At 38.7% G+C, this 72,089-nt stretch overlaps 1 long non-coding RNA gene across 1 annotated transcript; it reads right to left on the bottom strand.

Moving 5' to 3' along the window:
• Positions 1–33,419: 33,419 nt before the first annotated feature.
• On the bottom strand, positions 33,420–35,858 carry LOC140013056 (uncharacterized). The gene is made up of 2 exons (XR_011820129.1): positions 35,589–35,858; positions 33,420–33,798 (listed from the first exon to the last, which is right to left on the bottom strand). It is a non-coding gene; the product is annotated as an uncharacterized lncRNA (long non-coding RNA).
• Between the last annotated feature and the right edge of the window lie 36,231 nt (positions 35,859–72,089).

Genomic DNA, 72,089 nt, shown 5'->3' with positions numbered 1-72,089 from the left:
TTTCTCGATAATTTTTATGAGTAAATATAGTTTTTAGATGATTTTTCTAATATCGAATAGATTTTGAGAAATTAAGAGCGTATACCGGACGTGGGACCCACTAGTGCAAAAAGTTCGGAAAAATTCGGCCAACTAGATTAAGTTTTGAATACTGGAATTAATTTACCGGGTGTTAAGAGATAAGTAGAGGGTGTTAAGTGGATTGATATAAGAGAGACAAGGTTGGTGAGTATTTATTAAAAGGTGACAAGTGTCACCCTCCCATTTATTCTTGGATTTTGACTAACTTTCCTACTTTACCATTTAATCAAAATTTGACCAAAAATTCATCACATTTAGCTCCCCTTTGGCCGAACCTCTTGCTCAAGAGAAGAACAAAATCCTCCAACTTCCTCCCTCATAATCTTGCTCCAATCTTCAAATTAAACCGATAAAACTTCAAATCACTCCATAAAAACTCTTCTCTTGGTAGGATTAAGGTTCTTGGTGAAGTGATTTGGAAGATTTAAGTGCAAGGTTGCTCCATCTCTTTGGTTACTAAGGTGAGTTGTGAAGAACCACCCTCCTCCCTTAATTGATGCTTAAATCATGCTTAGTGGTTGTATGAGATGCAATTTTATGGATTAAATCTTGAGTTTTGGTTGAATGATGAAGTTTTATTATTTTTGGGGATTTTTCTGTTTTAATATAAGCATGATTGTGTGGCTATCTATGATGATTAGAAATGGTATATAAGGCATCTAGAAGGTGGAAAAAGTGGAAGATTGCAAGTAATTTCTGTTTTGGAAGAAAATTGAAAAACCTAGGGTTCATGAAGCTACATTCTGTCCGAATTTTTAGGTCCTATATAGAGGCCTAATTGGCCTTGTCTTAAAACATGAAAGTTGTAGGGAATGACATTTTAGAGGTGCCTACAAAATTTCAGGTCAATCGGAGTAGTGTAGAATGAGATAAGTCGAAATTACTATTGCTGTTCTGGTTTTACCCGAAAGTGAGAAGTGCGTCTGTAATGGGTTATTTTGGCTGGAATTTCTTCCGAATTGGTTGTTGAGGCCTTCTAATTAAATTTAACCCTGTTTCTTAGCTTTCATCTGGTTTTTGAATTTCTGGATTTGGACTTGGAGAGCCTGAGTTATGATGTTTCCGCTAGAATGCGTTTTGGTGAATCTGTTTTACGTTTTTGATGTAGTATCTTGCATTTTTGACCTGTTTGTACTCAAAACTGGGTTGAGTTACCTTCTTCAATATTGTAGCCCTATCTCTTAGCTTCGAAACGGTGGGTCTTACACCTTCATCCGATAATCGTAGTGCCTTTGGCACCATTACCGCAAAATGAGGACAAAAACTGTTTTTTTTCAGGGCTAAAGCTAATTGCATTTCCGAATTTTCTGGTTTCCTCTATTGTTTGTGTATGCTTAGGGAACCCTGTTTTGGTAGTATGTAGAATTGGTTTATGACTTGTAATCGAGTCTTATTGTGTTTATTTGAATAGTTTAGGGCTTGACTTTCATATCCGGTTATTTCCTAGCTAAATTTTGTACTTGAATGCCATTAAACCTAGTGAACGGCTTTTGGGAATGAGATTATTTTTGGACGAGATGTTGGGACTGATTTGAGGAAATAATGAAGCCATGATGGCTGGAAAATAGGTAAACACAAGGGATATGCTGCCGGAATTTTTCTTGAAGGCTAGTTGGTTTTACTTGTTATTCGAACGAAGGGCTTTTGGGTTGTTTGAGCCTAGGTCTTCATGTTACCTTTTTGTTACCAAAAATCATGTTTTACACCCTTGCTTTAGTAATTATTTGGCGAGGCATACGACTGGTATTCGAGCCTCACATGTGCATTCTGTATACTCGATTTTGAAAGTGGAATCTTCAATTGTTTCCTTGGATTATTTTAGGGTTTCTTGGTGATTAAAGCTCTCTTTTGGGAGGTATCTGCACTGACCCTGGTGAGTGTACTACTCACTTGTGTGTTACTATATGGCTTTGAATGTAAATTGCTTGAAGTGAATCGAATGTGACTTGATTGAAGTGAAAGTGTACTTTATCGCTCTCACTTATATGCCTTATATCATTGTTGTCATGTTATTGGAATGTTACATGAAATGTTACATGAAATGAAAGTTGAAATGAAAGTACTTGTCGATTGGACGAGTATCCAACGACTACAAATGTTATCAATGAGCTCAACCCCATTGGTAGTTGATTGAATCGAGCCGGCGAGGGTTTGGTCGTGACAATTAATGAGCCTTGGGTAAAGTTATAAGGAATCTTGTAGTATGAGAGACTCTCGATTCCGGTATACTCGAGTAATACCACAATGCAAGTGTTAGGAGTGCGGGCCCGGTAGGGGGATGTTAGGTGGAAGGAGTGGGAGTAAAGTGGAGTCTACGGTTGGTTACCTTTGAACATTGACGGAGGGTCAATGACGTCCGATCAAGAAATGCAAACGAGGAAAGGGCTCTTGAGAGCCATCTGTATCCTTTTATCACCATATTTGAAGTGTGCATTTGCTTATTTTTACTAAATTGAATGAAAGCTTGATGCTTATATACACTTGGGTGCGTAAGTGATAGTATCTCACTGGGCAATTAGCTCACACCGTTCTTTTTGTTTTCCTTACAGGAATATGACTCTTTTTGGAATGAATCTTGATAGATGGTTGCCGAATGAACTAGATGTATATTTCTTTTGTATTGTATATGAAGTGAAACCCTAAATGTATCTTTAGGGCCGTTTTCACTTTCAATTTGGCAAACCGTGTATATATTAACTTTTGAAAACTTTTGTATGTCACTTTGGATTGTATTTGCTAAAGTTCAAGATGTGAATGTTTGTTCGATATTTGGTTGCGTTCTGACGGGTCGGTTACTATTCATGGCCGACTCCGAATTTCATTTTTTTTTATTTTGGGTTATTTTGCCCTTTTGCCTTGTTTACGCGCGTTATAAGTTCCGGAACGCAATAGATCGCTCTTAACTGCACCGTTAGTCCTGGCGAGAGCTGGACAGGCAGTCCGCTAACCCCTTTGGTTCGCCTTAGGGGAAGGTGGGGCTGTCACAGTTGGTATCAGAGCCTGCTTCGCGTGGTCTCTGCGCGGAGTGAGCCTGGACTAAGTGGTGAATGAGTATAAAGTACTAAGTGCTCATTTGAGCATAAGCTATGAATTGTGAATGTCATAGGCCTTAAATCTTTTTCATGGTATCTGAGGACCATAGATAGGTATGTCGGGTAGGAATTTCGATTGTAGATGGTTTACTCTTGGGACTGGCCAGCTCGAGATGTGAACTATCTTATTTCGGATTCTCGTGCCCGAGTACTCCAGAATGGAGGCGATGCAAGCTACTAGGTATTTTGGAAACGAGCCTTGTATTTTGGAAACTTGAACAGGCTTTGTCTGACTAGAATGAGCACAAGAGATCAATGGACATCTAGTTTGGATAGTAAGTGACGTGAGAGACCAGACGGGCTGATACTGGGACGACTTTACCTTTTCCTTTTGGTTCGTCTGTATATTACTACCACCTGACGTTAGTATATGTGCTTGTATATGTGTTTGAATACATGGTTATCTGCCCAACTTGATATGTATTTGTGTACATGCTTATCCGTCTTTTAATATGGCGTGTTATGTGCGATATGTTATTTGATCAATGGGTATGATAGATTTTGTTATTTTAGTCAATTTATTGCATTCATGCATTAAAGTACCCTTTTTGGAAAGAAAAGAGAGAGGGGGAAAAAAAAAAGACGTAGTCGCGGACATGGTCATAGCAGTGAAACAAAACGAGACCAAGGGTCAAGAGAAGAAAGGGAGGAAACAACAGCTGAACCAAACATGGACCAAGAGTGCCACTGGTATTCAAGACTTTATTATGACCCATTGTTTTGCCGACAGGCTACCATCTGAGGTCCAGCAATTCTGTGAAATGGCACGTTGGGTTGTGATGTATAAGGAAATCGCGGTTCTTCGAGACGAAATAGAAGTCCAAAAGAAACTAGTCGCATACTGGGAAGGGCGATGGAAGCACGAGTATTCAGAGAAAATTGAGCTTTTGCACAAGAACCTAGAGCTAAAAAGGAAATATGAAGGGATTTCCGAGGAGGCCCTTGAAAAGGCTCAACGAATCGAGAATGCAAAGGCGCAGGTGAAAGCTTCCCAAAGACGGAAAAGGGGTGCAGTGGGTAGCGTGAGTGAGGAACCTAGCGAAGCAATGGCACCTTCTAAAGTACGGAAAGTGAACCAGTTCTTCCGGCCGCCATGGATATTGGGGGCGTTAGATGAAAGATTTATCAAAGGAAGCCAAACCGGATAGGGGGAGACTTCTCCGGAAAGCAAAAAGATGGCCTCCCACTTGATTTGTGACTATTGCGGAAAGGCCAATCACACTGAGAACGATTGTTGGAGAAAGGGGAGAAGATGTCTGTACTGTGGGAGCGCCGAGCATCGAATTGCTCATTGCCCGATTAAAGCGCGTAAAAAGAAAAGAACCCAACAACCAACCAAGACCGACCCTGGACCGTCAAGTGGAGAAGGGACTGGAATGAAGAACCTCGTTTCTTCTGACTCTGAAGACGGAGAAGGTACAGGCCATTGGTTACTTTAAATTTTGAAGGAAAAATTTCGAGGGCAAAATTTCTTTAAGGGGGAGAGAGTGTGAGAACCCGTAATTTTTCCATTTTCTAGGTTTTATTATATTTCTAGGTTTTCTTATCTTCAATGGTTTGTTTTCCGCACTTTCTGTATCCGAAAAATTTTCTCGATAATTTTTATGAGTAAATATAGTTTTTAGATGATTTTTCTAATATCGAATAGATTTTGAGAAATTAAGAGCGTATACCGGACGTGGGACCCACTAGTGCAAAAAGTTCGGAAAAATTCGGCCAACTAGATTAAGTTTTGAATACTGGAATTAATTTACCGGGTGTTAAGAGATAAGTAGAGGGTGTTAAGTGGATTGATATAAGAGAGACAAGGTTGGTGAGTATTTATTAAAAGGTGACAAGTGTCACCCTCCCATTTATTCTTGGATTTTGACTAACTTTCCTACTTTACCATTTAATCAAAATTTGACCAAAAATTCATCACATTTAGCTCCCCTTTGGCCGAACCTCTTGCTCAAGAGAAGAACAAAATCCTCCAACTTCCTCCCTCATAATCTTGCTCCAATCTTCAAATTAAACCGATAAAACTTCAAATCACTCCATAAAAACTCTTCTCTTGGTAGGATTAAGGTTCTTGGTGAAGTGATTTGGAAGATTTAAGTGCAAGGTTGCTCCATCTCTTTGGTTACTAAGGTGAGTTGTGAAGAACCACCCTCCTCCCTTAATTGATGCTTAAATCATGCTTAGTGGTTGTATGAGATGCAATTTTATGGATTAAATCTTGAGTTTTGGTTGAATGATGAAGTTTTATTATTTTTGGGGATTTTTCTGTTTTAATATAAGCATGATTGTGTGGCTATCTATGATGATTAGAAATGGTATATAAGGCATCTAGAAGGTGGAAAAAGTGGAAGATTGCAAGTAATTTCTGTTTTGGAAGAAAATTGAAAAACCTAGGGTTCATGAAGCTACATTCTGTCCGAATTTTTAGGTCCTATATAGAGGCCTAATTGGCCTTGTCTTAAAACATGAAAGTTGTAGGGAATGACATTTTAGAGGTGCCTACAAAATTTCAGGTCAATCGGAGTAGTGTAGAATGAGATAAGTCGAAATTACTATTGCTGTTCTGGTTTTACCCGAAAGTGAGAAGTGCGTCTGTAATGGGTTATTTTGGCTGGAATTTCTTCCGAATTGGTTGTTGAGGCCTTCTAATTAAATTTAACCCTGTTTCTTAGCTTTCATCTGGTTTTTGAATTTCTGGATTTGGACTTGGAGAGCCTGAGTTATGATGTTTCCGCTAGAATGCGTTTTGGTGAATCTGTTTTACGTTTTTGATGTAGTATCTTGCATTTTTGACCTATTTGTACTCAAAACTGGGTTGAGTTACCTTCTTCAATATTGTAGCCCTATCTCTTAGCTTCGAAACGGTGGGTCTTACACCTTCATCCGATAATCGTAGTGCCTTTGGCACCATTACCGCAAAATGAGGACAAAAACTGTTTTTTTTCAGGGCTAAAGCTAATTGCATTTCCGAATTTTCTGGTTTCCTCTATTGTTTGTGTATGCTTAGGGAACCCTGTTTTGGTAGTATGTAGAATTGGTTTATGACTTGTAATCGAGTCTTATTGTGTTTATTTGAATAGTTTAGGGCTTGACTTTCATATCCGGTTATTTCCTAGCTAAATTTTGTACTTGAATGCCATTAAACCTAGTGAACGGCTTTTGGGAATGAGATTATTTTTGGACGAGATGTTGGGACTGATTTGAGGAAATAATGAAGCCATGATGGCTGGAAAATAGGTAAACACAAGGGATATGCTGCCGGAATTTTTCTTGAAGGCTAGTTGGTTTTACTTGTTATTCGAACGAAGGGCTTTTGGGTTGTTTGAGCCTAGGTCTTCATGTTACCTTTTTGTTACCAAAAATCATGTTTTGCACCCTTGCTTTAGTAATTATTTGGCGAGGCATACGACTGGTATTCGAGCCTCACATGTGCATTCTGTATACTCGATTTTGAAAGTGGAATCTTCAATTGTTTCCTTGGATTATTTTAGGGTTTCTTGGTGATTAAAGCTCTCTTTTGGGAGGTATCTGCACTGACCCTGGTGAGTGTACTACTCACTTGTGTGTTACTATATGGCTTTGAATGTAAATTGCTTGAAGTGAATCGAATGTGACTTGATTGAAGTGAAAGTGTACTTTATCGCTCTCACTTATATGCCTTATATCATTGTTGTCATGTTATTGGAATGTTACATGAAATGTTACATGAAATGAAAGTTGAAATGAAAGTACTTGTCGATTGGACGAGTATCCAACGACTACAAATGTTATCAATGAGCTCAACCCCATTGGTAGTTGATTGAATCGAGCCGGCGAGGGTTTGGTCGTGACAATTAATGAGCCTTGGGTAAAGTTATAAGGAATCTTGTAGTATGAGAGACTCTCGATTCCGGTATACTCGAGTAATACCACAATGCAAGTGTTAGGAGTGCGGGCCCGGTAGGGGGATGTTAGGTGGAAGGAGTGGGAGTAAAGTGGAGTCTACGGTTGGTTACCTTTGAACATTGACGGAGGGTCAATGACGTCCGATCAAGAAATGCAAACGAGGAAAGGGCTCTTGAGAGCCATCTGTATCCTTTTATCACCATATTTGAAGTGTGCATTTGCTTATTTTTACTAAATTGAATGAAAGCTTGATGCTTATATACACTTGGGTGCGTAAGTGATAGTATCTCACTGGGCAATTAGCTCACACCGTTCTTTTTGTTTTCCTTACAGGAATATGACTCTTTTTGGAATGAATCTTGATAGATGGTTGCCGAATGAACTAGATGTATATTTCTTTTGTATTGTATATGAAGTGAAACCCTAAATGTATCTTTAGGGCCGTTTTCACTTTCAATTTGGCAAACCGTGTATATATTAACTTTTGAAAACTTTTGTATGTCACTTTGGATTGTATTTGCTAAAGTTCAAGATGTGAATGTTTGTTCGATATTTGGTTGCGTTCTAACGGGTCGGTTACTATTCATGGCCGACTCCGAATTTCATTTTTTTTTATTTTGGGTTATTTTGCCCTTTTGCCTTGTTTACGCGCGTTATAAGTTCCGGAACGCAATAGATCGCTCTTAACTGCACCGTTAGTCCTGGCGAGAGCTGGACAGGCAGTCCGCTAACCCCTTTGGTTCGCCTTAGGGGAAGGTGGGGCTGTCACAGTTGGTATCAGAGCCTGCTTCGCGTGGTCTCTGCGCGGAGTGAGCCTGGACTAAGTGGTGAATGAGTATAAAGGACTAAGTGCTCATTTGAGCATAAGCTATGAATTGTGAATGTTATAGGCCTTAAATCTTTTTCATGGTATCTGAGGACCATAGATAGGTATGTCGGGTAGGAATTTCGATTGTAGATGGTTTACTCTTGGGACTGGCCAGCTCGAGATGTGAACTATCTTATTTCGGATTCTCGTGCCCGAGTACTCCAGAATGGAGGCGATGCAAGCTACTAGGTATTTTGGAAACGAGCCTTGTATTTTGGAAACTTGAACAGGCTTTGTCTGACTAGAATGAGCACAAGAGATCAATGGACATCTAGTTTGGATAGTAAGTGACGTGAGAGACCAGACGGGCTGATACTGGGACGACTTTACCTTTTCCTTTTGGTTCGTCTGTATATTACTACCACCTGACGTTAGTATATGTGCTTGTATATGTGTTTGAATACATGGTTATCTGCCCAACTTGATATGTATTTGTGTACATGCTTATCCGTCTTTTAATATGGCGTGTTATGTGCGATATGTTATTTGATCAATGGGTATGATAGATTTTGTTATTTTAGTCAATTTATTGCATTCATGCATTAAAGTACCCTTTTTGGAAAGAAAAGAGAGAGGGGGAAAAAAAAAAAGACGTAGTCGCGGACATGGTCATAGCAGTGAAACAAAACGAGACCAAGGGTCAAGAGAAGAAAGGGAGGAAACAACAGCTGAACCAAACATGGACCAAGAGTGCCACTGGTATTCAAGACTTTATTATGACCCATTGTTTTGCCGACAGGCTACCATCTGAGGTCCAGCAATTCTGTGAAATGGCACGTTGGGTTGTGATGTATAAGGAAATCGCGGTTCTTCGAGACGAAATAGAAGTCCAAAAGAAACTAGTCGCATACTGGGAAGGGCGATGGAAGCACGAGTATTCAGAGAAAATTGAGCTTTTGCACAAGAACCTAGAGCTAAAAAGGAAATATGAAGGGATTTCCGAGGAGGCCCTTGAAAAGGCTCAACGAATCGAGAATGCAAAGGCGCAGGTGAAAGCTTCCCAAAGACGGAAAAGGGGTGCAGTGGGTAGCGTGAGTGAGGAACCTAGCGAAGCAATGGCACCTTCTAAAGTACGGAAAGTGAACCAGTTCTTCCGGCCGCCATGGATATTGGGGGCGTTAGATGAAAGATTTATCAAAGGAAGCCAAACCGGATAGGGGGAGACTTCTCCGGAAAGCAAAAAGATGGCCTCCCACTTGATTTGTGACTATTGCGGAAAGGCCAATCACACTGAGAACGATTGTTGGAGAAAGGGGAGAAGATGTCTGTACTGTGGGAGCGCCGAGCATCGAATTGCTCATTGCCCGATTAAAGCGCGTAAAAAGAAAAGAACCCAACAACCAACCAAGACCGACCCTGGACCGTCAAGTGGAGAAGGGACTGGAATGAAGAACCTCGTTTCTTCTGACTCTGAAGACGGAGAAGGTACAGGCCATTGGTTACTTTAAATTTTGAAGGAAAAATTTCGAGGGCAAAATTTCTTTAAGGGGGAGAGAGTGTGAGAACCCGTAATTTTTCCATTTTCTAGGTTTTATTATATTTCTAGGTTTTCTTATCTTCAATGGTTTGTTTTCCGCACTTTCTGTATCCGAAAAATTTTCTCGATAATTTTTATGAGTAAATATAGTTTTTAGATGATTTTTCTAATATCGAATAGATTTTGAGAAATTAAGAGCGTATACCGGACGTGGGACCCACTAGTGCAAAAAGTTCGGAAAAATTCGGCCAACTAGATTAAGTTTTGAATACTGGAATTAATTTACCGGGTGTTAAGAGATAAGTAGAGGGTGTTAAGTGGATTGATATAAGAGAGACAAGGTTGGTGAGTATTTATTAAAAGGTGACAAGTGTCACCCTCCCATTTATTCTTGGATTTTGACTAACTTTCCTACTTTACCATTTAATCAAAATTTGACCAAAAATTCATCACATTTAGCTCCCCTTTGGCCGAACCTCTTGCTCAAGAGAAGAACAAAATCCTCCAACTTCCTCCCTCATAATCTTGCTCCAATCTTCAAATTAAACCGATAAAACTTCAAATCACTCCATAAAAACTCTTCTCTTGGTAGGATTAAGGTTCTTGGTGAAGTGATTTGGAAGATTTAAGTGCAAGGTTGCTCCATCTCTTTGGTTACTAAGGTGAGTTGTGAAGAACCACCCTCCTCCCTTAATTGATGCTTAAATCATGCTTAGTGGTTGTATGAGATGCAATTTTATGGATTAAATCTTGAGTTTTGGTTGAATGATGAAGTTTTATTATTTTTGGGGATTTTTCTGTTTTAATATAAGCATGATTGTGTGGCTATCTATGATGATTAGAAATGGTATATAAGGCATCTAGAAGGTGGAAAAAGTGGAAGATTGCAAGTAATTTCTGTTTTGGAAGAAAATTGAAAAACCTAGGGTTCATGAAGCTACATTCTGTCCGAATTTTTAGGTCCTATATAGAGGCCTAATTGGCCTTGTCTTAAAACATGAAAGTTGTAGGGAATGACATTTTAGAGGTGCCTACAAAATTTCAGGTCAATCGGAGTAGTGTAGAATGAGATAAGTCGAAATTACTATTGCTGTTCTGGTTTTACCCGAAAGTGAGAAGTGCGTCTGTAATGGGTTATTTTGGCTGGAATTTCTTCCGAATTGGTTGTTGAGGCCTTCTAATTAAATTTAACCCTGTTTCTTAGCTTTCATCTGGTTTTTGAATTTCTGGATTTGGACTTGGAGAGCCTGAGTTATGATGTTTCCGCTAGAATGCGTTTTGGTGAATCTGTTTTACGTTTTTGATGTAGTATCTTGCATTTTTGACCTGTTTGTACTCAAAACTGGGTTGAGTTACCTACTTCAATATTGTAGCCCTATCTCTTAGCTTCGAAACGGTGGGTCTTACACCTTCATCCGATAATCGTAGTGCCTTTGGCACCATTACCGCAAAATGAGGACAAAAACTGTTTTTTTTCAGGGCTAAAGCTAATTGCATTTCCGAATTTTCTGGTTTCCTCTATTGTTTGTGTATGCTTAGGGAACCCTGTTTTGGTAGTATGTAGAATTGGTTTATGACTTGTAATCGAGTCTTATTGTGTTTTATTTGAATAGTTTAGGGCTTGACTTTCATATCCGGTTATTTCCTAGCTAAATTTTGTACTTGAATGCCATTAAGTCTAGTGAACGGCTTTTGGGAATGAGATTATTTTTGGACGAGATGTTGGGACTGATTTGAGGAAATAATGAAGCCATGATGGCTGGAAAATAGGTAAACACAAGGGATATGCTGGCGGAATTTTTCTTGAAGGCTAGTTGGTTTTACTTGTTATTCGAACGAAGGGCTTTTGGGTTGTTTGAGCCTAGGTCTTCATGTTACCTTTTTGTTACCAAAAATCATGTTTTGCACCCTTGCTTTAGTAATTATTTGGCGAGGCATACGACTGGTATTCGAGCCTCACATGTGCATTCTGTATACTCGATTTTGAAAGTGGAATCTTCAATTGTTTCCTTGGATTATTTTAGGGTTTCTTGGTGATTAAAGCTCTCTTTTGGGAGGTATCTGCACTGACCCTGGTGAGTGTACTACTCACTTGTGTGTTACTATATGGCTTTGAATGTAAATTGCTTGAAGTGAATTGAATGTGACTTGATTGAAGTGAAAGTGTACTTTATCGCTCTCACTTATATGCCTTATATCATTGTTGTCATGTTATTGGAATGTTACATGAAAAAAAAGTTGAAATGAAAGTACTTGTCGATTGGACGAGTATCCAACGACTACAAATGTTATCAATGAGCTCAACCCCATTGGTAGTTGATTGAATCGAGCCGGCGAGGGCTTGGTCGTGACAATTAATGAGCCTTGGGTAAAGTTATAAGGAATCTTGTAGTATGAGAGACTCTCGATTCCGGTATACTCGAGTAATACCACAATGCAAGTATTTGGAGTACGGGCCCGGTAGGGGGATGTTAGGTGGAAGGAGTGGGAGTAAAGTGGAGTCTACGGTTGGTTACCTTTGAACATTGACGGAGGGTCAATGACGTCCGATCAAGAAATGCAAACGAGGAAAGGGCTCTTGAGAGCCATCTGTATCCTTTTATCACCATATTTGAAGTGTGCCTTTGCTTATTTTTACTAAATTGAATGAAAGCTTGATGCTTATATACACTTGGGTGCGTAAGTGATAGTATCTCACTGGGCAATTAGCTCACACCGTTTGTCGCGCCCCACTTTTTGATGAGTGTAGTGTGAAAGTGTGTGGAATATGTATGTGAACGTGTGTAAAATGAAAATAGAAGGCCATGGGACTTGAAGATGCGACGATTTGGCCAAACGAAGCCTAAGACAAAAGCAAAAGCAAAGCAAAAGCAAAGCAAAGGGAGAAGGCAAAAGCAAAGCCTAAGGCACTCCCTTACCCTAGCAAGAGCTAGTTGCGTGATTTAGCCCCACTTTTCCTAATTCTTCTACCCAAAGTATGTTTCGCATGTTGGATATGACTAATGGGTATGAAAAAGAAATGCAATCCTAAATCTAAAATGTTTCTCATGAGGCTTTTAGGTCCCAACCACATTTATTGTGGTGGCCAATAAGGAAAGCTCTCAAGGAAGTCGTGATTAGTGCAAGTGAGGACTTAAGTGCAAGTGTGCAAGTGTGAGAAAATAAAGGTGTTTTTGTGTGCAAATGAATGAAAATAGGATAGTAGATACATTTAAGTGCAATTGGGTGCCACTTGTGAGATAGAAAAATAAATAAGTGATAGGAGGAAAGTGGTGAGAAAGTGTAGATTGAGAAAAACTCTAAATAGTGAGAAAATGTGGCTAAAAGAGTGTGGATGTGGTATAAAAAGAATGCAAGTGTATGACCTTAAGGGAATGCATCAGGTCGGGCACGGGAAGGACTCCTAACTTTACGACTTTGATTTTCCCTTGGATTGGAAGGAAAAACTAGCGTGCTAAGGCTATTGGGTAGCCACACTCGCTCGTTTCCCTTATCGAAAGGGAACTCTCAAGCAAATGGACCCTATAACTAGCATGAGAATGCAAAAGCCTAAAATGAGGGGAAAAAGGTTGGAGGGGCATGCCAAATGCTAAAAACTAAGAAAAATGCATGAAATGTAGTGAAACATGCAAATATGAACTAGCGAGGGGAATTCCTAAGGGTCTAGCGTTGGACTAGCCCATCTATGAATTCCTACTAGTGTTGGACTAGTGAAAATCGGAACAATGAGCCACAACTAGCGTTGGGCTAGTGTGGATTCGGGAAAGGGGGCCACAACTAGCATTGGACTAGTGTGGTGACGTCCATTCATCCATTACATTCATCCACGACTATAGAAAGCAAGTAGACATGCAAATCATCTATAAACATGTAGCACATAACACTTAGCATGCTCGACTAGATGCAAGAACCTAATAAAGCAAATTAACACGTAGCAACAAAAGCAAGCAATCAATCTAATGAACCTATTACATTTGCTAACTAAAACAAAAGGGGAAGGGGAAAAATGGACAAAATGCTTGCCAAGCCCTATCTATTACAAGCCAAGAGGTGTACACATACCCCATAAATAAATAAAAGAGAGACTTAATAAAAAAGCAAAAGTAAATGAAACAAATGAAAGGTATTAAGGAAAAGCAAGGAAAGCAAAGTAGACATGCAATTCTCACTTAGCACGTTGGAGCACATAGGAGAGACAAAAAAGATAAAAGAAGTTATACCTCCCTCGCGATGCTAATCAAATGAAGTAAAAATGGCTTCAAAACAATAAAAAGGTCAAGGTACCACTTTATTTAAGAAAAATTAAAAGAAATGTGCAAAACAAAGCTCACTTGATCATAAAGTCCCTAAAGTCATGTCTTAAGCGCAATTGAAGCAAAGCATGGTAGTTAATTGAAGCAAACAAGCAATGAAGTTGCACAAATTAAAATTACCAAGGACCAAATTGATGAAATTATTTAATTGATTGAGTCTTAGTGGAACAAGGAGAGACTTGGGGGACCAAAGTGCAATTTTCAGAGAATTATTTCATGCAAATTCATGCAACCCACGTAGCTTATGCTTCTGCAAAGTTTCAGCTAACATCTATGCTGCAACCTATTGTGTTTCAACGCCAACCTTAACATTACCAATGAACATCAATCACAAGACACAAACTCTCCAATTATCAATCAACCCAACCATTCCACCTCTCTTGCAAAAATCAAAACAGAAAGTCTGGAATGATAGCTGCCAGAGGTAAAAAAAAAAAGAATGTAGCAACGGAATGCAGCCGAAACAGAATGCAGCAAGAATTCTTAGTGTTCGAACATGATCCAAACATTTCAACATGCAAACTCAACACCCAACCTTCCCTTGCTTCCCTCAACACAAGATCAAACATGAAACTGAAGTGCAAAACCCAACTAGTGACTAAGGGAAAGGAAACGTGGCAGAGAAAAGAAAGAAAAAATGCAGCAGCTTTCCCTTGCTGCGTTTTTTCTTTGAAGTACACGACTCCTAGATATTTGGCAATTTCAGCAATATCATACCATGAGTTTTCGGACTCAAAAGTACATCAAAAATGATCTGCATTCATGCTAATTTCTGACCCAAACAAACCAGAAACAAGTTGCCAATATCGAAAACATTTCTGCATCTTCTAATTGCAACATTGCCGCGACTTCAAGAAACTTTCGGCCAACCAGATTCATGCATTTTTTAGCAAAGTGTTTGATCAATAGTTCAAGTATTGTGAACCCCAAACGTGCAAATTAGCATGCCACTCGAGTGTAAGGATCGATAAACAGCCACGGCAAAGGGAAGAAAACAGCACAGAAAACACGACAGCTCTTTGTCTTGCTGCTAATTTTGCAGATTCCAGCTTGTGCAGATTAAATGCCGAAACATTGTATTAATCATTTACCCATCCCATTAAACTTCAAAACACTCGATTAATACAACACCAAAGGTAGGAAATAGAATCATTGCATATCAAACGGACAACAGAGAGATGAAAACAATTTTTCGAATGAGTTCTGGGTTGTGAATGCAACCATTTCCATCTAGGTGTAACTAGTGGCTTCAAACAACCCAACCGTGGATCAAAGTGGCAATGTGACCACTCATCCTCTCCAGCTCTTAGCTACCCAACCCTTGTGTTTCAATGTGACAATAGAGGTACAGGACATGCAAAAATCTGGAAAAATGTTCCGCAGCCTTCATGCTTTGGACTTCGGCAATAATGCAAGGCAGTATAACATCATCTAACCCCTACTCTGAACATTCTAAGGCTCCAACAAAACAATGGACAAGGTACAAAAATAGCAGGGAAAGATAAACAGCAAGAAACATTCCCACGCATAAACGACCAAAAATCGAACGAAGCTGTCCAAAAAGCTGTCGTTTTTCAGGATTGGTTCATTCAAACTCAACAGAATCGGCCATGGACATTAAACAAAAGCTTCATGGCTTCATCACACATCCCCACAGCTAAACACAAATCCTATCCCAATCAGATTCACAAACGGGACTCACATGGGGACGAAAGCAAGTGTAAAAACCGAGACTTTCTGCATTCTAGTATAGTTCAACAACTCATAAACACACTCCAAAGTGGAAAGCTGTTACCTTTGGGTTTCTTTTTGTCGGCTGAGGCTTGATGCGATCAAAAGAGGAGGTCTTGGTTCTCCTCCTTTCCCGGCAACCAGCTTTTCTGGCTTTCCTCCGCCGTCGCCTCCTGGTTCTCTGCTTTTCCTTAGCCGAAGTCCTCCTCTCAGTCGTCCTTTTCCTTTTCCCTCTGCTCTGTTATTTCTTACTCTCTGCCGTTATCCCCATTAGCTCTCCTTCAAACTCTCCGTAGCTTTTTCTGGTTTTCTACTGCCGCCCCCTCAAAACCTCCGTAACCTTTTTCTTTCTACAGGCGTCCAACTCCCTCCCTTAGCTCTCTCTCTGTTTCGTTTTTCCCTAAAACCCCCTTCCAAAAACTCCTCCCTGCCGCCGTGGTTTTTTCTTTTTATATGGAGCCCAAAGGTTCCTAAACCCTCACCCCAATGGTGAGGATGAAAAGCCTGCCCTTCCTTCACATCCAGCCCTCCAATGGGCATCTGTGATCGTCCTTTGCAAGCTGCAAAAATATGCAGCTTGCATGGCGCGGCGATCTTTTTTTTTTTTTTTTTTTTTAACTTAACAAAAATGTAGATAACTAATTAATAAAAAAAACTAATGAAAAAATGCTAATTAAGATAAAAATGAAATGCTAATTTTCTTTTATTTTTCTTTTCTCTTTTTTTCTTTCTCTTTTTCCTCTTTTTTTTTTTTAAAAAAGGTAATTTAGCAAAATGATAATAAAATTAAGTAAAAACCAACAATTTAATTAACATCAGGTAACAATAAATAAACTAGAAATAATAAACAGTAAAATTGCAATTTTTCTTTTTTCTTTTCATTTTTTCATCATTTTTCACTTTTTTTTTCCTTTTTTTTTTTTAATGCCAAAATGTCTAAAAATGAGATTAGTAAAACCAAACTAAAATAAATATCAATAAAACTAATAATGAAAAATAAAGTCAACAATTTGGTATCTACAGTTTGCCCCTCTTTGTCTGAGTTTTGGAGAAACTTGAGACAAAGAATTAGACACCAAATACTTACCTGCATTATTCGGCTGCGAATGATTCCAACGATTGCCGCCCTTGAAACGAGGACTGATTTCTTTATCAAAATGTTGAAATGAGATTGACCCAAACAGGAATTTAAAACGGGACTGACCCGAACAAGAAATTTAAACGGGACTGACCCGAACAGGAATTTAAACGGGACTGACCCGAACAAGAAATTTAAACGGGACTGACCCGAACAGGAATTTAAACGGGACTGACCCGAACAGAAATTTAAACGGGACTGACCCGAACAGGGATTTAAAACGGGACTGACCCGAACAGAAATTTAAACGGGACTGACCCGAACAAGAAATTTAAAATCATGATGCACACTAGTGGGACTGACCCACGGCTAGTGGCGATGAAAAGTGAAACGCTCACTAGTGGGACTGACCCACGGCTAGTGGCGATGAAAAGTGAAACGCTCACTAGTGGGACTGACCTACGGCTAGTGGCAATGAAAAGTGAAACGCTCACTAGTGGGACTAACCCACGGCTAGTGGCAATGAAAAGTGAAACGCTCACTAGTGGGACTAACCCACGGCTAGTGGCGGTGTAAAATAAAGTGCTCACTAGTGCGACTGATCCACGGCTAGTGGCGGTGTAAAATAAAGTGCTCACTGGCGGGACTGACCCACGTTCCAGTAGCGATGTAAATGAAATGCTCACTGGCGGGACTAACCTCACGCTCCAGTGGCGATGTAAATGAAAATGCTTACTGGCGGGACTGACCCACGTTCCAGTAGTGATGTAAATGAAATGCTCACTGGCGGGACTAACCTCACGCTCCAGTGGCTGTGAAAATGAAATGCTCACTGGCGGGACTAACCTCACGCTCCAGTGGCTGTGAAAATGAAATGCACACTGGCGGGACTAACCTCACGCTCCAGTGGCGATGTAAATGAAAATGCTTACTGGCGGGACTGATCCACGTTCCAGTAGCGATGTAAATGAAATGCTCACTGGCGGGACTAACCTCACGCTCCAGTGGCTATGAAAATGAAATGCTGGTATGTATGAAGAAACTGTATAAGACTTGCCTGAAAAATTATCCAAAGATTTGCCCCAGTGTAATGAATTGGTCAGTGGGATTAGACCCGAACCTGCCGGGGTGTGCACGGCCAGCGGGATAAAACCCGGTCCTACCGAGGTTGGCGGGATGAAATCCGGTCCCAATGAAGTATGAACGGTCAGCGGGATAAAACCCGGTCCTGCCGAGATTGGCGGGATGAAACCCGGTCCCAATGAAGTATGAACGGTCAGCGGGATAAAACCCGGTCCTGCCAAGGTATGAACGGTCAGCGGGATGACACCCGGTCCTGCCGAGGTTGGCGGGATGAAACCCGGTCCCAACGAAGTAAGCGGTCAGCGGGATAAAACCCTGTCCTGCCGAGGTTGGCGGGATGAAACCCGATCCCAATGAAGTATGAACGGTCAGCGGGATAAAACCCGGTCAACCCGATCCCAATGAAGCATGAACGGTCAGCGGGATAAAACCCGGTCCTGCCGAGGTTGGCGGGATGAAACCCGGTCCCAACGAAGTAAGCGGTCAGCGGGATAAAACCCGGTCCTACCGAGGTTGGCGGGATGAAACCCGATCCCAATGAAGTATGAACGATCAGTGGGATAAAATCCTATCCTGACGTGGTTGGTGGGATGAAACCCGATCCCAACGTGGTTTTGAACGAGAAATTGAATTTGATTTGCCAAGAAACTAGAAATTAAACTTTGATTTTTTGATTTTTGACCTTTCTGATGATTTTTTTCTTTTTTTTTTCTTTGAGAGAATCTTTTCACAATAATTTGCCCCAGTGTCGGGCCCTTTTCCCTCTTTCTTCTTGCTTCTCTTTTCGGCATCGACCTTCCATATCACCAAAATGCTTTTTGTCGATTTCGGCCATAAATACCTGCACAGAGGGCTTTACCAAAGTATGACATGCACTTGAATTTCATATTTGAAAAGAGCATCGTGATTGGTTTGACATCATCAAATGTATTACAAAAAATTTTGCTCCAGTGTGGGCTATTTTGCAAAATCTCTCAAATGAAAATTTGCCCCAATGTGGGCCTATTTAATTGCAAAAAATTTGTTTTGAATGACTCTCCATTTATTTGAACAAAGTAAGCAATTGCTTTTCCTAACATAGCATGTGAAGAAAATTGAAATGTTTTGCTTAAACTCATATAGCAAATTTCATGATGAATTTCTCAAAATAATGCCAAATTACGAAAGATTTCTTCCCCACTTTAGCATCACTGCTTTAGGTAATGGGTCACCATTTCTTGTTGGCTCATCTGTCAGGACCAATCAAGTGACTTTATTTTTTATTTGGAAATGGCTAAAGGAAAATGGGAGGTCAAGATTTGTCTCATTTTGTGCTCATTCGATATCACGTCTTCATGAAAGAAAAATAGTTTGTCACCCTTATTTTTCAAGAAAACTTAGTCAACATACAAGCTTTCGTGGGGAGGGATTTAGTGGTCAGAGGATAGTATTCTTGGTTCAGGAGTTGGTGGGCCAGCTCGGGGCGGCACGGGCACTTAAGCAGTCTCACTTCACGGGGGATCGGGACTGCACATAGGCGAGCTTGGCGATCCCTCGACCGTCCGGTAGGGGATGGAGGTTGGTAGCATGGAAGAGGTCTCGCTCGCCGCAACTCAAGCTCAACACGGACGCGAGCGTGCGCAATGGGCAAGCGTTTGGGGGTGGAATCCTGCGGGATCATGAAGGCAAAATGGTGTTCGCATTCCACAAGGTATTGGGGGAGGCGGAGGTGCTTACGGCGGAGTGCCTATCCCTCGTCCACGGCCTCCAGCTCTGTCGTGAAAGGAACTTGGAGGCATTTCAAGTAGAGGTGGACTCCCAGGCGTTGGTGCAGCTGATTCAGTCTAACGCAGTGGCCATATGGCCGTTGTGTAATATTCTGCGTCGGGCACGGCATCTGATGACATTGGCCGAAGTTCACGTGGAGCACATTTGTCGGGAGGCGAACGCCGTTGCGGACAGGCTCGCGGCCCTGGACCTTTCATCGGACACGATTTTTCTCTCGGACGGGGAGCTCCCTCCAACGGTTCGGGCCCCCATGCAGTTGGACAGTAGGCAGGTGCCTTCCTTTACATCGTTTTCTGTAAGGGAGTAGTACTCCTCGTCTATTTCATAGCGCATGCTTTCGTTGTATTTGCACTGGATTTGGAATAAAACTTGGGCGGGCCCAACCCCGATGATGGGGTTTTAAAAAAAAAAGAAAAAAAACATACATGCTTTATAGGCTTGCAACAAAATGGGTAGAAGCGATAGCTAAACCTGTGAAAACTGGTTATACTCCCATGATCACAAATGATTGATGGATTTCTTACGAGCATAATCGTCACTTTGGATTGTCATGAAAGAATAAGTCAACGATGGACTTTATTAGCTTGTAATGTGGCTTGAAGACGATAGTTAAAGAAATAATTTTCAAGGACATTGCACCGAAGATCGTATTTTTCTCAAAATTGCCCCTATTTTGAACTAAAAAATCTCAGAATTTGTTTGCATTTTTTCTCATCATTCACCAGGGACTTCAGCGTCGAATTTTCTGCATTTTCTTGCATTTACTTTTCTTGCTTTGCTTTTGCTTCTTTTCTTCCTTCAACTTGGTGGATTTTCACATGGTGAGTAGCGCCAACCCCATGCCCAAGCAATTCAGAAATACAGCTAAAATTTTTCGGCATCAGAAATTTTTTTGACAGGGCCATTGCAAAGAACAGAAGTCAGGGCTTTTGGCTTTTGTAATGGGGTTTGGTGGGGTGCTTAGAAAAGTTAAGGCCTGAAAGCGGATTTCAAAAACGGCTTGAAAAATCTGAGATCGCATTGTTGCGTCAACCCTATTTTAGGGTTAAATCAGAATTTGCCCCAGTTTATGCTCAATTGAGGCTTTTTCTCTTTCATTTTCTTTCTTCTTTTGATTCTTCGGCCTTCTGCCATTCTTTTGAAATTTGACAAAATTTGCCCCAGTTTATTTTTTTGAACTGAGGTTCTCTTTTCTCCTTTTGTTTTTGATTTTGTTGCCTTTCATTTTTTCACTTCTTGAAATTTTCCTTTTCAACTCAAACTTACCCCAGTATGGGGTTTGCGATTCTCAGGGGTTGCCAAACGAAATATTTTATTCTGAAGGCTCAAAAAGGGATAACTAGGGATAGAATGCTTGATCGGAAAAGAAGAGGGCCTGACTTTTATTCCGTTCCTTACAATAACTCTGAAAGGAAACTTTCATTAATGGGAAATTTCTGGCATGTATCTGAATTAACTGACTGAGGTAGCCCCTTGTTCATCCATATTTTGTGAAACATAGGCGGTCCGTGCGGACAAATCTCTTCCTTTTCTTTTCTTCTTCTTTTTTTTTTTCAAAATTGGAACCCAAGTGGAATCAAATTTCCCCAATTTACGGTTCCCTCCTTATTCTAGCATTTTTGCTTTTCCCCTTTTTGGAAAATTCTCCAATCTCCCTCCCCAATGTGGGGTACGATCGTAAGTGCTTTGAAAAGAACCACCAATTTTAGCTCAAATGAGGATGCAAGGGATGGTCAGTGTTTAGGTTGTAGAAATGACGGCCAAAGTATCATTCTTACACCTCATGACAACCAAAGTAGCGAAATGGTCATTGAAAATCCATTCCTCTTTTGATATTTGAAAATTTTCCAATGAAGGGTAGTGATCATTAGGGCTCTTATTTGAAACGAAATTATTCTTTCAAAGGCTCAAATGGGAGAGCAAATGATAAAATGTGTATAGGTAGAGAAAAGAATGCTCAAAGTATCATTCCAAATTTTCAAAACAAACAAGAATAATGCACATTTTTGCTTTCACTTAGATGTGAATTGAATATAATTAAACACAGTGGACATTTCTCAAGCAAAGATTGCCCCAACTTGCAATTCATCAATCAATGTGACTGATTTTATTTTGGGGTTAAGTGAAGGAGAAAGGCACCTCATGGGCCTTCTGAGTGATCTCTTTTAATTTTGAGCACTCTTATTGTGTAGCTCGGATCACCAATCTAGTGTACACAAGAATTTTAGAAAGCATACACTTGCGAATTTTCAGGCTGGAGGTTTTGCAAACTCTCAATTCGGTCTTATTTCTTAAAATTCATCATGAAATCTCTTAATGAGCTCAATAAAGGATGAAATGTACACGAGTATTATACAAAACAAGTAATTGTCTGAACAAAAGCTTCATTATTGCCAATGTTTGAAAAACTTAAAGAGCAATACATATGAAAAACATTCTAAGGAACTCCTTTACACATGTATACACACTTTCCCTCTTAATAGCCCCCTTCTCCCTTTGAGCAAAGAAATCTCTTAAATGTTTTACACAAGCGTTTTCAGATGAATTTTCAAATTCACATTGCAGGGCCTGCCCAAGAATCATGTAATTTTCAAACTTTATCAGATCAGAATTGTTTTCACACTTTATGTCACGTTTTCACGTTTTATGAAATTTTTATGAATGCAGGGGAGGGGGAAAACAAAAGAAAAATACCCAGAGTTAGTAATCAAGACTATAAAATCGGTATGCATGCCCTATGGGGGAACCCTTTTTATGCCAAGGGTAGGCCTAGCATGAAAATGCAATCCTCTAGGGTAGGCACTATACCATACCTGATGGATCTGATCAAATCGTTGAGTGAAAAATAATTTTGAAAAATTTGGTCAATTGGAGTGACGAGAGATACTTGTCAAAATGAGGTCAACGTCCGAATGGATTGATCACTTTTGATCGATACAAGAATTTGCAAAAACGCACGGGTTTGACCTTGACGAACTTCCTATCGAAGAGATTGGAATTCGTTGACCAAATTTTTTCAGTGAAGCACGGGTCAAAACCCCAACTGATCAAATGGCTGGATGCAATGGATGGTTTTCTCAAAAATCGACTAAGTTTCCCAATTTGAAATTCGGCATTGAAACCCTAATTGGTCGAATGGGTTGAATGAAATTGACAATTTATTTAAAATCGACCGGATTACCCTAAAAAGGGAAACGGGTCAAATGAACTGAGTGAAATTTAAAAGCTTACTCAAAATTGACCGAATCATCCTAAAAAAAGGAACTTAATCGAATGAAATTGAAAATTTTATTCAAAATGGATCGGATCATCCTAAAAAAGGAACTTGATCAAATGAATTGAATGAGATTGAGAATTTTATTCAAAATCGACCGGATCACCCTAAAAAAGGGTAACTGATCAAACGCATTGAATGGGAATTTGATAATTTATTCGAAATTGACTAGATCACCCTAAAAAGGGTAAGCTGGCCAAATGATTTGAATGAAATCGATGATTTATTAAAAGAATGACTTGATTGCCCTAAAAAAGGCAAATTAGTCAAAAGAATTGAATGAAATTGATGATTTATTCAAAATTGCTCGAATTGCCTTAAAGTGAATGAATTGGCAAAATGGATCGATTGAATTGTCCAACCATTGGTGAATTCAAAATTATTGAGATGCATTAGTCTATGAGCCTTCTAAAAATCAAATTTTGGCCTCAATTCACTTATTGTCTCAATAGTGAGGAATTATTTGTGAATTTTTTCAAATTAATGTCCTTTACGCAAGGGATTTTTACCAATTTTTGATAAAATGGCCAAAAAAATGATTATTAGATGCTCAAATTCCAAAAATCGCTCTATGAAAATGATCAGATCCTACCTTACCTTGTGCACTACCCCTTTGGATGGTACAAAATGTAAACGTGCAAGTCTCCTTGGATTAAGTATCCGAGACACAAGGTGGTTTATTCCTAACACGGGATCCCCTAAATGGCATTCCCTTTCTAGGGTTTATGCATGATGCCAGTTTATTAAAGCAGTAAATATGTGACAAATATGGCCTAAAGGACATAAATAATGCATCGAGGGGAAAAGGTCTAAAAATGAAATGTACTTATTGAAAATTAAGTGTAATGACTGAAATTTAAACATGTGAGTTATCTAGTGGGTAGGTCACTAAAAGAGGATCGTGCCAGACCTCTTATTTCCTAACGTTTGTGAATGCAAAAAACAAGAGACAAGGAAAGTTAGTTCAACACATAACCACATAACACGTTGGACAATTTAGATAATATAAAAAGCAACAAAGATATACAAGGAAGGGGGCTGGGATCCCTCCCCTCGTGAATAGTGTTTCCTAATTTAGTGTAAGGTCGACTCTACCCTAGGCAATTCTAATATGGAAGCATGAGGTTGGGGTTCGCTAGTGCATCTAGACTCGATAAGCTCAGGTCCCCGAGCCTTCAGACTTAGAAACCAAGGGTCATCAATTCCAAGGTTCTTTGTCGGTGGCTCGAGCGATTTCCCAGACATTGCTACGCACACGTCGTGTCACGGCTACATGTCCAGGTGAATCTAAAGAAATCCTCAACCTTCGACTAAAAACTAAAGGCTATTAACCCAAAGTTTAAAGCGGAAGATTGAGTGACTCCTCGGATCATGCTACGCACACGTCGTGTCACGATCACATGTCCAAGTGGGTCACCTAATCCCAATAGGGTGGAGTGGCGTGACAAGCCACTAAAAGAAAAATAAATGAGGGATAAAAATAAAGCATATGCACGTATGCTAGTGCTCGTTTGGAGGGGAGGGATCGAGAACCAACGTGAGGCTCTAAGGTGATCTCCCCCACCCAAATGCAATGCAAAGCGCGAGATAAAACAAGTACAACATACATCCAATCAAACCAATCATACATACGTGAGTGAGGGAATAGCTTGATACGCGCGCGCGTGGCAAAAAGTCCTAAAATGGAAAATGCAACCCTAATATCCAAATGCCATACATAAAAAGGGTAGAAAAAGGAAAAGAATAGCTAAATCGAATGCTTGGACCCACTTAGGAAGTCCCCAGTGGAGTCGCCAACTGTCGCGCCCCACTTTTTGATGAGTGTAGTGTGAAAGTGTGTGGAATATGTATGTGAACGTGTGTAAAATGAAAATAGAAGGCCATGGGACTTGAAGATGCGACGATTTGGCCAAACGAAGTTCAAAAAGGGTTTTGAATGAAAAATGGAGTCGCCACTTGGTATAGAGTTAGGGTGTACCAAGTCACCCAAAAAAGTGATTTTTTGGAAGCAAAGTAAACAAAGCCCTTTTCAAGAACTTTTAGGTCTACGTAACCAAAGAAAGGGATCGGGGGTTACATTTGGTAAGGGAGAAGGCAAAGGCAAAGCCTAAGGCACTCCCTTACCCTAGCAAGAGCTAGTTGCGTGATTTAGCCCCACTTTTCCTAATTCTTCTACCCAAAGTATGTTTCGCATGTTGGATATGACTAATGGGTATGAAAAAAAAATGCAATCCTAAATCTAAAATGTTTCTCATGAGGCTTTTAGGTCCCAACCACATGAATTGTGGTGGCCAATAAGGAAAGCTCTCAAGGAAGTCGTGATTAGTGCAAGTGAGGACTTAAGTGCAAGTGTGCAAGTGTGAGAAAATAAAGGTGTTTTTGTGTGCAAATGAATGAAAATAGGATAGTAGATACATATAAGTGCAATTGGGTGCCACTTGTGAGATAGAAAAATAAATAAGTGATAGGAGGAAAGTGGTGAGAAAGTGTAGATTGAGAAAAACTCTAAATAGTGAGAAAATGTGGCTAAAAGAGTGTGGATGTGGTATAAAAAGAATGCAAGTGTATGACCTTAAGGGAATGCATCAGGTCGGGCACGGGAAGGACTCCTAACTTTACGACTTTGATTTTCCCATGGATTGGAAGGAAAAACTAGCGTGCTAAGGCTATTGGGTAGCCACACTCGCTCGTTTCCCTTATCGAAAGGGAACTCTCAAGCAAATGGACCCTATAACTAGCATGAGAATGCAAAAGCCTAAAATGAGGGGGAAAAGGTTGGAGGGGCATGCCAAATGCTAAAAACTAAGAAAAATGCATGAAATGTAGTGAAACATGCAAATATGAACTAGCGAGGGGAATCCCTAAGGGTCTAGCGTTGGACTAGCCCATCTATGAATTCCTACTAGCGTTGGACTAGTGGAAATCGGAACAATGAGCTACAACTAGCATTGGGCTAGTGTGCATTCGGGAAAGGGGGCCACAACTAGCATTGGACTAGTGTGGTGACGTCCATTCATCCATTACATTCATCCACGACTATAGAAAGCAAGTAGACATGCAAATCATCTATAAACATGTAGCACATAACACTTAGCATGCTCGACTAGATGCAAGAACCTAATAAAGCAAATTAACACGTAGCAACAAAAGCAAGCAATCAATCTAATGAACCTATTACATTTGCTAACTAAAACAAAAGGGGAAGGGGAAAAATGGACAAAATGCTTGCCAAGCCCTATCTATTACAAGCCAAGAGGTGTACACATACCCCATAAATAAATAAAAGGGAGACTTAATAAAAAAGCAAAAGTAAATGAAACAAATGAAAGGTATTAAGGAAAAGCAAGGAAAGCAAAGTAGACATGCAATTCTCACTTAGCACGTTGGAGCACATAGGAGAGACAAAAAAGATAAAAGAAGTTATACCTCCCTCGCGATGCTAATCAAATGAAGTAAAAATGGCTTCAAAACTGGTATCAGAGCTTGGTCTCTTTTGATCTAGCTTAACCGCTTAGAGTAAAGATTATGGCAACCATAAAAGTTTCCTTTTTAGAAGGGCAATCTATTGATAGACCACCTATGTTTAATGGTTCTCATTTTAGCATGTGGAAACAAAGAATGATGATTTTCTTACAATCCGTTTATATTGAATTATGGTATGTGGTAGAAGATGGTCCTTATGAAGCTAGAATAGTTGACTCTACCACCAATTTGAGTAGATTAAAGACTAGACAAGAATTGAATGAAAAAGACAAGAGATACCTTTCTTTGAATGCCAAGGCCATGTGTATATTGTACAATGCATTAGATGTAAATGAATCTAGTAGGATTAAAGGTTGTAAATCAGCTACAGATATTTGGGATAAATTGTGTGTATTTCATGAAGGTAACCAAGATATTAAAGAACAAAAGAAATCTTTGCTTGTTTCTCAATATGAATTTTTCAAAATGCATCCTCTTGAAAATGTTGATAAGATGTGTAGTAGATTTTGTGACATTATTGAAGATCTTAAATTGCTTGGAAAAGAATATTCTTTGGGTGAGAAAAATAGAAAGATTTTGAATGCCTTGCCAAAAGAATGGGAAAACAAAATAAATGCTATAGAAGAGGCAAAGGATTTAAATTCTATGTCCATTGAATCTCTTGTGGATACCCTAACCTCTTATGAATTAAAGCTGAAATTCAAAGTGCAAGAGGAAGAAAATGCAAGAATGTATAAGAGAGGCATAGCTTTTAAAGCATCTCAAGTGGGGGATAACCCATCCTTCATGGGTAATGAAATCATGGAAGTGGACAATGATATAACTCCTCACATCAAAAGTTTCAAGAAGATCTTCAACAAGAGATGTTCAAGAGGAGATTGCAAAATTACATGGTGTCGCGCCCCATTTTTTTGATAAATAAAATAAATGGTTTTAAAAAAATGTATTTTTGATTCAATTTGTGATTGGAAAATGAATTGTGAGAAAAAATGGGTCTAAATGGGGGTTTGAGAATGCGACGATTTGACCCAAAATTATAGTTTAAAAAGGGTTTTTTGAAACAAAATACGGAGTCGCCACTTGGTAATGAGTTAAGGTGTACCAAGTCACCTAAAAATGGATTTTGAAGAAAAATAGGAAAAAGTAGTAAGAAACCCCTTTTAAACGACTCCTAATCCACGTAAACCAAAGAAAAAGGTTCGGGAGTCACATTTGACAAAGGGGAAGGCAAGGATAAAATCCAAGGCACCCCTTTGACCTAGCCAAGGCTAGTTGCATGATTTAATCAAAGATTTTCTTGTTTTAATCAAAGAATTTATTACATTTGGATGCACTACATGAATGCAAACCCTAGACCTAGGGGTACTAGGGGAAATTTCCCTTCAAAGGTTGAGTGGTGCCAATCACATTAATTGTGAAGCCCAATAACGATCCTTTGAAGAAGTCACGAATAATGCGAGTGGGATGCAAATGAATGGAATGCATGTATGCAATGTGAGGACATGAGTTTGAAAAAATAATAAAAGACAATAAATATGTGAATGAAAATGTGCACGTGAGTGGGCAAGGTACGGTATGTGAAATGATAATATAAAGTGCATGTGTGCAAGTGATGATAAAAATGTTCGTGTGCAAGTGAAAATATAAAAGGTGCACGTGTGCGAAATGGGAGGAAAAAATGAAAGTGTGATGAAGGTAGAAAATGGTAGAGTGGATGCATGAACCTAGGGAATTCATGTATATTGGGTACGGGGAGACCTAAATCGTGACTCAATTTGCCCTTTTATAGAGGGAATACAAGCGTGCTAAGGCTTAGAAAAAGCCACACTCGTCTATATCCCATATTTAAGGGGACTCTCAAGCAAATGAACCCTATAGCTAGCATGAAATGCAAAAATCCTAAAATGGAGGGAAAAGGGGTTCGAGGGGCATGCAAAATGATAAAACTAAAAAGAATGCATGACATGTAATGAACATGCAAACATGTACTAACGAGGGGAAATCCCTAAGGGTCTAGCATTGGACTAGCCCATTCTATGAATTCCGACTAGCGTTGGACTAGCGGAAACGTACATTCATCCATCACATTCATTCAAGGATATGGAAAGCGAGTAGACATGTCAATCACATAGCACATAACACTTAGCATGCATATCTAAATGCCAAAACCTAAGAAAACGATTAAACATATAGCACATAGACATGCAAGACACATAAGGTGATTAAGGCCCTAACTATTACATTTGCTAGCTAGGCACAAGTGTGACGCCCCCACTTCTCCCAAAGGCGAACCAAAGGGTATCCGCGGGACGCCTGCCCAGCTCTCGCCAGGACTCACTACAATCCATCATTCAAGAGCTCGAAATACTTTAATTAACTTCAATACACAATTAAGGTACTTCAAATATCTCACACTTACAACTAAGTAGCTTTCAAGCTTAAATACAACCCAACGGAAAATGGTACAATAGCCATCCGTTATAATATAACTTAAAGTCTTCAAAAGAAAACATTCTAGTACTACTCACAAGTACCCTTGGTCTCGAACCCTGTAAAAGAAAACCACAACGTGGAATGAGCTACACAGCCCAGTGAGGTTCCAAGACACTCTAACGGTTCAAATAAATCAAGTAAGTTGGGCATATCATATGCATGGTTCAAGGTTACACAATGGCATGTTATCATGAGGTGATAATCTTTGTACGGTAATTTGAGACATTTATCATGGTATGAGACATTGGCATGTATAGTTCACGAGTGATTGGAGCTTATTACAGGCATAGCTCAGGATTTCATGTTGGCATTTTAGCACGAAACAATTATTATGATACAAGGTAAACATATACTGTAGGATACGGTGTTCCAGTGGAACTCTGTCGGTCATCTGCACCTTATGACTTCCGGATCCCCTCGGTTTGACTGGCCATCACCTTATCCCTCCAGTGGTAATACTCGAGTATACCGAAACGGTTGTCCAGGGTTCCAACCTACCCGACCGAGCCCAGTCCTGGCTCGAGTAGGTCAGTAACCGAGGCAGGGCCCAAGTTCAGCTTAGAGCTTACAACATGCACAAGTAATCAAGTAATTCGACAAAAGGTAAAATTCATCATTTGAGTAGGTCGAGTGAGATAAAGTACACACTCGCCTAACAATGATGGACAACTTCATTGTAAGTGCCCGGTGCAACCCAATGAGTACAAACAAATTCACAATGATGCACAAAGATATATCAAATTTAAGCACAATAAAGAAAACTTAATTAAAGAGAAAGGATAAGAAATGCAAACCAAATATCAAACCAATAGCCTCTTCAATTGATGGCGATGCTAACCAAGATGTACAGGTGAAGGCTCACTCCTTCCTCACCCCAAACACACTTTGGTTGAGCCAAGGAGTTTTACAACTATTCTAGTTAACCCTCAACAACCTACACTTGAAAGATCACTCACCCAATTAAGAACTATTTTATACAAATGAGGCAAGCTTCACCAAGGTTTTACCACTTCAAGTGATAGGTTCACCTTCACCAAGGTTTTACTTCTCCTAGAGAGAAACCTTCACTTGAGCAACCTCACAACCCAACTTCCCCAACCCCTTATACAACCAACAAAGAATCTTTCTACTCAAAAATCTCACTTGTAAGCTTGTATTTTGTGTTGGCAAAAGTCATTTGTCTTCTTGTGCTTTGGGGTATTTATAGAAGGTGAGAAATGGCTTCAAAAGGCTCTCTAACGGTCAAATATTAAATGCTGTCAAAACTAGCCGTTGGCCTGTCGGACGTCCGAACCACCTGTCGGACGTCCGAACCCTGCATCCAAACCACCTGTCGGACGTCCGAACCCTGCGTCCGAACGTCGTCAGAGAGTCATCAAATCTTTGCGAAATTTCTCGGACGTCCGATGCGATCGATGTGCGTCCGATGCGTGCGTCCGATCCTTCCGGACGTCCGATGCTTCCTCACGAGCGTCCGACAGAGTTTCCTTCTTGATGTTCTTCATCCTTTCGGACGTCCGATAGCGTCCGACATGAGTGCCCTGTTTTTGCTTCTTCTTTTATGCCACAAGAATCTGTTCTAACAAATTACTCACATAAAAACATTAACCCAAATCTACATATTGGTTTGTTAATCATCAAAACCAAGGATTGATCGACCAAGGTCAACAATCTCCCCCTTTTTGATGATGACAAACAAAATGAAGATTTCTTTTATCAAATAAGTTCAAATAAAACTCCCCCTTAGAAAATGCCAACATGTTCAAATAAAACTCCCCCTTAGAAAATGCCAACATACAAAGAAACTTCAATAAGTCCTACTCCCCCTTTTGGCATCAATCAAAAAGCCAACTTCCCCTTTATTTTTCAAGTCAAGACCATAATAGGGTCCTTGGGAGTTATTACAACATGATCTAGCAATCCACATGGATTTAATACCTTTTCTCATATTTTTCTTTACATAGCAATCATTTTGCATATGTCCAAATTGGCAACAAAAGTGACACATGATAGAAGTATTTTGCACATAGGTGGATTTAATGCAACTAATTTTCTTACTTCTTATCATAGCAAACTTATTTATGCCTTGAAAAGATTTGCTTTCTTTTGTTTGAGAAAAATTTTGTTTTTCATTTTGGAGAAACTCGTTCAAGTCATTAATTCTTTTCTTTAACAATTTTTGTTCCTCCAACATTTTTTCATAAAACTTTGTTTTCTCTTCCAACTTCCTTTTCAAATTATTTTTGCAATCAAAAACACTTTTTTGATTTTTTAAATCATCATTTTTCATTCTCAAACATTTATTTTCTTGAAAAAGTTTGGAATTTTCTTCCAACAAATCATTTATTTTTGTTTTCAAATCTTTATTTTTAGCATAAGATTTTCTCAAACTTTTATGCATTTTAATCATAAGAATTTTCACATCATCATCTTCATTATCTTCATCACAAGAAGAGTGATAAGAACTTACCTCATCTTCTCCAACGGCCATTAGTGCCATTTGGGCCAACTCTTCTTTTTCTCTTTTTGAATTGCATTCATCCCATGTAATTTTGCAATCTCCTCTTGAACATCTCTTGTTGAAGATCTTCTTGAAACTTTTGATGTGAGGAGTTATATCATTATCCACTTCCATGATTTCATTACCCATGAAGGATGGGTTATCCCCCACTTGAGATGCTTTAAAAGCTATGCCTCTCTTATACATTCTTGCATTTTCTTCCTCTTGCACTTTGAATTTCAGCTTTAATTCATAAGAGGTTAGGGTATCCACAAGAGATTCAATGGACATAGAATTTAAATCCTTTGCCTCTTCTATAGCATTTATTTTGTTTTCCCATTCTTTTGGCAAGGCATTCAAAATCTTTCTATTTTTCTCACCCAAAGAATATTCTTTTCCAAGCAATTTAAGATCTTCAATAATATCACAAAATCTACTACACATCTTATCAACATTTTCAAGAGGATGCATTTTGAAAAATTCATATTGAGAAACAAGCAAAGATTTCTTTTGTTCTTTAATATCTTGGTTACCTTCATGAAATACACACAATTTATCCCAAATATCTTTAGCTGATTTACAACCTTTAATCCTACTAGATTCATTTACATCTAATGCATTGTACAATATACACATGGCCTTGGCATTCAAAGAAAGGTATCTCTTGTCTTTTTCATTCAATTCTTGTCTAGTCTTTAATCTACTCAAATTGGTGGTAGAGTCAACTATTCTAACTTCATAAGGACCATCTTCTACCACATACCATAATTCAATATAAACGGATTGTAAGAAAATCATCATTCTTTGTTTCCACATGCTAAAATGAGAACCATTAAACATAGGTGGTCTATCAATAGATTGCCCTTCTAAAAAAGAAACTTTTATGGTTGCCATGATCTTTACTCTAAGCGGTTAAGCTTGATCAAAAGAGACCAAGCTCTGATACCAATTGTAAGTGCCCGGTGCAACCCAATGAGTACAAACAAATTCACAATGATGCACAAAGATATATCAAATTTAAGCACAATAAAGAAAACTTAATTAAAGAGAAAGGATAAGAAATGCAAACCAAATATCAAACCAATAGCCTCTTCAATTGATGGCGATGCTAACCAAGATGTACAAGTGAAGGCTCACTCCTTCCTCACCCCAAACACACTTTGGTTGAGCCAAGGAGTTTTACAACTATTCTAGTTAACCCTCAACAACCTACACTTGAAAGATCACTCACCCAATTAAGAACTATTTTATACAAATGAGGCAACCTTCACCAAGGTTTTACCACTTCAAGTGATAGGTTCACCTTCACCAAGGTTTTACTTCTCCTAGAGAGAAACCTTCACTTGAGCAACCTCACAACCCAACTTCCCCAACCCCTTATACAACCAACAAAGAATCTTTCTACTCAAAAATCTCACTTGTAAGCTTGTATTTTGTGTTGGCAAAAGTCATTTGTCTTCTTGTGCTTTGGGGTATTTATAGAAGGTGAGAAATGGCTTCAAAAGGCTCTCTAACGGTCAAATATTAAATGCTGTCAAAACTAGCCGTTGGCCTGTCGGACGTCCGAACCACCTGTCGGACGTCCGAACCCTGCATCCAAACCACCTGTCGGACGTCCGAACCCTGCGTCCGAACGTCGTCAGAGAGTCATCAAATCTTTGCGAAATTTCTCGGACGTCCGATGCGATCGATGTGCGTCCGATGCGTGCGTCCGATCCTTCCGAACGTCCGATGCTTCCTCACGAGCGTCCGACAGAGTTTCCTTCTTGATGTTCTTCATCCTTTCGGACGTCCGATAGCGTCCGACATGAGTGCCCTGTTTTTGCTTCTTCTTTTATGCCACAAGAATCTGTTCTAACAAATTACTCACATAAAAACATTAACCCAAATCTACATATTGGTTTGTTAATCATCAAAACCAATGATTGATCGACCAAGGTCAACATTCATATAACATGTGATTCATGATAATCAAGTGATCAAGTGGATACTTAGCACGTAAGCACGTAAGCAATACAAGTTGATTTCATGGGAGCATATAATTCACGGATATCGAATAATCATATAGATTAGAAATCATATGAGCAAATAGTCAGGTAATCAGGTAGTCATGTGGGTTGGTAAACGGTTCACGGTTAACGGTTAACTGTTCACGGTTGACGGTTAATTGACAAGCATTGGTCATATGCATAGGCCATCATTGGCCGTTATCCCATTTTTACCACGTGAGAGTCGAGGAGATTCACTCCAACGACGTATGCAACCTTAGCATACCAAGTCATGTTATTCGAGTATTTTCAAGCATGAATTATTCATCTCAAAAGAGAACGAGTGCGATAAAGTACACACTCGACTCCATTTTTCAAAACCAAGTAGACTAAGTAAACAATCTAGCAAGTTAAGCATGTATCGAGTTCATATGGTCATTTGATATGGTTAATGATTTAACCAATTCATGTAGATATACAATGCAAGTATACATTCCTTAAATAGGCATGAGTATGGTAAATACTTAACACATAGCACTTAATAATCATGAAATAAGCGTGTCCTAGACTTATTCAATTACGTATTCCTATATGGAACACTCACCTAGTCAAAACAAGCGAGTAGTTTTCAAACAAGCGTTTTAGGTGTCCGCTCCGAGTTCCCCTTGGAGATTCCCTCGAGTGCCTGAGTAAACAACCATTAACTATTATACACTATCACTTAGAACTCCTACTTATCAAAGAAGGTTGTACAATCTAAAGGGAATTCATGAATTGGGCCTTAATTATTAATAATCGAGGCTCAAGAGTAAAGTTTTAAAGTCTAAAGAAAGAGACTAACATTTTTCATGAAATCGAGTTAAAAATGTTCAATCGGTATCGAGAAAAGAAGGCAAGTTTCCAAAATCTCATTTCTAAGAAATTGTCAAATTTTAGCTTTGGGTGTCAATTCTAGAAAAATCGTATCTTGCACTACGTAGGTCCAAAATTGGAAAGCTTGATACCATTGGAAACTACATTCCGAGTACTACAAGTTTCTAGAAGACACTTTCCCATGATTCCAAATGGAAGGTATTCAAAAGTTGGATCAAAGTTACAGCTGTAGAATACTAAGACAGTTTCAAGGTTGGTTTTTGGCCAATTTTGGAAATTCAGTAAAATTCACTTGTTTTGAACTAACCTTTGAAATTTGGAAATCAAATAGTGTTACAATCCAAGAGTATAACAATACAAGCGGATTGAGAAATGGAGTTTCGAGCACCAAGATATAGTAGCCCCAAGTTGAGGAAGATTCAAGACTGAAGAAGAATTTCCAGTTTTGAACCTCCAACACTAGAAATTTAATTAGGTATCGAAACGAACTTGAATTGGCACCAAAATTGGCAGTATTTCAATACTATATGGAAAGTATCTCTCTATCGAATTTCGGGGAAAAATACCTTCGGCAAGGTAGTTAATTAGCCAACCAAGGTTCAAGAAAAATCCTAAGGCAAACTGCCTTTGACTTGCATTTCCCAATTTCCAATCGTCTAACCAAGAAAGTTATCCAACCATGGTTCATTTGTGAAATAAGGGTCTAAGATACACCCATAATATCTTTGGTAAGTGTTTAATATCAAAAACATCAACTAACAAGTTCATTCCAAGATTTGGTTCCAAACCAGTCCCAACATTAGGGTTTTCCAAAACAGAGCAGTCCACTTGTTTCAGTCACAACTCAGTCAATATAGCTCGAAATTGAGCATGGCTTACGCCGTTGGAAAATACATTCATAGTACTAAAACATCACAGAAGAAGTAATTCCCAAATTCAGCACCCATCTGGTTCAAATTCGGGCATCAAGTTGCTGCCTGAACACTTCATTCCAGACGAACAGAGCAACAGGACAGCGAACTTAAAACATTTGGTTCGGCTTGCTCACAAGGAATCAGAACGTGCATTTTATACCAAATTAAAGCTAGGAATGTCTAGTTTCAAACGCCACCGACGGCACATGATTTCGACATCCGAGGACAGAGTTATAGCCAAAAATGCCAACGCTGGACAGTGCAATACGGAACAGATTTCCAGATTGCCACTTCTAGGAGAAAAATTCATTTGACCCACCAAACGTTAATGTTTTCCAACGAAAATTTTTACACACATAATATAACATATAAACATCAGGTTCATGCCAATAGATCACCAAAAATGGGCCTTCTTATGGCCGAACAAAACAGGGGCATTTTCGGAAATTCTTGCCAAGACCTCTACTTTGAGTTTCCAACAATAACACTCCATAAACTCATCATTATAACCACTAAACTACCATTAAATCCAACATTAATCCTTAAATCAGCAACAACAACCCAAGTGTGGGAATACCAAGAGCCCACTCATTTCATTTTCACCATAAACAAGCTAACTAAGTGCATGCATGAGCTTAATCTTGCTATATAAATTCCAAAAGACAAGAATCCAAGGGTTGATCATTACCTATTCCTTGGGTGTGCAAGATCAGAAATTTCGGCCCTCTTGAAGCTCCAAGAACCCGTGAAGATGCAGCCTTTTGTTAGCTAAATCCAACCTCCAAGAGGTTTGCTAAGTGGTCTCCAAGTTTGGTGTGATTTGGAGGTGATTTGGGGTAGTTTTGGTTGAGATTAGTGTGCAGAATTTTTGTTGCAAATGAGTTAGAGAGAGAGAGGAGCTTGGCCGGCTGTGAGGAGAGAGAAGAGAGAGTGTGATTTTGATCTAAGTTGGCTTCTCAAAGAAGATTAAATGTGTGGTGAAAAATTGCTCCAAAGTCAACTCTTGTAAGGCTCGTTTGGCACGTTTTTAGGCTCGATTTTCTCGCGCGTTTGGTTCACTAGTGCACTAAACCTCTAATGCACTCATGTTAATATAAACATTATTCACTCTTAATTGTCTCGAAACAAGGGTCTAAAGTTCCTCAAATAAAGTCGCGCGTGTGAAAACGCGTACCGCCAATTTTACCGCTATAACGCGAAACTTCCGGGAAATTCTTATAACGATAGTACTAATAACTATCACTTGAGTATTTAAACATTAAAATACCGAATTTAGGTCCATTGTACATGTCTCCAATATTCCAAACTTATTGTACTCTCAAGCGGATAAAATCTCCAAGCACTATTCACTGTTTTTACTAAACGCGCTCCAGGAAATTAATTCGTGAAATGAGTTACTTTAAAAATATAACGAAGTTATATTACCATGTATTTAGGTCTAATAAGACTAGAAAATATTCCTCGAGGCAAATATCCAATTAAATAATTTATTAAGCCACAAATTAGGCTTAAAAAAAATAATAGTTTTTACGAGTCCTCACAACAAGTCTTCAACAGCTCTTCATCGAATGCTCCTCCAAACCCTATCTATTACAAGCCAAGAGGTGTACACATACCCCATTTAAAAGAATAATTTAATAAAAGCAAGAATGAATGAAATAATGGAACTAAAGAATGGTAATGAAAGCAAATTAGGCATGCGATTCACACTTAGCACATTGGATCACATAGGAGAGACAAAAGGGATAAAAGAAATTATACCTCCCTTGAAATGAAGCTCTAATGGAGTGAAATCAACTTATTTATCCTCCAAAATAATAAAGGAGTCAAGGTGCCAATTTATTTGACCAATAATCATAAAAAAATAAAATGGTAAACTTGAAATTGAATCAATTGAATCATGTAAGCAACTCACATTCAAGAAGTCAAAAGAAGAAAGGACTTGATTGCACAAATTAACAAAGTTTGGAGGTCAAAATTAAAGAAAAAATAAAGTTCAGCGACCTATTTGCAATTAAAGTAAGGATCGAATTGAAAAAAGTTGAAAATGTCCAGGGCCACAGTACGATTAAGGAGAAATTCAGGGACCGATTTGCAAAAACGTTTTCTGGTTTCCTAATGGATTAGGCCACTTGGGCCGTTTCCTTTATTTGCTTGGGCCAAAGCCTTCCAGACCCAATCGAAAATCCAAAACAAAAGGGAATGGGCCATTTTCACCTTTCTTGGGCCAAGATTACTTGGCCCCAATCGGAAATCCAAGGAAAAACAAGTGGGCTAGTATGTTATTTTGGCCCAAAAATTAGCCAATCAAATAGATGGGTCTTGACCCTCTAGCCCAAACCAAAACCCCAAAAATCATGAACTGAACCCACTTTCTTAAACCCAAACAAAAAGACTCTTAGCCCATATCACTTGTTTTTATTGAAACCAATCATAATGAAATCAAATAAACTTATTAAACCTCAATTATAACCTACAAATAAGCATTAATCTATCCAAACAAATCACATAAAATAATTTAAAAGGGTGAAATTAGTTCAATTTTTCCAGATTTTGGGCCATATCAGAATAAGGGGAAGCTGAGGGGTTAAATTGCAATTTTCAGAAATTAATGCTTCATGCCTCGCCGAGGCTTTCTTCTTCGATGCAAATAAGAGGGAAAGTTTCTGCAACTTTTGATGCTTCTCAAATCTAGTAAACTATCGGACAAAACACTCAAACATAGCATCTCAACAGGCAAATGACGAAAATGGAAGAAATCAACTTCGGAAATCATAATTTTCTTTCCCTCTGCTCAACTAGCGAATGCTCAGGTTCTGGCCAGCTTTGCACTGGCCAGAACTTTTCTAAATTGCATACAGAAATTACATACAAATCTCTTTTTTGGTTCAAATTTCTGGTTCAGGCATTTCATCAAACAGGTAAAGGGCGTTAACAACATTGAATTCATTCATCAATTTGCTCAATAACAAAAGCCAAAATTTACAACAACCCAATCAGTTTTCTTATAGACAAGGTCCGACACATTAGGGAGAGATGAAGGAATTTTTATTGGGGATTTCGAATTCATGCAACCGAAAACAGCAACGGAAAAATTGCAAAAAAAAACTGCAACGGAAAAAATGAAAGATAGCAATGCATCAAAATTTCTTAAACGTGAGGCAATGATTCGGCCAACTTAGCCGGTTTCTCCACACGGAAAAAAAAGTTTTCGGCTAGACATTACATCGAACAGATTGGGGGCATTAAAAGTTTCATCAGATTTTTGTTCCAAATTGAAGTCAATCAGCCCCCAAATTTATCAGAAATCAAGACATTCAACTCAATCAACATATGTAGTATGGGTATTCAAAAATGAAACCAATTAACAGGAGAATCACACTAGATGAAGCCACGGCAGACCCATTTCACACTCTTGAGAAGAACTGAAATTTAAATAGAAGACTTACAGAGCTCTTGACGATGAAAATCCACGGGCGATGATGGTGGTGTGTATTCGATGACACGGTAACGGCCTGGTGAATTGGAAACCTTCGCTGCCGTCGCTGCTCAAGTCATCCCCGGACGAGGCGCAGGTGGAGAAGCATTTGATAATAAGCTCTGGCTTTGATAATAGCATTGAGTTTGAGCAGCTGGAAGTCGAAGTCTTGGGTGTCGAGGACCTCATGTTTTCTCTGATTTTGTCGACCGAAGTCCCTTTCCAAATTTCCCCTCTTGCTCTGTTTTGCGTTGCTCTGCCGAGGCCTTTCTTTTCTTTTTCTGTTTTCCAGCCGACGCCTTCCCTCTGCTTTTTCCTTGTTTTTTCTGTTTTTCTCCTCAATTCTTCCCTCTAACTCTCTCTCTCGTTTTGCCTCACAATCAAAACTTCCCCCCGTGAGCTCTCTTTTCCTCAAGGCCCAAGCTCCTCTGTTTTTAGTCGCCCATTCCTTCTTTGTTTCTTGGCATTCCCAGGCGAAACCTTCTCACCCTTTTCACTCTGTTTCCAGTCGTAAGTCCCTTCTCTGTTTCTTGTTGTTTTTTTTTCCGTGGCTCCTCTTTCTAATCCCCCCTCTGCTGTTTTCTTTCACCTCATCCGAGAACCTCTCCCTCACTCTCTTCTTGTTTTGGTTTTTGCTGCTTGTTCCTCCTAAAACCTCCTCTTTTCTTAGTCTTTTTCGGCTCTCTATCCTTGTCCGCCGCCCCCCTGTTTCTCAGCCCCAAAACCCCCCAAAGCCTTTTTCAATCTTTTCCCTTTTTAGTCGTAGCTCTCCCCTCAAGCTCTCATCTCTCTGTTTTTCCTTTTTTTGTTTTCTTCCTCTTTTTTTTAGTTTTTAGCCCTCACAAAATTCTACTTTGACCCCCAAAAATTCCTTAACTTCCCAAATGTCCCTAACACCTCACCCCTTAGGTGCTTAGTTGTCTAAAACATAGAAAAGACACTTGTCCAAGTGCATGCAGTCACACTTGTCATTTTCACTTTTTCTTTCTTTTTCCTTTTCTCTTTTTTCTTTTGTTTTTCCTGAAATTTAATGTGAAGCCAAAAAATACACTAGAACAAAAATAAAATAAATAACAATAATAAAAATAATAAATAATAATAAATGAAAACCCTAAAATTGAAACAAATAAAGCTAAGATTAAATTAAACAAATAAGGCTAAGATTAAAGTTAAAAAAAATCAAAATTTGGTGTCTACAGTTTGCCCCTCTTTGTCTGAGTTTTGAAAAAACTTGAGACAAAGAAGTAGACACCAAATGCTTACCCGGGGTCATTCGGCTGTGAACGACTCGAACGATGGGGACTGACCCCGGACAGGAAATATACAATGGGATAGACCCAAACAGAAAATGTAAAATGGGATAGACCCAAACAGAAACGTAAATGGGATAGACCCACGGGATAGACCCGAACAGAAAATGTAAAATGGGATAGACCCAGACAGAAATTTAAATGGGATAGACCCGAACAGAAACTGTAACATTGGGATAGACCCACGGGATAGACCCGGACAGAAATTTAAAATTGGGGTAGACCCACGGGATAGACCCGGACAGAAATTTAAAATTGGGGTAGACCCACGGGATAGACCCGGACAGAAATGTAAAATTGGGATAGACCCACGGGATAGACCTGATCAGAAATTTAAAATTGGGATAGACCCACGGGATAGACCCGGACAGAAATGTAAAATGGGATAGACCCAAACAGAAACGTAAATGGGATAGACCCACGGGATAGAACCGAACAGAAAATGTAAAATTGGGATAGACCCGGACAGAAATGTAAAATTGGGATAGACCCAGACAGAAATTTAAAATTGGGATAGACCCACGGGATAGACCCGGACAGAAATGTAAAATTGGAATAGACCCAGACAGAAATTTAAAATTGGGATAGACCCACGGGATAGACCCGGACAGAAATTTAAAATTGGGATAGACCCACGGGATAGACCCGAACAGAAAATGTAAAATTGGGATAGACCCACGGGATAGACCCGGACAGAAATGTAAAATTGGGATAGACCCAGACAGAAATTTAAAATTGGGATAGACCCACGGGATAGACCCGGACAGAAATTTAAAATTGGGATAGACCCACGGGATAGACCCGGACAGAAATGTAAAATTAGATGAATTGAAGTGAGATGGAGTGTTGGTGGGATGAAAACACGCACATTAGTGAGATAGGTTCGATGCTAACGGCGGTAGGATGAAAACGCGCACGTTAGTGAGATAGACTCGATGCTAACGGCGGTAGGATGAAACACGTACGTTAGTGAGATAGACTCGATGCTAACGACGGTAGAATGAAACACGCACGTTAGTGAGATAGACTCGATGCTAACGGCGGTAGAAATGAAACACGCACGTTAGTGAGATAGACTCGATGCTAACGGCGATAGCAATGAAACACGCACGTTAGTGAGATAGACTTGATGCTAACGGCGGTAGAAATGAGACACGCACGTTAGTGAGATGGACTCGATGCTAACGGCGGTAGAAATGAGACACGCACGTTAGTGAGATGGACTCGATGCTAACGGCGGTAGAAATGAGACACGCACGTTAGTGAGATGGACTCGATGCTAACGGCGGTAGAAATGAGACACGCACGTTAGTGAGATAGACTCGATGCTAACGGCGGTGGAATGAAAACATGCACGTTAGTGAGATAGACTCGATGCTAACGGCAGTAAGATGAAACACGCACGTTAGTGAGATAGACTCGATGCTAACGGCGGTGGAATGAAAACATGCACGTTAGTGAGATAGACTCGATGCTAACGGCAGTAAGATGAAACGCACACGTTAGTGAGATAGACTCGATGCTAACGGCGGTAGGATGAAACGCACACGTTAGTGAGATAAACTCGATGCTAACGGTGGTAGAATCAAATATAGTTGTCAAGAGTAGGGAATGGAAGGGTGCGCGGCGGGCATTGAAGCTTCGCCCACAAGAAATCAATTTTGATTTTTTCAAGAAACAAGAATTTGAACTTGATGTTTGACTTTTGAATTTTTCTGATTGATTTTTTTTTTTTTTTTTTTTGAGAGAGAGAATTTTCCAAAAATAATTTGCCCCAAGTGTAGGGCCCTTTTCCTTTCTTTCTTCTCTTTCTTCGGCATCGGCCTCCCACATCACCAGATGCTTTTCTGTCATTTTGAACCATGAATTCCTGTACAAGGGGTTCATCAAAGTATGACATGCATTCAAATTTCTTATTTGGAAAGAACAGCGTGATTGGTTTGATATCCTCAAATGTATTAAAAAACTTTTGCCCCAATATGGATTTATTTCATGAAATCTTACAAATAAAATTTTGCCCCAGTATGGATTTATTTCATGAAATCTTACAAATAAAATTTTGCCCCAGTGTGGATTTATTTCATGAAATCTTACAAATAAAATTTTGCCCCAGTGTGGGTTCCCTTATTTGCAAAAATTCGTTCAGATGATTTCCCATTTATTTGAACAAAGAAAAGCCGCACTTTTGCCCATTTAGAAAAGAATGCACATATACAACAATGTGAAGAAACTTTAAACGTCAAGTTTGAACTCATGCAGAAATTTCATGATGAATTCCTCGAAGTAACACCAAATTCAAGAAGATTTCTTCCTCACTTTTTAGCATTGGTGTCAGGGTAACGGGTCACCACTTTTGGTTGGCTCATCTTTTCAGAATCAATCAAGTGACTTTATTTCTGATTTGGCTAAGGATATGGGAGGTCAGAATTTGTCTCATTTTTGTGCCCCAATTGCAATTTAATCTATTCAATATCACATCTTAGTGAAAGCAAAGAGTTTGTCACTCTTATTTCTTAAGAAAACTTAGTCAACGTACAAGCTTTAAACTTGCAACCAATGGGTAGGAACGACAGCTAAACATGCGAAAACTGGTTATACCCTTATGATCATAAATAATTGATGGATTCCTTACGAGCATAATCCTCATTTTGGATTGTCATGAAGGAATAAGTCAACGATGGACTTTATTAGCTTGTAATGTGGCTTGAAAACGATAGCTAAAGAATAAAACTTTCAAGGACATAGCACCGAAGATCGCATTTTTCTCAAAATTGCCCCTATTTTGAACTCAAAAAATCTCAGACTTTGTTTGCATTTTTCCTCATCATTCACCAGGGATTTCAGCGTCGAATTTTCTGCATTTTCTTGCATTTACTCCTTGTTTTGCTTTTTGCTTCTTTTCCCTTTCCCTCAACTTGGTGGGTTTTCACATGGTGAGAAACGTCAACCCCATACCCAAGCAATTCAGAAATACAGCTAAAATTTTTCGGCATCAGAAATTTTCTTGACAGGGCCATTGCAAAGAACAGAAATCAGGACTTTCGGCTTTTGTAATGGGGTCAGGTGAGGTGCTTAGAAAAGTTAAGGCTTGAAAGCGGATTTCAAAAGTGGTTTAAAGAATCTGAGATCGCATTGTTACGCCAACCCTATTTTAGGGTTAAATCAGAACTTTGCCCCAGTTTGTGCTCAATTGAGGCTTTTCTCTTTCATTTTCTTTCTTCTTTTGATTTTTCGGCCTTTTACCGTTCTTTGAACTTTCACAAAATTTGCCCCAGTTTATTTTTTGAACTGAGGTTCTCTTTTCTTTTGTCTTTTGATTTTGTGGCTTTTCACTTTTTCACTTCTTGAAATTTTTTATTTTCAACTCAAACTTGCCCCAGTGGGGTTTGCAATTCTCAGGGGTTGCCAAACGAAATAATTCATTCTGAAGGCTCAAAAGGGATAACTAAGGATAGAATGTTCGCTTGGAAAAGAAGAGGGCCTGACCTTTATCCCGTTCTTTACATTAACTCTGAAAGAAAACTTTCATTAATGACGAAATTTCTCGCATGTATTTGAATTAATTGACTGAGGAAGACGCCTGTGAAGCATAGATGATCTGCCAGATGAAATTCTTCCTTTTCTTTCTTCAACATTGGAACCCAAGTGGAATCAAATTTCCAATTTGCGGTTGTCTCCCTTTTAGCCTTAGCATTTTGGCTTTTCTCTTTCTTTTGGAAAATTCTCCAATCTTCTTCCCCAGTGTGGGGGGCGATCATAAGTGCTTTGAAAAGAACCAGCAATTTTGGCTCAAATGAGGATGCAAGGGGTAAAGCAGTGTTTAAGTGGTAGAAACGATGGCCAAAGCATCATTCTTATGCTTCATGACAAACCAAAGTAAAGAAATGCTCATTGAGAATCCATTCCCCCTTTTGATATTCGAAAATTTTCCCATGTAGGGTTGTGATCATCAAGGCGCTTATTTGAAACGAAGTTATTCTTTTAAAGGCTCAAACGGGAGAGCAAATGATAAAATCTGTATGGGTAGAGAAACGAATGGTCAAAGTATCATTCCAAATTTTCAAAACAAATAAGAATAATGCACCCTTTCGCTTTCACTTAGATGTGATTTGAGTCTAATTAGACACCATGGACATTTTTCCAAGTAAAGCTTGCCCCAATGGGGTCAATAGAAGTGGCAAAACATGAATTGTTCAGCGAAGAAGAAAAGGTATCTCATTGGGCCTTTTGAAGGACCTCTCTTATTTTTGAGCACTTTTATTGTACAGCTCGGATTGCCAATCGAGTGTAAGGATTTTTTAGGAAGCATATACTTGTGAATTTTCAGGTTGGAGGTTGAAAAAATCTCAATTTAGTTTTATTTTTCAAAATTCATCATGAAATCTCCAATGAGTAAGAATAAAGAATGAAATGTACATAAATATACACAAAACAATAATTTTCCAAAAATTTTATTGTTGAAAAAGTTTGAAACAAAGATTCTCTCAATTATGATACAAATGAAAAGAGAGAAACTTGTAAAGAGCTCCACATATACACTTTTTGTCTCCTTTTCTCTTTGGAACAAAATGTATTAACAAATCAAATATACAAAATTTTCCTTTAGAAATAATTACAAAATCTCTCAGATGCTTTAGCGTAGAGCTTCCAGATAGATCTTTTATGTTTTCATTGTAGGATCTGCCCAAGAATCACACAATACTTGCAATTTTGACACCTTATTAGATCAGAAGTGTCATCAGATATAGAAAAATATTTTCCCTTTTATTGAAGTGTTTTTTATGAATGCAGGGGAGGGGGAAAACAAAAGAAAAATACCCAGAGTTAGTAAACAAGAATATAAAACCGGTATGCATGTCCTATGGGGGGACCCTTTTTGTGCCAAGGGTAGGCCTAGCATGAAAATGCAATCCTCTAGGATAGGCACTATACAATACCTGATGAATCTGATCAACTCATTGAGTGAGAAATAATTTTGAAAAATTTGGTCAATTAGAGTGAGAAGAGACGTTTGTCAAAATGAGGACATCGTCCAAAGGGATTGATCACTTTTGATCGATACAAGAATTTGCAAAAACGCACAGGTTTGACCTTGACGAACTTCCTATCGAAGAGATTGGAATTCGTTGACCAAATTTTTTCAGTGAAGCACGGGTCAAAACCCCAACTGATCAAATGGCTGGATGCAATAGATGGTTTTCTCAAAAATCGACTAAGTTTCCCAACTTGAAATTGACATTGAAACCCTAATTGGTCAAATGTGTTGAATGAAGTTGACCATTTATTTAAATTGACCGAATTACCCTAAAAAGGGAAATGGGTCAAATGAATTGAGTGAAATTTAAAAATTTACTCAAAATTGACCGAATTATCCTAAAAAAGGAATTTGATCGATTGAAATTGAGAATTTTATTCAAAACAGACCGGATCGCCCTAAAAGGGTAAATTGGTCAAATGAATGAAATAGAATTAGTGATTTATTCAAAAATTGGCAGAATGACCCTAAAAAGGGTAAATTGGTCAAATGAATTGACGATTTATTCAAAATTGACCGGAAGACCCTAAAAAGGTAAATTGGTCAAATGAATTTGAATGAAATCAAAAATTTATTCAAAATTGACCGGATGACCCTAAAAGGGTAAATTGGTCAAACGACCCTAAAAAGGGTAAATTGATCAAATAAATTGACGATTTATTCAAAATCGACCGGATGACCCTAAAAAGGGTAAATTGGTCAAATGAATTGATGATTTATTCAAAATTGACCGGATGACCCTAAAAAGGGTAAATTGGTCAAATGAATTGATGATTTATTCAAAATTGACCGAATGACCCTAAAAAGGGTAAATTGGTCAAATGAATGAAATGAAGTTAATGATTTACTCAAAATTGATTATGAATTGACAAAAATGGATCGATTGAATCGTCCAGCCATTGGTGGCTTCAAAAAAAATAGTCTATGAGCCTTCTAAAATCACGATTTGGCCTCAATTTATTTATTGTCTCAACAGGAGGCATTATTTGTGAATTTCTTCAAATTAACGTCCTTTACGCAAGGGATTTTTACCAAGTTTGATAAAATGGCCAAAAAGTGATTATTAGACGTTCATATTCCAAAAATCACTCTATGAAAATAATTGGATCCTACCTTACCTTGTGCACTACCCCTTTGGATGGTACAAAATGTAAACGTGCAAGTCTCGTTGGATTAAGTATCCGAGACACAAAGTGGCTTATTCCTAACACGGGATCCCCTAAATGGCATTCCCTTTCTAAGGTTTAATGCATGATGCCAGTTTATTAAAGCGATGTAAATATGTGACAAATATGGCCTAAAGGACATGAATAATGCATCGGGGGGAAAAGGTCTAAAAATGAAATGTACTTATTGAAAATCAAGTGCAATGACTGAAACTTAAACATGTGAGTTATCTAGTGGGTAGGTCACTAAAAGAATGCCGAAGAGGCCTCTTATTGCTAAGGCATATGAATGCAAGACAAGAAAACAATGAAATGGTTAGCACAATTGATAGTACACATAACACATTGGGAGCAAATAAGAAAGGAAATACAATAAAACAAGTAAAAGGGGTGGAACCCCTTCCCTCGTGCCTAATGTGCTTAAAAGAGGGTAAGGCTGACTCTAACCTAGGAAAATTCTAACATGGATGCATGAGGCTCGGGTTCACTAATGCAACTAGACTCGATAAGGCTTCGGCTCCCAAGCCTTCAGACCTAAAGGCGAAGGGTCATCACTCCCAGGGCCCTTGGTCGGTGGCTCGAGTGATCCCTTAGGTAGCGCTATGGGCGCAGCGCACACCATCCGCCTACCCAAGGCAATCAATCCTAATCCTACAAGGCGGTGTGGGATAGCGCCCACGAAAAATAAAATAAAATGGGATAACAATAAGTAAACATGCACGTATGAAGTGTTCCCTATTTTGAGGGAAGGGGTTGAGAACCACGCGAGGCTCTAAAGGTGACACACACACCCCCCCAAATGCAATGCAAGCGCGAGATAAACAAGTAAACATACATCCAATCAACCAATCATACATTCGTGAGTGAGGGAGTAATTAATACGCGCGAAATGCAAAAATCCTAAAAAAGAAAAATGCAACCCTAAAACACCCAAATGTGATATATGAAAAGGTTAAAAGAAGAAAAAGGTTGATTAAATCAAATTTGCTCGGACTCTCAAATGTCCCCAGTGGAGTCGCCAACTGTCGCGCCCCATTTTTTTGATAAATAAAATAAATGGTTTTAAAAAAATGTATTTTTGATTCAATTTGTGATTGGAAAATGAATTGTGAGAAAAAATGGGTCTAAATGGGGGTTTGAGAATGCGACGATTTGACCCAAAATTATAGTTTAAAAAGGGTTTTTTGAAACAAAATACGGAGTCGCCACTTGGTAATGAGTTAAGGTGTACCAAGTCACCTAAAAATGGATTTTGAAGAAAAATAGGAAAAAGTAGTAAGAAACCCCTTTTAAACGACTCCTAATCCACGTAAACCAAAGAAAAAGGTTCGGGAGTCACATTTGACAAAGGGGAAGGCAAGGATAAAATCCAAGGCACCCCTTTGACCTAGCCAAGGCTAGTTGCATGATTTAATCAAAGATTTTCTTGTTTTAATCAAAGAATTTATTACATTTGGATGCACTACATGAATGCAAACCCTAGACCTAGGGGTACTGGGGGAAATTTCCCTTCAAAGGTTGAGTGGTGCCAATCACATTAATTGTGAAGCCCAATAACGATCCTTTGAAGAAGTCACGAATAATGCGAGTGGGATGCAAATGAATGGAATGCATGTATGCAATGTGAGGACATGAGTTTGAAAAAATAATAAAAGACAATAAATATGTGAATGAAAATGTGCACGTGAGTGGGCAAGGTACGGTATGTGAAATGATAATATAAAGTGCATGTGTGCAAGTGATGATAAAAATGTTCGTGTGCAAGTGAAAATATAAAAGGTGCACGTGTGCGAAATGGGAGGAAAAAATGAAAGTGTGATGAAGGTAGAAAATGGTAGAGTGGATGCATGAACCTAGGGAATTCATGTATATTGGGTACGGGGAGACCTAAATCGTGACTCAATTTGCCCTTTTATAGAGGGAATACAAGCGTGCTAAGGCTTAGAAAAAGCCACACTCGTCTATATCCCATATTTAAGGGGACTCTCAAGCAAATGAACCCTATAGCTAGCATGAAATGCAAAAATCCTAAAATGGAGGGAAAAGGGGTTCGAGGGGCATGCAAAATGATAAAACTAAAAAGAATGCATGACATGTAATGAACATGCAAACATGTACTAACGAGGGGAAATCCCTAAGGGTCTAGCATTGGACTAGCCCATTCTATGAATTCCGACTAGCGTTGGACTAGCGGAAACGTACATTCATCCATCACATTCATTCAAGGATATGGAAAGCGAGTAGACATGTCAATCACATAGCACATAACACTTAGCATGCATATCTAAATGCCAAAACCTAAGAAAACGATTAAACATATAGCACATAGACATGCAAGACACATAAGGTGATTAAGGCCCTAACTATTACATTTGCTAGCTAGGCACAAGTCTTCAACAGCTCTTCATCGAATGCTCCTCCAAACCCTATCTATTACAAGCCAAGAGGTGTACACATACCCCATTTAAAAGAATAATTTAATAAAAGCAAGAATGAATGAAATAATGGAACTAAAGAATGGTAATGAAAGCAAATTAGGCATGCGATTCACACTTAGCACATTGGATCACATAGGAGAGACAAAAGGGATAAAAGAAATTATACCTCCCTTGAAATGAAGCTCTAATGGAGTGAAATCAACTTATTTATCCTCCAAAATAATAAAGGAGTCAAGGTGCCAATTTATTTGACCAATAATCATAAAAAAATAAAATGGTAAACTTGAAATTGAATCAATTGAATCATGTAAGCAACTCACATTCAAGAAGTCAAAAGAAGAAAGGACTTGATTGCACAAATTAACAAAGTTTGGAGGTCAAAATTAAAGAAAAAATAAAGTTCAGCGACCTATTTGCAATTAAAGTAAGGATCGAATTGAAAAAAGTTGAAAATGTCCAGGGCCACAGTACGATTAAGGAGAAATTCAGGGACTGATTTGCTAAAACGTTTTCTGGTTTCCTAATGGATCAGGCCACTTGGGCCGTTTCCTTTATTTGCTTGGGCCAAAGCCTTCCAGACCCAATCGAAAATCCAAAACAAAAGGGAATGGGCCATTTTCACCTTTCTTGGGCCAAGATTACTTGGCCCCAATCGGAAATCCAAGGAAAAACAAGTGGGCTAGTATGTTATTTTGGCCCAAAAATTAGCCAATCAAATAGATGGGTCTTGACCCTCTAGCCCAAACCAAAACCCCAAAAATCATGAACTGAACCCACTTTCTTAAACCCAAACAAAAAGACTCTTAGCCCATATCACTTGTTTTTATTGAAACCAATCATAATGAAATCAAATAAACTTATTAAACCTCAATTATAACCTACAAATAAGCATTAATCTATCCAAACAAATCACATAAAATAATTTAAAAGGGTGAAATTAGTTCAATTTTTCCAGATTTTGGGCCATATCAGAATAAGGGGAAGCTGAGGGGTTAAATTGCAATTTTCAGAAATTAATGCTTCATGCCTCGCCGAGGCTTTCTTCTTCGATGCAAATAAGAGGGAAAGTTTCTGCAACTTTTGATGCTTCTCAAATCTAGTAAACTATCGGACAAAACACTCAAACATAGCATCTCAACAGGCAAATGACGAAAATGGAAGAAATCAACTTCGGAAATCATAATTTTCTTTCCCTCTGCTCAACTAGCGAATGCTCAGGTTCTGGCCAGCTTTGCACTGGCCAGAACTTTTCTAAATTGCATACAGAAATTACATACAAATCTCTTTTTTGGTTCAAATTTCTGGTTCAGGCATTTCATCAAACAGGTAAAGGGCGTTAACAACATTGAATTCATTCATCAATTTGCTCAATAACAAAAGCCAAAATTTACAACAACCCAATCAGTTTTCTTATAGACAAGGTCCGACACATTAGGGAGAGATGAAGGAATTTTTATTGGGGATTTCGAATTCATGCAACCGAAAACAGCAACGGAAAAATTGCAAAAAAAAACTGCAACGGAAAAAATGAAAGATAGCAATGCATCAAAATTTCTTAAACGTGAGGCAATGATTCGGCCAACTTAGCCGGTTTCTCCACACGGAAAAAAAAGTTTTCGGCTAGACATTACATCGAACAGATTGGGGGCATTAAAAGTTTCATCAGATTTTTGTTCCAAATTGAAGTCAATCAGCCCCCAAATTTATCAGAAATCAAGACATTCAACTCAATCAACATATGTAGTATGGGTATTCAAAAATGAAACCAATTAACAGGAGAATCACACTAGATGAAGCCACGGCAGACCCATTTCACACTCTTGAGAAGAACTGAAATTTAAATAGAAGACTTACAGAGCTCTTGACGATGAAAATCCACGGGCGATGATGGTGGTGTGTATTCGATGACACGGTAACGGCCTGGTGAATTGGAAACCTTCGCTGCCGTCGCTGCTCAAGTCATCCCCGGACGAGGCGCAGGTGGAGAAGCATTTGATAATAAGCTCTGGCTTTGATAATAGCATTGAGTTTGAGCAGCTGGAAGTCGAAGTCTTGGGTGTCGAGGACCTCATGTTTTCTCTGATTTTGTCGACCGAAGTCCCTTTCCAAATTTCCCCTCTTGCTCTGTTTTGCGTTGCTCTGCCGAGGCCTTTCTTTTCTTTTTCTGTTTTCCAGCCGACGCCTTCCCTCTGCTTTTTCCTTGTTTTTTCTGTTTTTCTCCTCAATTCTTCCCTCTAACTCTCTCTCTCGTTTTGCCTCACAATCAAAACTTCCCCCCGTGAGCTCTCTTTTCCTCAAGGCCCAAGCTCCTCTGTTTTTAGTCGCCCATTCCTTCTTTGTTTCTTGGCATTCCCAGGCGAAACCTTCTCACCCTTTTCACTCTGTTTCCAGTCGTAAGTCCCTTCTCTGTTTCTTGTTGTTTTTTTTTCCGTGGCTCCTCTTTCTAATCCCCCCTCTGCTGTTTTCTTTCACCTCATCCGAGAACCTCTCCCTCACTCTCTTCTTGTTTTGGTTTTTGCTGCTTGTTCCTCCTAAAACCTCCTCTTTTCTTAGTCTTTTTCGGCTCTCTATCCTTGTCCGCCGCCCCCCTGTTTCTCAGCCCCAAAACCCCCCAAAGCCTTTTCCAATCTTTTCCCTTTTTAGTCGTAGCTCTCCCCTCAAGCTCTCATCTCTCTGTTTTTCCTTTTTTTGTTTTCTTCCTCTTTTTTTTAGTTTTTAGCCCTCACAAAATTCTACTTTGACCCCCAAAAATTCCTTAACTTCCCAAATGTCCCTAACACCTCACCCCTTAGGTGCTTAGTTGTCTAAAACATAGAAAAGACACTTGTCCAAGTGCATGCAGTCACACTTGTCATTTTCACTTTTTCTTTCTTTTTCCTTTTCTCTTTTTTCTTTTGTTTTTCCTGAAATTTAATGTGAAGCCAAAAAATACACTAGAACAAAAATAAAATAAATAACAATAATAAAAATAATAAATAATAATAAATGAAAACCCTAAAATTGAAACAAATAAAGCTAAGATTAAATTAAACAAATAAGGCTAAGATTAAAGTTAAAAAAAATCAAAATTTGGTGTCTACACATGGGATGAATGCAATTCAAAAAGAGAAAAAGAAGAGTTGGCCCAAATGACACTAATGGCCGTTGGAGAAGATGAGGTAAGTTCTTATCACTCTTCTTGTGATGAAGATAATGAAGATGATGATGTGAAAATTCTTATGATTAAAATGCATAAAAGTTTGAGAAAATCTTATGCTAAAAATAAAGATTTGAAAACAAAAATAAATGATTTGTTGGAAGAAAACTCCAAACTTTTTCAAGAAAACAAATGTTTGAGAATGGAAAATGATGATTTAAAAAATCAAAAAAATGTTTTTGATTGCAAAAATAATTTGAAAAGGAAGTTGGAAGAGAAAACAAAGTTTTATGAAAAAATGTTGGAGGAACAAAATGTGTTAAAGAAAAGAATTAATGACTTGAACGAGTTTCTCCAAAATGAAAAACAAACGTTTTCTCAAACAAAAGAAAGCAAATCTTTTCAAGGTACAAATAAGTTTGCTATGATAAGAAGTAAGAAAATTAGTTGCATTAAATCCACCTATGTGCAAAATACTTCTATCATGTGTCACTTTTGTTGCCAATTTGGACATATGCAAAATGATTGCTATGTAAAGAAAAATATGAGAAAAGGTATGAAATCCATGTGGATTGCTAGATCATGTTGTAATAACTCCCAAGGACCCTATTATGGTTTTGACTTGAAAAATAAAGGGGAAGTTGGCTTTTTTGATTGATGCCAAAAGGGGGAGTAGGACTTATTGAAGTTTCTTTGTATGTTGGCATTTTCTAAGGGGGAGTTTTATTTGAACTTATTTGATCAAAGAAATCTTCATTTTGTTTGTCATCATCAAAAAGGGGGAGATTGTTGACCTTGGTTTTGATGATTACAAAATGTAGATTTGGGCTAATGTTTTTATGTGAGCAATTTGTTAGAACAGATTCTTGTGGCACAAAAGAAGAAGCAAAAACAGGGCACTCATGTGGGACGTCCGAAAGGAAGCTATCGGACGTCCGAAAGGATGAAGAACATCAAGAAGGAAACTCTGTCGGACGCTCGTGAGGAAGCATCGGACGTCCGGAAGGATCGGACGCACGCCTCGGACGCACATCGATCGCATCGGACGTCCGAGAAATTTCGCAAAGATTTGATGACTCTCTGACGACGTTCGGACGCAGGGTTCGGACGTCCGACAGGTGGTTTGGACGCAGGGTTCGGACGTCCGACAGGCCAACGGCTAGTTTTGACAGCATTTAATATTTGACCGTTGGAGAGCCTTTTGGAGCCATTTCTCACCTTCTATAAACACACCAAAGCACAAGAAGACAAGAGACTTTTGCCAACACAAAATACAAGCTTACAAGTGAGATTTTTGAGTAGAAAGATTCTTTGTTGGTTGTATAAGGGGTTGGAAAGTTGGGTTGTGAGGTTGCTCAAGTGAAGGTTACTCTCTAGGTGGAGTAAAACCTTGGTGAAGGTGAACCTATCACTTGAAGTGGTAAAACCTTGGTGAAGGTTGCCTCATTTGTATAAAATAGTTCTTAATTGGGTGAGTGATCTTTCAAGTGTAGGTTGTTGAGGGTTAACTAGAATAGTTGTAAAACTCCTTGGCTCAACCAAAGAGTGTTTGGGGTGAGGAAGGAGTGAGCCTTCACTTGTACATCTTGGTTAGCATCGCCATCTATTGAAGAAGCTATTGGATTGATATTTGGTTTGCATTTCTTATCTTTTCTCTTTAATTAAGTTTTCTTTATTGTGCTTAAATTTGATATATCTTTGTGCATCATTGTGAAATTGTTTGTACTCATTGGGTTGCACCAGGCCTTACAAAAACAATAAAAAGGTCAATGTACCACTTTATTTAAGAAAAATTAAAAGAAATGTGCAAAACAAAGCTCACTTGATCATAAAGTCCCTAAAGTCATGTCTTAAGCGCAATTGAAGCAAAGCATGGTAGTTAATTGAAGCAAACAAGCAATGAAGTTGCACAAATTAAAATTACCAAGGACCAAATTGATGAAATTATTTAATTGATTGGGTCTTAGTGGAACAAGGAGAGACTTGGGGGACCAAAGTGCAATTTTCAGATAATTATTTCATGCAAATTCATGCAACCCACGTAGCTTATGCTTCTGCAAAGTTTCAGCTAACATCTATGCTGCAACCTATTGTGTTTCAACGCCAACCTTAACATTACCAATGAACATCAATCACAAGACACAAACTCTCCAATTATCAATCAACCCAACCATTCCACCTCTCTTGCAAAAATCAAAACAGAAAGTCTGGAATGATAGCTGCCAGAGGTAAAAAAAAAAAGAATGTAGCAACGGAATGCAGCCGAAACAGAATGCAGCAAGAATTCTTAGTGTTCGAACATGATCCAAACATTTCAACATGCAAACTCAACACCCAACCTTCCCTTGCTTCCCTCAACACAAGATCAAACAAGAAACTGAAGTGCAAAACCCAACTAGTGACTAAGGGAAAGGAAACGCGGCAGAGAAAAGAAAGAAAAAATGCAGCAGCTTTCCCTTGCTGCGTTTTTTCTTTGAAGTACACGACTCCTAGATATTTGGCAATTTCAGCAATATCATACCATGAGTTTTCGGACTCAAAAGTACATCAAAAATGATCTGCATTCATGCTAATTTCTGACCCAAACAAACCAGAAACAAGTTGCCAATATCGAAAACATTTCTGCATCTTCTAATTGCAACATTGCCGCGACTTCAAGAAACTTTCGACCAACCAGATTCATGCATTTTTTAGCAAAGTGTTTGATCAATAGTTCAAGTATTGTGAACCCCAAACGTGCAAATTAGCATGCCACTCGAGTGTAAGGATCGATAAACAGCCACGGCAAAGGGAAGAAAACAGCACAGAAAACACGACAGCTCTTTGTCTTGCTGCTAATTTTGCAGATTCCAGCTTGTGCAGATTAAATGCCGAAACATTGTATTAATCATTTACCCATCCCATTAAACTTCAAAACACTCGATTAATACAACACCAAAGGTAGGAAATAGAATCATTGCATATCAAACGGACAACAGAGAGATGAAAACAATTTTTCGAATGAGTTCTGGGTTGTGAATGCAACCATTTCCATCTAGGTGTAACTAGTGGCTTCAAACAACCCAACCGTGGATCAAAGTGGAAATGTGACCACTCATCCTCTCCAGCTCTTAGCTACCCAACCCTTGTGTTTCAATGTGACAATAGAGGTACAGGACATGCAAAAATCTGGAAAAATGTTCCGCAGCCTTCATGCTTTGGACTTCGGCAATAATGCAAGGCAGTATAACATCATCTAACCCCTACTCTGAACATTCTAAGGCTCCAACAAAACAATGGACAAGGTACAAAAATAGCAGGGAAAGATAAACAGCAAGAAACATTCCCACGCATAAACGACCAAAAATCGAACGAAGCTGTCCAAAAAGCTGTCGTTTTTCAGGATTGGTTCATTCAAACTCAACAGAATCGGCCATGGACATTAAACAAAAGCTTCATGGATTCATCACACATCCCCACAGCTAAACACAAATCCTATCCCAATCAGATTCACAAACGGGACTCACATGGGGACGAAAGCAAGTGTAAAAACCGAGACTTTCTGCATTCTAGTATAGTTCAACAACTCATAAACACACTCCAAAGTGGAAAGCTGTTACCTTTGGGTTTCTTTTTGTCGGCTGAGGCTTGATGCGATCAAAAGAGGAGGTCTTGGTTCTCCTCCTTTCCCGGCAACCAGCTTTTCTGGCTTTCCTCCGCCGTCGCCTCCTGGTTCTCTGCTTTTCCTTAGCCGAAGTCCTCCTCTCAGTCGTCCTTTTCCTTTTCCCTCTGCTCTGTTATTTCTTACTCTCTGCCGTTATCCCCTTTAGCTCTCCTTCAAACTCTCCGTAGCTTTTTCTGGTTTTCTACTGCCGCCCCCTCAAAACCTCCGTAACCTTTTTCTTTCTACAGGCGTCCAACTCCCTCCCTTAGCTCTCTCTCTGTTTCGTTTTTCCCTGAAACCCCCTTCCAAAAACTCCTCCCTGCGGCCGTGGTTTTTTCTTTTTATATGGAGCCCAAAGGTTCCTAAACCCTCACCCCAATGGTGAGGATGAAAGGCCTGCCCTTCCTTCATATCCAGCCCTCCAATGGGCATCTGTGATCGTCCTTTGCAAGCTGCAAAAATATGCATCTTGCATGCCGCGGCCATCTTTTTTTTTTTTTTTTTTTAAACTTAACAAAAATGTAGATAACTAATTAATAAAAAAAACTAATGAAGAAATGCTAATTAAGATAAAAATGAAATGCTAATTATCTTTTATTTTTCTTTTCTCTTTTTTTCTTTTTTCTTTTTCCTCTTTTTTCTTTTTTTAAAAAAAAAGGTAATTTAGCAAAATGATAATAAAATTAAGTAAAAACCAACAATTTAATTAACATCAGGTAACAATAAATAAACTAGAAATAATAAACAGCAAAATTGCAATTTTTCAATTTTTCAATTTTCTTTTCATTTTTTCATCATTTTTCACTTTTTTTTTTCCTTTTTTTTTTTTAATGCCAAAATGTCTAAAAATGAGATTAGTAAAACCAAACAAAAATAAATATCAATAAAACTAATAATGAAAAATAAAGTCAAAAATTTGGTGTCTACACCGTTCTTTTTGTTTTTCTTACAGGAATATGACCCTTTTTGGAATGAATCTTGATAGATGGTTGCCGAATGAACTAGATGTATATTTCTTTTGTATTGTATATGAAGTGAAACCTAAATGTATCTTTAGGGCCGTTTTCACTTTCAATTTGGCAAACCGTGTATATATTAACTTTTGTAAACTTTTGTATGTCACTTTGGATTGTATTTGCTAAAGTTCAAGATGTGAACGTTTGTTCGATATTTGGTTGCGTTCTGACGGGTCGGTTACTATTCATGGCCGACTCCGAATTTCATTTTTTTTTATTTTGGGTTATTTTGCCCTTTTGCCTTGTTTACGCGCGTTATAAGTTCCGGAACGCAATAGATCGCTCTTAACTGCACCGTTAGTCCTGGCGAGAGCTGGGCAGGCAGTCCGCTAACCCCTTTGGTTCGCCTTAGGGGAAGGTGGGGCTGTCACACAGTTTGTAGTGTATAAGTCAAAATCTCAAATAACAGAACCAGAATCTTACATTCGGGCTTGTTAACTGCATTATGGGTAAACGATAATAACTCAGGCTACCAAAGTCCAAACGAGGTGATTCTAGGGGCATTGGAAAGCTATGATATAGAACTACAACTTTCATGTATTGACTAAATGCTAGTTCAGTACGTATCAAGGTGAAAAAATGCAACCAACTTGGTGCACTGTCAAAACTGTCCACTGACTTTACTCCAATGGCAGTCAAGGTATTTCGGTCTTTTCATAGGCTACGTTGCTCCGATTGAGATGAAATTTTACAGGAAACTATAAAACATCATTCCCTACAACTTTTATGTTTTCAGCTAAGGCTAATTTGTTCTCTAGCATTCTCAAATAGAAACAGGCAGAACTGAACCATAAGAAATCTCAATTCTGGAATTTTCTCAAACCACCAGAGAAATCACCAAATCCTCCACACAAACCCACAAAAGTGATATATAAACCATCATTAACCCTTATTAGCATCTTACAACATCAAAATCAACATTTCTACTCAATTGCTATAAGCTTTTACAAGAGTTCAAGGCTGCTTTACCTTCCAAAGATGGTTCACAAGGTTGCACTTCAAGAACTAAGTTCCTTAGCTTTCTTTTGCTCTAACTCCCAAGCTTGTTGGATGGGTTGCACAAAACCAGAATTTTTCTCTTGTTCTTTCTCTTATGTCTCTCGGTTTTTCCTTTCTTCATTTCTTCCACAAGCTGGCCGAAACTTTGCTTGTTTCTTTTGGCTTTTGTCTTGCTAAGAAGATTAATACTAAGTCCCTTGGTCAAAGTCCACTACCTTTTTGATTAGCCAATCAAAATTAAGCTTAGGAATATCGTGGAACCTTTAGGAAGTCTAGCAACTTGTAATTAACCAAAAGTCACACTATGGCCCAATTAAATTCACAATCCTACCAATTTACTCCACAATTTACATACTTGATATATTCCAAAAACCTAATTACACCTCAATTACTCCACTAATCACCCAATCACTATAATTACCTATAATAAAATATGTATTGTCATACATAAACTCAATTACATAATAACCTTTTAGTCACAAGTAAAACTAGGGTTTTGATTTAAATTTAAAGTGTCCAATTAAAAAAAATAATGTGTTAAAACAAGACAAAAGAAAGAAATCAAAATTTTAAAAGAACGAGGGAAAAACATTGTCCTAAAATTTGGGGTAACACAATCTCCCCTCCTTAAAAGAATGTCGTCCTCGACATTCCAACTTGTACGAATCATGTGAGAACCCGTAATTTTTCCCAGTTTCTAGGTTTTATTCGAGTTACTGGCATGTTTTCTACATTTTCTTTATTCAAAAAGTCTAGATAATTTTTATGAGTAAATATAGTTTTTAGGTGAGTTTTCTATTATTAGTTAGGTTTTAAGAAATTAAGAGCGTATACCGGACGTGGGACCCACTAAGGCGAAAAGTTCGGAAAAATTCGGCCAACTAGGTTAAGTTTCGGATACTGGGTTTAAATTATCGGGTGCTAATAGATAATTAGAAGTTACCAAGTGGATTGATGTGAGAGGGAACAAAGAGATATGGATGCATTAACTAGGGTGACAAGTGTCACCATATGATTAGTTTTCACTTTTTGAACACTATCCACCCTTTTACCATTTGGTTAAAATAACTCAAAAATTGACCAAAAATCACTCAAAAATTAGCTCCTTGAAGCCGGCCCTCTCCAAGAAAGAAAGAAAGAAAACTCTCCAAGTTCTTGCTTCCATTTAGCTCAAATCCATCAAAACAACCACTTAAACTTGCTTTTGTTCCATAAAACCTCTTCACTTAGTGTTGGTGAGGTGATTGGTGAAGTTGTTTGGAAAGCTAAGGTGACTAGTTGCTCTCTCTCTTGTGTTGCTAAGGTGAGTTGTGAAGGAACCCCTCTCCTCCATCTAATGATGTTTAATTCATGATTGGTGGTAGTTTAAGATGTAATTTTATGGATTATATCTTGATATTGGTTGAATTGGTGAAGTTTTATAATTATTGATGATTTTTCTGTTTTCACATGATTATTATTAGGTGGTCATGTATGATGATTGGAATGATATTTAAGGAAGCTAGAAGGTGGAAAAAGTGGTTAATTGCAGGAAATTTCTGTTTTGGAAGGAAAATTGGAAAACTAGGGTTTCATGTCCTACATTCTGCCCGGCACAGTACCTCATAGTTAGCGGCCGAATTGGCTTTGGATTAAAACATGAAAGTTGTATGGAATGATATTTTAGAGATGCCTACAAAATTTCAGGTCAATGGGAGCAACGTGACTTGTGAAAAGACTGAATTACCCCTGCTGCCCTGTTTTTACCCGAACTTGAGAATTGCTTCTGTAATTGGTTATTTTGGTTGGGAATACTTCGGAATTGGTTGTTGAGGTCTTCTGATGAATTGTATCCGTGTATCTTAGCTTTCGGATGGCTTTGGAATTACTTGATTTGGACTTAGGTAGCCTGACTTATGATGTTTGAACCAGAATGTGGTTTGTGAACCTGTGTTTTACGGTTCTGGGTTAGTATCTTGCATTTTTGACCTCGTTACACCCGGAACTGGACAGAGTAGCCTTCTTCAACATTGTAGCCCTATCTCTTAGCTTCGAAACAGTGTATCTTGTACCTCCATCCGATAATTGTAGTGTCAATGGTGCCGAAACCACAAAATGATGTCAAAAACTGTTTTTTTTGGCTTGTTTGCTGCGTTGAAGTTAATTAAGTGAGGGTGTACTTGATCGCCCTCACCCATTTGGTATCTCATATGACTGTCTACTGTTTTACTGCAATGATTGAATGATACATGAAATACTGAATTGGTTCATGAATTTGGTGTCGCTTGGACGAGTATCCAATGACCATTACTGATACGACTGAGCTCAACCCCATTGGTAGTCGATTGGATCGAGCCGGCGAGGGCTTGGTCGCGAAAATTGACGAGCCATGGGGACTGTTATATGGAATCTTGTAGTAGTGAGACTCTTGATTCCGGTATACTCGAGTATTACCAAATTTCTACTGTTTGGAGTTCGGGCCCGGTAGGGTATGTTGGGTGGAAGAAATGGAAGTAAAGTGGAGCCTACGGTTGGTTACTCTTAAACATTGACGGAGGGTCAATGAGATCCGATCAAGAATGCAAACGAGGAAAAGGGCTCTTGAGAGCCGCCCGTATCCTTTTATCACCACTATTGATGTGTGCCTTTGCTTACTTTTGATGAATTGAAATGAAAAGCTTGATGCTTATGTGAACTTTGCTGCTTGAGTGGTATTATCTCACTGGGCGTAAGCTTACTCTATTCCCTTTTGTTTTCCTTACAGGAAAATAAATACTTTTGAACTGGATTTGATAGTTGGTTGCCGAATTGAGCTAGATGGACATATCTTTTGTATAGCTCCTTGATTGAAACCCTAAATGTACTTTTGGGTCCGTTTCTCTTTTGATTTGACAAACCGTACATGTATCCACTTTTGAATAACTTTTGTATGCCACTTGGGATTGTATATGCTTAATTTCAACATGTAAATATTTGTTTGATGTTTGGTTGGGTTTTGACGTGTCGGTTACTATTCATGGCCGACTCCGGTTTCATTTTTTTTATTTTTGTGATTTTGACTTCTTTACGCGCGTTTGTAAGTTCCGGAACGTATTAGATCGCTCGAGACGACCGGTAACAAGGGGCAATGGCCAGTTCAGCCCAAAAGGCTTACATTCATGCGCAAGTAGCATTTAATCACTAATCATTGAAAATTTCATATTTATTAAGGTCGAGTGCGATAAAGTACACACTCGCCTAGAAAACTCGTTTTAACAATCATTGAAAGCAAAATCAATAATAACAAGACACTAATATGCAAGCACGCATGATATGTAAGAAAACAGTTCCAAAAGTAACTTTGAAAACAGTTCAAAAGTAGATAATGCAGGAAAGCGGTTCAAAAATAAATTTGGAAACAGTTTGAGGTCACTCACCTCAATGGCTCAGAAATCATCCATCATATAACATTGCCTTGCTCAAATCCAAGTCTTAGATCACAAACTCAATGCAAACAAATCCCTTCAAAGTTCGGACAGCACTTCCCCTGAATTTGCTAACTTTTCCAGCCATCATGGCTTCATTATTTCCTCATTCCAACCCAAAGGTACACACACAACAACAAGTTCATCCAATAGCCATTCAGAAAGCTCCAAGTAGTACAAGTACAAGTCAAGCTAGGGAAAAGTCCGGAAATGAAAGTTAAGCTCAAAACCAGAAAAATAGTTTTGGACGTCATTTTGCGGTAATGGTACCAAAGGCACTACGATTGTCGGATGAAGGTGCAAGACCCACCGTTTTGAAGCTAAGAGATAGGGCTACAATATTACAGAAGGTTACTCAACCCATTTTCGAGTGTAACCAGGTCAAAAATGCAACAAAATACACCAGAATCACAAAAACAGATTCACAGAACGCATTCTAGCGGAAACATCATAAATCAGGCTATCCAAGTCCAAATCCAGAAATTCCAAAACCAGATGAAAGCTAAGAAACATGGCTACATTTCATCAGAAGACCTCAACAACCAATTCGGAAGCAATGCCAGCCAAAACAACCAATTACAGGCGCAATTCTTACATTCGGGTAAAACCAGAACAGCAATAGTAATTTCGACTTTTCTCATTCCACACTACTCCGATTGACCTGAAATTTTGTAGGCACCTTTAAAATGTCATTCCCTACAACTTTAATTTTTTAATCCAAGGCCAATTCGGCCTCTAACTAGGAGCTAAAAATTCGGACAGAATGTTCCTTCACAAAACCTAATTTTCTGAAATTTCTTCCAAAACAGAAATTGATTGCAATTGTCCACTTTTTCCACCTCATAGAGTCCTTAAACATCATTTCCAATCATCATACATGACCACATAATCATACTCATATGAAAACAGAAAAATCCCCAAAAATTATAAAACTTCACCAATTCAACCAAAACCAAGAAATAATCCATAAAGTTGCACCTTATATCACCACTAATCATGAATTGAACATCATTAGAGCAAGGAGAGGGGTCCTTCACAACTCACCTTAGCAATACAAGAGATAGAGCAACTAGCCACCTTAGCTTTCCAAACAACTTCACAACCAAGCTCAACTCCACCAAACTAAGAGGTTTTATGGAGTAATTGGAAGATTAATCGGTTTAATTGAAAGATTTGGCAAGATTGGAGACTAGAAAATTGAGAGCTTTTCTTTCTTTCTTGCTTGATAAGGGCCGGCCAAGAAGCTTGTAAAATGAAGCTTATTTTTGGTCAATTTTTGGTATTTATTTAGTAAAGGTAAAGGTAAAGTCAAATGGTCAAAGTCCAAGATTAAATCACAAGGTGACACTTATCACCTTTTGGTTCAAAACTTATCTTTTTGTCTCTCCAATACAAATATCTTAACACCTTGTAAAATAATATCACTTAATACAAAATTCCAACAAGTTGTCAAAAATATATTGCGTTTACCCCACTAGCGGGTCCCACGTCCAAAATACGCTCTTAATTTCTCAAAAACTTACCGATACTAGAAAAATCATTTTAAAACTATCTTTGCTCATAAACTTTATCTGGGGAATTTTTCTAATAAAGAAAATGTAGAAAAGGCGGGCGATTAAATAAAATAAACCCTAGAAAATTAGAAAATTTCCGGGTTCTCACACTCATTCCTTTCGGGGCGTCACAAACTCCCCCTCTTAAAATAATGTCGTCCTCGACATTCCATCTTGTACCAATCAAGTCGAGACATCCCGCAAGAATCTCTAATATTTCAAACCAAACCCACAGTCCGGCATCCTAAACTTCAAGCCTAGGATACACTACAGAGATTTGAAGCCTAAGCTCTGATACCAACTGTAACGACCCCACCTCCCCCTAAGGCGAACCAGAGGGTTCGGCGGGCCGCCTGCCCAGCTCTCGCCGGGACTCAGTCGTTCACTACAATCCTCAATTGAATTTCAAGATATAAATATCAAATATACATCAAAGGTTCCCAAACTTTACATATCAAAAGCGAAGCGTCCACGCTTCCGCAGCGCCACTCTGATCCTTGATCACAATTAGTATACAGAAGGAAGTCCAAAACTAGTCTATTACACATCCAATCAATTCTAAACGTTCTAAACGTTCAATACAATCCCCAATATGACTGATTACACAAAAGGAAATCCAAGTTCAATCCATACATGAGATAATCCATGAATAAACACTACCCTTCCTTCGCCTTGAGCCCTGTGGAGGGGAATAAAATAGTTTTGGGGTGAGCTAGAAGCTCAGCGAGTAACCAGTAAAATCAGTAATCAAATCTGTTTAACAATGGTTCATTTCAGTGATGTCGTAAATCAAAGGATAAGTCTAGAAACAATTACAACGTTTACAAAACATTAAATATGGGGTATCAATAATTCAAGAAACATGTACAATGGAAAGCGATAGTAACATTCGTTCTCCTGTCATTTCATTGCATTTTTGGTTTCATTCGTGCATTCATTCACCCCGTCCCTGGCTTTTGGCCAGGCTCCACCAACCTACAAGGTAATACTCGAGTATACCGAAACGTTCACCCAAGTTCCTAGTCGCTCGACCGAGTCCGCTTCTGGCTCGAGACGACCGGAAACAAGGGGCAATGGCCAGTTCAGCCCAAAAGGCTTACATTCATGCGCAAGTAGCATTTAATCACTAATCATTGAAAATTTCATATTTATTAAGGTCGAGTGCGATAAAGTACACACTCGCCTAGAAAACTCGTTTTAACAATCATTGAAAGCAAAATCAATAATAACAAGACACTAATATGCAAGCACGCATGATATGTAAGAAAACAGTTCCAAAAGTAACTTTGAAAACAGTTCAAAAGTAGATAATGCAGGAAAGCGGTTCAAAAATAAATTTGGAAACAGTTTGAGGTCACTCACCTCAATGGCTCAGAAATCATCCATCATATAACATTGCCTTGCTCAAATCCAAGTCTTAGATCACAAACTCAATGCAAACAAATCCCTTCAAAGTTCGGACAGCACTTCCCCTGAATTTGCTAACTTTTCCAGCCATCATGGCTTCATTATTTCCTCATTCCAACCCAAAGGTACACACACAACAACAAGTTCATCCAATAGCCATTCAGAAAGCTCCAAGTAGTACAAGTACAAGTCAAGCTAGGGAAAAGTCCGGAAATGAAAGTTAAGCTCAAAACCAGAAAAACAGTTTTGGACGTCATTTTGCGGTAATGGTACCAAAGGCACTACGATTGTCGGATGAAGGTGCAAGACCCACTGTTTTGAAGCTAAGAGATAGGGTTACAATATTACAGAAGGTTACTCAACCCATTTTCGAGTGTAACCAGGTCAAAAATGCAACAAAATACACCAGAATCACAAAAACAGATTCACAGAACGCATTCTAGCGGAAACATCATAAATCAGGCTATCCAAGTCCAAATCCAGAAATTCCAAAACCAGATGAAAGCTAAGAAACATGGCTACATTTCATCAGAAGACCTCAACAACCAATTCGGAAGCAATGCCAGCCAAAACAACCAATTACAGGCGCAATTCTTACATTCGGGTAAAACCAGAACAGCAATAGTAATTTCGACTTTTCTCATTCCACACTACTCCGATTGACCTGAAATTTTGTAGGCACCTTTAAAATGTCATTCCCTACAACTTTAATTTTTTAATCCAAGGCCAATTCGGCCTCTAACTAGGAGCTAAAAATTCGGACAGAATGTTCCTTCACAAAACCTAATTTTCTGAAATTTCTTCCAAAACAGAAATTGATTGCAATTGTCCACTTTTTCCACCTCATAGAGTCCTTAAACATCATTTCCAATCATCATACATGACCACATAATCATACTCATATGAAAACAGAAAAATCCCCAAAAATTATAAAACTTCACCAATTCAACCAAAACCAAGAAATAATCCATAAAGTTGCACCTTATATCACCACTAATCATGAATTGAACATCATTAGAGCAAGGAGAGGGGTCCTTCACAACTCACCTTAGCAATACAAGAGATAGAGCAACTAGCCACCTTAGCTTTCCAAACAACTTCACAACCAAGCTCAACTCCACCAAACTAAGAGGTTTTATGGAGTAATTGGAAGATTAATCGGTTTAATTGAAAGATTTGGCAAGATTGGAGACTAGAAAATTGAGAGCTTTTCTTTCTTTCTTGCTTGATAAGGGCCGGCCAAGAAGCTTGTAAAATGAAGCTTATTTTTGGTCAATTTTTGGTATTTATTTAGTAAAGGTAAAGGTAAAGTCAAATGGTCAAAGTCCAAGATTAAATCACAAGGTGACACTTATCACCTTTTGGTTCAAAACTTATCTTTTTGTCTCTCCAATACAAATATCTTAACACCTTGTAAAATAATATCACTTAATACAAAATTCCAACAAGTTGTCAAAAATATATTGCGTTTACCCCACTAGCGGGTCCCACGTCCAAAATACGCTCTTAATTTCTCAAAAACTAACCGATACTAGAAAAATCATTTTAAAACTATCTTTGCTCATAAACTTTATCTGGGGAATTTTTCTAATAAAGAAAATGTAGAAAAGGCGGGCGATTAAATAAAATAAACCCTAGAAAATTAGAAAATTTCCGGGTTCTCACACTCATTCCTTTCGGGGCGTCACAAACTCCCCCTCTTAAAATAATGTCGTCCTCGACATTCCATCTTGTACCAATCAAGTCGAGACATCCCGCAAGAATCTCTAATATTTCAAACCAAACCCACAGTCCGGCATCCTAAACTTCAAGCCTAGGATACACTACAGAGATTTGAAGCCTAAGCTCTGATACCAACTGTAACGACCCCACCTCCCCCTAAGGCGAACCAGAGGGTTCGGCGGGCCGCCTGCCCAGCTCTCGCCGGGACTCAGTCGTTCACTACAATCCTCAATTGAATTTCAAGATATAAATATCAAATATACATCAAAGGTTCCCAAACTTTACATATCAAAAGCGAAGCGTCCACGCTTCCGCAGCGCCACTCTGATCCTTGATCACAATTAGTATACAGAAGGAAGTCCAAAACTAGTCTATTACACATCCAATCAATTCTAAACGTTCTAAACGTTCAATACAATCCCCAATATGACTGATTACACAAAAGGAAATCCAAGTTCAATCCATACATGAGATAATCCATGAATAAACACTACCCTTCCTTCGCCTTGAGCCCTGTGGAGGGGAATAAAATAGTTTTGGGGTGAGCTAGAAGCTCAGCGAGTAACCAGTAAAATCAGTAATCAAATCTGTTTAACAATGGTTCATTTCAGTGATGTCGTAAATCAAAGGATAAGTCTAGAAACAATTACAACGTTTACAAAACATTAAATATGGGGTATCAATAATTCAAGAAACATGTACAATGGAAAGCGATAGTAACATTCGTTCTCCTGTCATTTCATTGCATTTTTGGTTTCATTCGTGCATTCATTCACCCCGTCCCTGGCTTTTGGCCAGGCTCCACCAACCTACAAGGTAATACTCGAGTATACCGAAACGTTCACCCAAGTTCCTAGTCGCTCGACCGAGTCCGCTTCTGGCTCGAGACGACCGGAAACAAGGGGCAATGGCCAGTTCAGCCCAAAAGGCTTACATTCATGCGCAAGTAGCATTTAATCACTAATCATTGAAAATTTCATATTTATTAAGGTCGAGTGCGATAAAGTACACACTCGCCTAGAAAACTCGTTTTAACAATCATTGAAAGCAAAATCAATAATAACAAGACACTAATATGCAAGCACGCATGATATGTAAGAAAACAGTTCCAAAAGTAACTTTGAAAACAGTTCAAAAGTAGATAATGCAGGAAAGCGGTTCAAAAATAAATTTGGAAACAGTTTGAGGTCACTCACCTCAATGGCTCAGAAATCATCCATCATATAACATTGCCTTGCTCAAATCCAAGTCTTAGATCACAAACTCAATGCAAACAAATCCCTTCAAAGTTCGGACAGCACTTCCCCTGAATTTGCTAACTTTTCCAGCCATCATGGCTTCATTATTTCCTCATTCCAACCCAAAGGTACACACACAACAACAAGTTCATCCAATAGCCATTCAGCAAGCTCCAAGTAGTACAAGTACAAGTCAAGCTAGGGAAAAGTCCGGAAATGAAAGTTAAGCTCAAAACCAGAAAAACAGTTTTGGACGTCATTTTGCGGTAATGGTACCAAAGGCACTACGATTGTCGGATGAAGGTGCAAGACCCACTGTTTTGAAGCTAAGAGATAGGGTTACAATATTACAGAAGGTTACTCAACCCATTTTCGAGTGTAACCAGGTCAAAAATGCAACAAAATACACCAGAATCACAAAAACAGATTCACAGAACGCATTCTAGCGGAAACATCATAAATCAGGCTATCCAAGTCCAAATCCAGAAATTCCAAAACCAGATGAAAGCTAAGAAACATGGCTACATTTCATCAGAAGACCTCAACAACCAATTCGGAAGCAATGCCAGCCAAAACAACCAATTACAGGCGCAATTCTTACATTCGGGTAAAACCAGAACAGCAATAGTAATTTCGACTTTTCTCATTCCACACTGCTCCGATTGACCTGAAATTTTGTAGGCACCTTTAAAATATCATTCCCTACAACTTTAATTTTTTAATCCAAGGCCAATTCGGCCTCTAACTAGGAGCTAAAAATTCGGACAGAATGTTCCTTCACAAAACCTAATTTTCTGAAATTTCTTCCAAAACAGAAATTGATTGCAATTGTCCACTTTTTCCACCTCATAGAGTCCTTAAACATCATTTCCAATCATCATACATGACCACATAATCATACTCATATGAAAACAGAAAAATCCCCAAAAATTATAAAACTTCACCAATTCAACCAAAACCAAGAAATAATCCATAAAGTTGCACCTTATATCACCACTAATCATGAATTGAACATCATTAGAGCAAGGAGATGGGTCCTTCACAACTCACCTTAGCAATACAAGAGATAGAGCAACTAGCCACCTTAGCTTTCCAAACAACTTCACAACCAAGCTCAACTCCACCAAACTAAGAGGTTTTATGGAGTAATTGGAAGATTAATCGGTTTAATTGAAAGATTTGGCAAGATTGGAGACTAGAAAATTGAGAGCTTTTCTTTCTTTCTTGCTTGATAAGGGCCGGCCAAGAAGCTTGTAAAATGAAGCTTATTTTTGGTCAATTTTTGGTATTTATTTAGTAAAGGTAAAGGTAAAGTCAAATGGTCAAAGTCCAAGATTAAATCACAAGGTGACACTTGTCACCTTTTGGTTCAAAACTTATCTTTTTGTCTCTCCAATACAAATATCTTAACACCTTGTAAAATAATATCACTTAATACAAAATTCCAACAAGTTGTCAAAAATATATTGCGTTTACCGCACTAGCGGGTCCCACGTCCAAAATACGCTCTTAATTTCTCAAAAACTAACCGATACTAGAAAAATCATTTTAAAACTATCTTTGCTCATAAACTTTATCTGGGGAATTTTTCTAATAAAGAAAATGTAGAAAAGGCGGGAGATTAAATAAAATAAACCCTAGAAAATTAGAAAATTTCCGGGTTCTCACACTCATTCCTTTCGGGGCGTCACATTAACGGAGGGTCAACTAGGTTGGATCAAGTATTGCAACGGGGATTGGGCTATTGAGAGCCACCTGTATCCTTTAAACTGTGATATTCATTCATTTCTCGTATTTGATGTGTATATGTGCCCTAAAAGTGATTTCTCATGATTTCTACTATTTATACTTTTGGTACCTCATTGAGCTTTTAGCTCACCCCGTCCCGTTATCCTTGTTTTCCTTACAGGGAACCATCTTTTGGAACTTCGATGTTTTTAAAGACTGAGTTGGGCTAGTTAGAAATTCTTTTGCTCTTTTGGGTATAACACCTCGACAATTTGGAAACCCTAAATGTATCCTAATAAAATGTTTCTTTTGGTGTGTAAACTTACTAATATGCATATTTGTGTATTGTACAGTGTTTCCTTATGGTTATATGTCTGTGGGAACGTTGTCCTAAAGATTGATTGTATCTTATAGTTCGGCTCAATTGGGTTCTGAATGTTATTTCCTCGAAGTTCTTCTGAGCGTTTGGTAGGGTTTCCGTTCATTCCAAATCTGAGTCCCGGCGAGAGTTGGGCAGGGGGTCCGCTGAACCCTTTGGTTCGCCTTAGGGGGAGGTGGGGTTGTGACAAAAATACTTGAACTGCCTGAGACATACTAGGCTGAGCTCACTTGAGACTTGAACCTGTTTAGGCGAGTGGGTTCTTATTCGTACTCATGCTCCTTAAACTTGAAGTAATTGATCCTGCTTCCGGACTTGTATGTTTTTATGTGTGGTTGTAGACCGGCTACTTCTATTCTGTAGCGGTTGAACTGAAGCTCTCTAGTGGGGCATTGTCTGTTGTGTTGTCCAGCACCGCCAGTCGTTTGGCGAGGCATGCCTGTGGTGTTGTCCAGCACCACCAGGGACAAATTCCTGAGACTCTCTGGTGAAGTATAGTCGTTGTGCTAGCTTGTTGTGTTGTCCAGCACCGCCAGGGTAAAATTTCTGACCTGGGGCTAAGCCATGTCCTGACTTTTTCGAATATCTGGGACATTAAGTCCAACTCAGGGCTAATTGTCGAACCGAACCCTATTGCATGTTGTATCTGGTTACTCGTTTAGTTATCTATTGGATCATGATTATTAGATAAGTGGGATTAGAGTGATTCTTAGTACTTAACTGACTTTCGAGAAATATTTCAATCTGGTTAGTACGAGTTGGAATGTCGAGGGTGACATTCTTTCAAGGAGGAGAGTTTGCGACGCCCGAAAGAAGAAGAAAGAAAATTTCTGGTGAACAGTGAGAATCCGGCCGGAAATCCGGCCAGTTCTTGGCCGGATTGGCAGGGGCTTTGGAAAAAATTGGGTTTCACCACTGCCACGAATCCAGCCGGAAATCTGGCCAGATCTTGGCCGGATTGTGACGTGGAACCTCAGCAGCCAACTTTGACCGGCTATTTTTCCGTCATTCTTATCTTGTTTCCTGGCTGAGCTATCTTCATTTTCCTCCTTGCTTGGCCGGCTGTTTTGAGATAGAAAACAAGAGAGGAAAAACTTCATTTTCTAATTCACTTTCTTCCCCAAATCTTGAGTTTTAACCGCTAGTTTTGCAATCTATTCCATACAAGTGCTCACTAAGAAGGTTTAAAGCTATTGGTGGAGTTGTTTTGGAGGAGAAAGCACTAAGCTACCAATTTTCTTGAGGTTTAAAGGTATCTTGCCAAGAACTTCCTATCTACTTCAATTGATTGTTAATTGGTGGATTAAAGATGTTATATATGCTATTTTATGGAAGGTTTCATGATTGTAGTAGAGTTCTGATAAATTTCATAGTTATTGGTGATTTTCCTATTTTATATGGTGAATTATGGTTGGTCATGGAATGATAGCTTGAGATAGTGTAAAATGGAGCTTTTGTGTGTTAATTGTGGTTTGTTGTGGAAATTCCAGCTTGTGTAAATTAATTCCAGTTTTAGGGTTTTGATTTGGGGCTTAAATTGTGATTGATTTGAGATGTAATTGGTGATGTATTGTAGGATGAAAAATAAGGAAATTAAGGGGAAGTGCTGTCTAATCTCTGAGAGCATTTGATTGCTTTGAGTAAGTGGACTCTTGGTAGAAATGAAGGACTTGGACTTGATCAAGGAAACTATCTATGATGGATGGATAATGAGCTGTGGTTTGTGAGTGATTCCACAACTATTTGGAAAGTTACTTTTCGAACTATTTCTTGCATTGCTTACTCGATTGCATATCATGAGTGCTTGCATGTATATCATGAAATGATTTGGCTCCAATGAGTTCTTGGGATGTCTTGTGCTTAAACTCAATGTCTCCACCACTGTTTATTTGGAGCATCGATGGCTCCCTATTATTGGTTGACTGTTACTGGATCCATTTGAGCGTTGGACTATTTTATAGCTGCCTGTAAAATTTCAGCTCAATCCGAGCACTGTAGCACGTGAAAAGACAAAATACCCCTGACTGCCATAGGTAAAGCTTTGTGGCCAGTTTTGCCATTTCACCAATCTGACCGCGTCTGTTCACCCTGATCCATACTGAATTAGCATTTGGCCAAAACACAGAAGTTGTAGTTCTATGTCTTAGCTTTCCAACAGCCCTGAAAACGCCTTAATCGGACTTCGGTAGCCTGAGTTATTGTCATTTACGTATAGTGCGGTTAACTAGCCGAATGTGAGATTCTGGTTCTGTGAAAGTTTGACCTGGATACACTACGAATTGGACTGAGTGGTCTTCATCAAAGTTGTAGGCCTTTGTTTTAGCTTCGAAATGGTATAAATTACACCCCAATCTGATAAGTGTATCTTCGGTTGTATCCATTCCGCTATACGACGTCAAATCTGTCTTTTGTTTCTGACTTCAATTTCATTTCCGGACATTTTCCTAGCTTGAATTTGTACTTGTACGATTTTGAGCCTATTGAACGGCTATTGAAATGAGATTATTTTGTGTGTGACTTTGGAACTGATTGATCAAAAGAATGAAGCCATAAATGGCTGGAAAATAGGTAAATACAAAGGCCCAAATTTATGCTCGAGGGCTAGGTGGATATATTTACGACTTAAGTAAGGCTTGAGAGCGAATACCACTTGAATCATCTAGAATCTTTGCGTCCTCTTTTATCGAGATATATAAGTTAGAAATTGGCCGAACTTGTATCCTTGGGAAAGGAAATAATGACTACTAAAAATACGTCTTCCTCGTTCTATCGACTCAAATGGTATTTTCAAATATAATTGCAACAAAATTTCACAGTTTGAAAAGCGAGCAAGTGTTACACGCATATTCTCCAAACGAATTTCAATTACTTGATTCTTATTGAACGAAACGTTTAAGTTTCGAACCTTAGTCGCTTTTCAAAGTTCTTAAACAAAGTTTTATCGCAGATTTGGACTCCAAACCAGGAGTACAAGCCAGACGTGATCGCTAGAGGCACTACATTTTGGTGAGTGCTTCCAAATATCTGATTGAACTTGACATTTATGTTTAATACTTGACCAATGTAATTACATCATATATATAAGTGAATTGATAGGGCAAGAGTGTACTTTATTGCACTTGCCCTAATGTGATTTGTTCTTGTTCATCGATTGTAATTGACTTGCTATACATGCATATGAATTGTATCTTGCCTGGAATTCCAGAAACCCAGTGGCTAGTTAGTCGAGTCGAGCCGGCAAGGGTCTGGTCGATTAGATAACGAACCCTGGGTAGTTAGTGATGTCGAGTGGAGTGTTATCTTCTCGACTAATCGGTATACTCGAGTACTACCACCAATATTTATTGTGGAGTTCGGACCCAGTAAGGGGTTTGATCGGTGGACGGAGATTGGAGTTGAGTGGTGTTCTACTGGACTAGTTTCTCTCTTGAAAGTTGACGGGGTGTCAACTACCAATCGATCAAGCTATGGTGGAGCCAATATACGAGCAACTGTATC

Source organism: Coffea arabica, chromosome 8e (genome assembly GCF_036785885.1).
Source record: "Coffea arabica cultivar ET-39 chromosome 8e, Coffea Arabica ET-39 HiFi, whole genome shotgun sequence".
Lineage (NCBI taxonomy): Eukaryota > Viridiplantae > Streptophyta > Magnoliopsida > Gentianales > Rubiaceae > Coffea > Coffea arabica.
This window is presented reverse-complemented; position numbering and strand designations above follow the sequence as displayed.